General features: G+C 48.7%; 2 protein-coding genes across 2 annotated transcripts in view; one reads left to right on the forward strand and one right to left on the reverse strand.

Annotated features, from left to right (window-relative positions):
* The first annotated feature begins 542 nt into the window (after nt 1-542).
* On the forward strand, nt 543-37,537 carry vps4a (vacuolar protein sorting 4 homolog A). Its single transcript, XM_070898371.1, has 11 exons — nt 543-702; nt 10,992-11,103; nt 15,237-15,384; nt 16,171-16,232; nt 18,089-18,208; nt 23,141-23,297; nt 26,661-26,809; nt 30,344-30,425; nt 30,536-30,755; nt 35,956-36,096; nt 37,049-37,537. Exons 1-11 carry the CDS (start codon nt 679-681, stop codon nt 37,148-37,150), a joined length of 1,317 nt encoding a protein of 438 aa, XP_070754472.1. The 5' UTR covers nt 543-678; the 3' UTR covers nt 37,151-37,537.
* Nucleotides 37,538-56,938: 19,401 nt separating this feature from the next.
* Nucleotides 56,939-71,362, reverse strand: part of LOC139278237 (1,5-anhydro-D-fructose reductase) — a 26,906-nt gene continuing 12,482 nt past the window's right edge. The window contains exons 4-11 of the mRNA XM_070896880.1: nt 71,182-71,298; nt 69,416-69,493; nt 68,135-68,251; nt 63,846-63,958; nt 60,123-60,210; nt 58,587-58,670; nt 57,623-57,705; nt 56,939-57,254 (exon numbers count right to left, since the gene is read on the reverse strand). Of these exons, the coding sequence (XP_070752981.1) occupies nt 57,215-57,254; nt 57,623-57,705; nt 58,587-58,670; nt 60,123-60,210; nt 63,846-63,958; nt 68,135-68,251; nt 69,416-69,493; nt 71,182-71,298 (720 nt within the window). The 3' untranslated portion in view covers nt 56,939-57,214. The remainder of the gene's footprint in view (nt 57,255-57,622; nt 57,706-58,586; nt 58,671-60,122; nt 60,211-63,845; nt 63,959-68,134; nt 68,252-69,415; nt 69,494-71,181; nt 71,299-71,362) is intronic.

The following is a 71,362-nucleotide window of genomic DNA, read 5'->3' on the forward strand; positions in this document are numbered from 1 at the left end:
GGCGCTGTGTGGGGAGGGTGCAGTGGCGGCGCTGGGCCGGGGGTGGCGCTGTGTGGGGAGGGTGCAGTGGCGGCGCTGGGCCGGAGGTGGCGCTGTGTGGGGAGGGTGCGGGGGTGGCGCTGTGTGGGGAGGGTGCAGTGGCGGCGCTGGGGCGGGGTGGCGCTGTGTGGGGAGGGTGCGGGGGTGGCGCTGTGTGGGGAGGGTGCAGTGGCGGCGCTGGAGCGGGGTGGCGCTGAGTTGGGGAGGGTGCAGTGGCGGCGCTGGGCCGGGGGTGGCGCTGTGTGAGGAGGGTGCGGGGGTGGCGCTGTGTGGGGAGGATGCAGTGGCGGCGCTGGGGCGGGGTGGCGCTGTGTGGGGAGGGTGCGGGGGTGGCGCTGTGTGGGGAGGGTGCAGTGGCGGCGCTGGGCCGGGGGTGGCGCTGTGTGGGGAGGGTGCAGTGGCGGCGCTGGGGCGGGGTGGCGCTGTGTGGGGAGGGTGCAGTGGCGGCGCTGGACCGGGCGAGGCCGTTCTTGTCTATGTTATGCTTTTCGGGACATTGTTGTTCTCAATTACGTCACTGAGTCGCTCCGCCCGCCGCCATCTTCCCGACTCTGGAGCCGCGGGCCCCGCCGAGCCCGAGCCGCGGGTAGCTGCCCGGCCTGGACCGATCTCCGCAGTCTGAGCGCCCGGAGATGTGAGATGTCCGCTCCCAACACCCTCCAGGTAAGGCGGCAGAGACGGAGGCCCGGCGGGTGGACAGCGCCCAGAGTCGGCACCGGGGCAGGGTAGCCACCCCCCCCCCCCCCGGGAGGGGTCGGGTGGCCCACCCTGAGAGGGAGGGGTCAGGGGCCGGGTACCCCCCGGGGAGGGGGTCAGGGGCAGGGTGGCCACCCCCCCCGGGAGGGGTCGGGTGGCCCACCCTGAGAGGGAGAGGGAGGGGTCAGGGGCCGGGTACCCCCCGGGGAGGGGGTCGGGCGGCCCCCGGTGAGGGGAGGAGGGTCAGGGGCCGGGCGGCCCCTGGGGAGGGGTCAGGCGGCCCCCGGGGAGGGGTGGGGGGGGTCAAGGGTTGGGTAGACTTGTGTTCTTGGAGTGGGTCGATGATTTGGGCTGGGAAGCTGCGGACACAATGTCCAAATCTGCTGATGGGATTGGCGGCAGGGAGTGTAGAAGAATTCAGGGGAACAGCTCGTGGGCAGACCGGCGGCAGATGCAGTTTGATGCAGATAAATGTGAGGGAATCATAGAATTTCACAGCACAGAAAGGTCATTCGGTCCATTGTGCCTGTGCTGGTTCTTTGGTTGCAATCTCCAATTAATCCTACTCCCCTGCTCTTTCCCCACTGCCCTGTAAAAATTTGCCTTCAAGTATTTGTCCAATTCCCTTTTGAGAGTTATTATTGAATCTGCTCCCACTGCCCTTTCAGGCAGCGCATTCCCGATCACAACAACTCGCTGCGTAAAAGAATTCTCTGCGTCTCCCCTCTGGTCCTTTTGCCAATCACCTTAAATCTGTGTCCTCTGGTTAATGAACCTCCTGCCACTGGAAACAGTTTCTCATTCCTTCATGATTTTGAACACCTCCATTAAATCTGCTCTTTACCTTCTCTGCTCTAAGGAGAACAATCCCAGCTTCTCGAGCCACTCCATGTAACTGAAGTCCCTCATCTCTGGTACTATTCCAGTAATGTCATCTGCAGCCTCTCCAAGGCCTTCACATCCTTCCTAAAGTGTGGTGCCCAGAATTGAACACAATATTCGAGCTCAGATCTAACCAGTGATTTATAAAGGTTTAGTATAAATTCCTTACTTTTGTGCTCTCTGTCTCTGCTAGTAAAGCCAAGGATCCCGAATGCTTTTTTAACAGCCTTCTCAATTTGTCTTGCTACCTTTATATACATGCACGGTCTCTCTGTTCCTGCACCCCCTTTAAAATTGTTTCAATTAGTTTACTGGCCCCAGTATTGGCACAGGAAGGAAGGAGCTGTACCGCTGGGAAGGGGTCTACCTAAACTGGAGTGGGATCAGTTTCCTAGTGGAATGAATAAATAAGGCCATCGATAGAACTTTAAACTAGGAGGGCCCAGGGGCAGCACGGGCCAGCCCACACTGTGATTTATGGATAGTAGGAGCATGTGTGCGCACTAGGTCTGCGTAGCAGAGCTTGGTCTCCAGTCGTCTTGGTTAACCCTTGCCACTGGATCAAGACCTAGCTCTGTCGAGCCCGTGTGGTGGCTGCTGTGCAACGGTCACCCCACAACTCTTTTGGAGTAAACCAAATCAACATTAAATCAAGTGCCCCCCCCCCCCGATCTGGGGGACACTCCAAACACTTTTCACGTGCCCTTTTTTTTTTGTTTTTATGGTGATTTTTGTGGGGTTTTTTGGGCACTAAAATCATAATTTTTTGCCACCCCACATTAAAGGAACCCACGCACAGGCATCTTCCACTCTTCAATATGTAGTTCGGGATCTAGAGTGTCAGGTCTCTCATTCAAGCGCCTGTGAACTCATCCCTTTTTGGTGTGGAAGTGGGTCATCCTTGATACGAGGGATTGCCTAATACTAAACTGGTAAGATGGGGAGAGGGAGCTTGTACAAATAACACAGGTCTGAAGATAAAATAAATAGACAGTGAGAGTAAAGGTCAGACCAAGGTAAGGAATAAGAGTAATATAACTGGTCAAGGAACAAATACAATTATAAAACAGAAGTGTGAAAGGAATGTTAAAAATAAAGTAAATGGAACAACTTTTGTGAATTAAACTGCATGTACAGCAATGTCCAAAACACCAAGTTCCTAGTCTCTCCCAATTGGAGGCAATCATCTGTATAGAGGAGCCAGATGTCGTAATAACTGAAACATGGCTATATAAACATGACTGGCATAATCAGAAAAATTAAAGAAAGAAGAAGGGGGCTTGGGGTAGCTGTATGAATGAGAGATAACACAATGGCATTAGAAAAAAGAGACATAACTAACAAGGTTAGAAACAAAATTCATATGGATAAAAATACAATGTCATCATCATCATAGGCAGCCCCTCGAAATCGAGGAAAACTTTCTTCCACTCTAAAACTGAGTTCTTAGGTGACTGAACAGTCCAATACGGGAATTACAGTCTCTGTCACAGGTGGGACAGACAGTGGTTGAAGGAAAGGGTGGGTAGGAAAACTCCTTCCGCTGCCTGCGCTTGTTTTCTGCATGCTCTCGGCGACGAGGCTCGAAGTGCTCAGCACCCTCCCAGATGCACTTCCTCCACTTAGGGCAGTCTTTGGCCAGGGACTCCCAGATGTTGGTGGGATGTTGCATTTTATCAAGGAGGCTTTGGGGGTGTCCTTGAAAAGTTTCCTCTGCCTGGGGCTCGCTTGCTGTGTAGGGATTGGTCACGCTAATGGGGGTGTTCTACAGACCACCGAATAATGGAAAGGATGTGGAGGAAGAAGTACGAGAGAAAATATGTGAAATGAGTAAAAGATATAGAATAATAATCACGGGAGATGTTAACTACCCCAAATTACCTGGCAAGAAGAGGTAGTGAAAATATACAGGGAATGAAGTTTTTGCTATATGTGCAGGACTTCTTTTTTACCCAGTATGTAAAAAGCCCAACAAGAGAAGGAGGGAGCACTGCTGGATCTAGTGATGGGAAATGAACCAGAACAGATAAGAGAAGTAAGCGTAGGGGAACAGCTTGGCGCCTCAGAAAAGATGCTGAGCGGATGTTTCCCCTGGTTGGAGAGTCTAGAACCAGGGGTCACAGTCTCAGGATAAGAGACGAGGAGGAATTTCTTCACTCAGAGGGTTGTGAATCTTTGGCATTCTCTGCCCCAGAGGGCTGTGGATGCTGAGTCATTGAACATATTCAAGGCTGAGATAGATTTTTGGACTCTCGTGGGATCGGGTGGGAAAGTGAAGTTGACCGAGGTTCAGCCATGATCTTACTGAATAGCGGAGCAGGTTCGAGGGGCCAAATGGCCTACTCCCTGTTCTTGTGTTCAATAGTAATCACAACATAATTAGGTTATAAGTAAGAAATTGGGGGGGGGGGAAAGCTGATTTTAAGGAGCTGAGAATGGAACCAGGGAAAATATATTGGAAAGATTTACTGATGAACACAGAAGTAGAATCGCAGTGGGAAACATTTAAAATGGTGAGCAATAGATTCCAGGAGAAATATATCCCATTAAGGAGGAAGAACAAACTAGCCAGTAATGACACGCCACGGATGAATAAAGAGATGAGGGCAACATTGAAACGAAGGAAAAAGGTATAGACTAAGTACAGAGACAACAAAGGAAAGGAAGACGAGAGGGAGCACGAAAAGGTTAGGGAAGAAGTCAAAAATCAATTAGGAAGGCAAAGAGAAACTGTGAAATTAAATTAGCAAAATGAACTGTAAAGTATTCGACAGACACAGATTTAAAAAAAAAATCAGGATAAGGACAAGGCCACGGAGGGTTACACACAATAAACTCGCAGGTAATGACAGCAAAATGGTAGAAATGTTAAATAATGACTTTGCCTCAGTATTTACCACGGAGACTAACAAGGTGAATATGACATTAGAAGAAGAGATCCAAAACGATATAAAGACATTTAAGATAGAAAGAGGGGAGATAATTGATAAACTAATGAAACTTAGAGTGGGTAAGACCTCTGGTCCGGATGGATTTTTCCACGCATATGAAAAGAAGCTAAGGAAGAGATAGCGGAGGTGTTATTACATATGTATAAACATTCATTAGAAAAGGGATAGTGCCAGAGGACTGGCAGACAACTTATCTTTAAAAAGGGAAATAGAACAAGTCTAGGAAACGATAGACCAGTTAGCTTACTGTCAGTGGTAGGAAAGATAATGGAATTCTTACAATAGAAAAACATCTAGAAACGAAAAATATAATTGAGTAGTCAGCACGGATTCCAAAAGGGAAAGTCATGCTTGACCAACCTTATTGAATTCTTTGAAGAAGTAACAAAGAGTAGACCAGGGTAATGCAGTAGATGTAATATATTTAGATTTACAAAACACCTTCGATAAGGTTCAGCATTGTAGACTCATGACTATGGTTCGAACATGTAGAGAGTGGGGACAAGTAGCAGAATGGATAGCAAGCTGGCTGCAAAACAGAGAGTAGCGGTTATAGGTGAAAAGTGGTGTTCGTCAAGGATCGGTGCTGAGACCACTGTTGTTCACCATTTATGTAAACAATTTGGACTCAGAATTGGAGGTACAAGGAAGACATTAATAAATTTGTAGACCAAAGTTAGACCGCACTTGGCGTACTGTGACCAGTTCTGTTCTCCATATTATAAGAAGGATATAGAGGCACTGATGAAGGAGCAAAAAAGATTAACAAGAATGATACCAAAACTGAGAGGTAACACCTATCAGGAAAGTTACAGGCTAGGGTTCTTTTCTCTAGAAAAGCGAAGACTGAAGGGTGACCTGAATAGAGGTCTTTAAGTTTATGAAAGGGTTTGATAGGGTAGACGTAGAGAAGATGTTTCCACTTGCGGGGGAGACCAGAACTAGAGGACATAAAAATAAGATAGTCCCGAATAAATCCAATCGGGAATTCAGGAGAAACTTCTTTACCCAAAGAGCGGTGAGAATGTGGAACTCCTTGCCACAGGGAGTAGTTGAGGTGAATAGTACAGATCCTTTTAAGGGGAAGCTAGATAAACATGAGAGAGAAAGGAATAGAAGGACATGCTGTTGGGTTAGATGAAGAGGGGTGGGAGGGTGGTTGATAAACACCGGCACGGACCTGTTGGGCCGAATGGCCTGTTTCTCTGCTGTAAATGCTATGTAAGAGTCTGTATGTTGCCTCTCCTCATTCTTCCTGCTAAAATGTATCACATCACACTTCTACATAAGAAATAGGAGCAGAAGTAGGCCATTCGGCCCCTCGAGCCTGCTCCGCCATTTAATACAATCATGGCTGATCCGATCATGGACTCAGGTTCACTTCCCTGCCCGCTCCCCATAACCCCTTATCCCCTTATCAGTTAAGAAACTGTCTATCCCTGTCTTAAATTTATTCAATGTCCCAGCTTCCACAGCTCTCTGAGGCAGCGAATTCCACAGATTTGCAACCCTCTGAGAGAAGAAACTCTTCCTCATCTCAGTTTTAAATGGGTGGCCCCTTATTCTAAGATTATGCCCTCTAGTTCTAGTCTCCCTTATCAATGGAAACATTCTCTTGCATCCACCTTGTCAAGCCCCCTCATAAGATCACCTCTCATTCTTCTGAATTCCAATGAGTAGAGGCCCAACCTCCTCAACCTTTCCTCATAAGTCAAGCCCCTCATCTCCGGAATCACTGTGTTAAATTTCATCTGCCATGTGTCTGCCCATGTCACCAGTCTGTCTGTGTCCTCCTGAAGTCTGTTCCTATTCTCCTCATTGTTTACCACATTTCTGAGTTTCATGCCATCTACAGATTTTGAGATGATGCCCTGTATACCCAAGTCCAGGTCATTCATAAATATCAAAAAGAGCAGTGGTCCCAATACCAGCCCCTGGGGAACACCACTGTATACTTCTCGACAGCCTGAAAAACAAATGCTCACTACTCTCTGCTTCTGTCCCTTAGCCAATTTCGTATCCATACTGCCATTGTCCCTTTAATCCTTGCTATAATTTTGCTAACAAGTCTGTTATGTGCTACTTTGTCAAATGCTTTTTGACAGTCCATAATGTGTGAGTGTACACTCGTTGGAAAGACTGAAGAGTGTGGATGAGTGGCAAACAATGTTTAATCCGTGAAAGTTTAAGGAAATAAAACCATTTAGAAGTTCAGTTGATCAGGTTTTATTGGGGCATCGAGTACAAGAGAAAAGAAGTAATGATGAATTTGTATCAACATTACTTAGACTCTGCAGTTTTGGGTGCTCCATTATAGAAAGAACATTTAAGATTTTGTTGTGATTGGTGCGATGTGACAAGTGGTGTTCTATACTCAGCTTTTCACCGTATTTAGAAACCTAGAAAATAGGTGCAGGAGTAGGCCATTCGGCCCTTCGAGTCTGCACCACCATTCAATATGATCATGGCTGATGCCATGACTTGGATGAAGGAATAGAGAATTGTAACTGACACTAAGTTGGGCACAGTAAGTTGTGCTGATGGGAGCAGGAAGACTGATTAAGTGAGTGGGATAAACTGTGGCAGATGGAGTTCAATGCGAGGTCATTCACTTAAACCTAGGAAAGACAATTCGGAATATTTTCTTAATTGAGAGAGACTAGGAACTTGGAGGAGCAAAGAGATTTGGGTGGCCAAGTATACATCACTAAAAACCATTCCACAGGTACAAAAAGTAATGAGAGAGGATTAATTAGCAATCTCGTTGTGCGAGGCCCCTTGGGGAAGAGTGACCATAATATGGTGGAATTCTGCATTAGGATGGAGAATGAAACAGTTAATTCAGAGACCATGGTCCAGAACTTAAAGAAGGGTAACTTTGAAGGTATGAGGCGTGAATTGGCTAGGATAGATTGGCGAATGATACTGAAGGGGTTGACTGTGGATGGGCAATGGCAGACATTTAGAGACCGCATGGATGAACTACAACAATTGTACATTCCTGTCTGGCGTAAAAATAAAAAAGGGAAGGTGGCTCAACCGTGGCTATCAAGGGAAATCAGGGATAGTATTAAAGCCAAGGAAGTGGCATACAAATTGGCCAGAAATAGCAGCGAACCCGGGGACTGGGAGAAATTTAGAACTCAGCAGAGGAGGACAAAGGGTTTGATTAGGGCAGGGAAAATGGAGTATGAGAAGAAGCTTGCAGGGAACATTAAGACAGATTGCAAAAGTTTCTATAGATATGTAAAGAGAAAAAGGTTAGTAAAGACAAACGTAGGTCCCCTGCAGTCAGAATCAGGGGAAGTCATAACGGGGAACAAAGAAATGGCGGACCAATTGAACAAGTACTTTGGTTCGGTATTCACTGAGGAGGACACAAACAACCTTCCGGATATAAAAGGGGTCGGAGGGTCTAGTAAGGAGGAGGAACTGAGGGAAATCCTTATTAGTCGGGAAATTGTGTTGGGGAAACTGATGGGATTGAAGGCCGCTAAATCCCCAGGGCCTGATGGACTGCATCCCAGAGTACTTAAGGAAGTGGCCTTGGAAATAGTGGATGCATTGACAGTCATTTTCCAACATTCCATTGACTCTGGATCAGTTCCTATGGAGTGGAGGGTAGTCAATGTAACCCCACTTTTTAAAAAAGGAGAGAGAGAGAAAACAGGGAATTATAGACCGGTCAGCCTGACATCGGTAGTGGGTAAAATGATGGAATCAATTATTAAGGATGTCATAGCAGTGCATTTGGAAAGAGGTGATATGATAGGTCCAAGTCAGCATGGATTTGTGAAAGGGAAATCATGCTTGACAAATCTTCTGGAATTTTTTGAGGATGTTTCCAGTAGAGTGGACAAGGGAGAACCAGTTGATGTGGTATATTTGGACTTTCAGAAGGCTTTCGACAAGGTCCCACACAAGAGATTAATGTGCAAAGTTAAAGCACATGGGATTTGGGGTAGTGTGCTGACATGGATTGAGAACTGGTTGTCAGACAGGAAGCAAAGAGTAGGAGTAAATGGGTACTTTTCAGAATGGCAGGCAGTGACTAGTGGGGTACCGCAAGGTTCTGTGCTGGGGCCCCAGCTGTTTACACTGTACATTAATGATTTAGACGAGGGGATTAAATGTAGTATCTCCAAATTTGCGGATGACACTAAGTTGGGTGGCAGTGTGAGCTGCGAGGAGGATGCTATGAGGCTGCAGAGCGACTTGGATAGGTTAGGTGAGTGGGCAAATGCATGGCAGATGAAGTATAATGTGGATAAATGTGAGGTGATCCACTTTGGTCGTAAAAACAGAGAAACAGACTATTATCTGAATGGTGGCAGATTAGGAGAAGGGGAGGTGCAAAGAGACCTGGGTGTCATGGTACATCAGTCATTGAAGGTTGGCATGCAGGTACAGCAGACGGTTAAGAAAGCAAATGGCATGTTGGCCTTCATAGCGAGGGGATTTGAGTACAGGGGCAGGGAGGTGTTGCTACAGTTGTACAGGGCCTTGGTGAGGCCACACCTGGAGTATTGTGTACAGTTTTGGTCTCCTAACCTGAGGTAGGACATTCTTGCTATTGAGGGAGTGCAGCGAAGGTTCACCAGACTGATTCCCGGAATGGCGGGACTGATCTATCAAGAAAGACTGGATCAACTGGGCTTGTATTCACTGGAGTTCAGAAGAATGAGAGGGGACCTCATAGAAACGTTTAAAATTCTGATGGGGTTAGACAGGTTAGATGCAGGAAGAATGTTCCCAATGTTGGGGAAGTCCAGAACCAGGGGACACAGTCTAAGGATAAGGGGTAAGCCATTTAGGACCAAGATGAGGAGGAATTTCTTCACCCAGAGAGTGGTGAACCTGTGGAATTCTCTACCACAGAAAGTTGTTGAGGCCAGTTCACTGAATATATTCAAAAAGGAGTTAGATGAAGTCCTTACTACTAGGGGAATCAAGGGGTATGGTGAGAAAGCAGGAATGGGGTACTGAAGTTGCATGTTCAGCCTTGAACTCATTGAATGGCGGTGCAGGCTCGAAGGGCCGAATGGCCTACTCCTGAACCTATTTTCTATGTTTCTATGTTTCTAGAATGGTTACAGTGCAGAAGGAGGCCATTTGACCCGTCGAGCCCGTGCCGGCTCTCTGCAAGAGCACTAGGCTTGTCCCTTGCCCCGTAGCCCTGCAATTTTTTTTTCCTTAAGTATTTATCCAACTCCCTTTTGAAAGCAGTGATTGAGTCTGCCTCCACCACCCTATCAAGCAGCGCATCCCAGATCCTAACCACTCGCTGCGTAAAAGAGTTTTTCCTCATGTCGCCTCTGGTTCTTCTGCCAATCACTTTAAATCCGTGTCCTCTGGATCTCGATCTGTCTGCCAATGGGAACAGTTTCTCTCGATCTACTCTGTCCAGACCCCCCATGATTTTGAGCACCTCGGCTCATGGTGGTTACCTCATGAGGACTGGAATACGAAGGGCAGGAAGTGAAGCTTCAGGTGTACAGCTGTACAGAGCCTTGGTCAGACCCCACCTGGAGAACTGCGTTCGGTTCTGGGCACCACACCTGAGGAAGGACATATTGGCCTCGGAGGGGGAACAGCACAGACTCACCAGATTGGTACTAGGGCTTAAAGGGTTAAATTATGAGCACAGGTCACACAAACTTGGATTGGATTTCTTTGAGGGTGCTCAAATTGAGGTGTTTCAATTGATAACGGGATTTGATCGTTTTCCACGGCTGACCCAGAGGCTATTATTGCCCACCAGTAACCCACTAAGTAAGGCCACGGGATTATTGCCCTTTTTACATCCTTTTTTATTTACATTGTTTGTTCTGATTGGTGTGTTGGTTTCAGTGCCACCCAACTGACCCGTGCTCCATAATCCTCTCTTTGAATTCTGCCAAAGTCTGCCGTCTAACAGCGGCCCAGTGTAGTGTTGGTTCTGTCCTTTTGCTGTGAACATAGACGATGTTGGATCAGACCGTGCCTTGTGCAGACACCTCTGTCAGATTGACTTGAAGTCTTCATTCACCGCCTCACACTTACAGATGTGAGAGGGGCTGAGCGGCTGAGCAGATGTGAGGAGCGGCTGAGCAGATGAAATGTGGCAGCTCCTGTGCTGCTCTTGTTGCTCGCGCTATTGAGCACATGCTGGATCTTTATCGAACATGTGGCACCACCGACTCATGTCATGGCAGTGTTTTACTGAACCACATGGCTTCCCCAGAACCAGTCAGACTGCACCGCAATCCTCTGGTGGCTAGAGGCGATTCATTCACTGAAGTTTCTATGAGGCAGATGATCCATTTTGTTTGTACCAACACAACAGGTTAAGTGAGAATGGTCTCGGTAATGCTGATTGTTTAATATTTATCCTCTCCCGGGAGGGAGCTGGACACTGACGTATCTCATTTTTAACTATTTCAGAAAGCTATTGACCTCGTAACTAAAGCCACAGAAGAAGACAAGGCGAAGAATTACGACGAGGCATTGAGGCTGTATCAGCATGCAGTGGAGTATTTCCTGCACGCCATTAAATGTGAGAGTTCTCCAGTGTCTCCCTATCCAGGGTGGTGATTGCTTGTTTGCACAATGTAGTTACTGTAGGTTTCTTGGGGAGGTTTGTATTAATATGCTGTGGGCTGAAGGGTTCCAATTGATTCCTCGGCTCGGTGGTAAGACGCTGCCCAGTGCATCGCTGAGTCACACAGGTCATGAGAGATTTTTATACATTTTTGGGATGTGGGCGTTGCTGGCAAGGTCGGCATTTATTGCCCATTTTTAGTTTCCAGAGACAGCAGTGATGTAACCTAGTGACTTGCTAGGCCACTTCAGAGTGCAGTTACAACTCAACCACGTTGGTTGTGGGACTGCAGTCACATAGAGGGCAAAGACGGCAGATTTCCTTCCCTAAAGGATATTAGTGAACCAGTTGGGTTACCAGCTGTTAATTTCCAGATTCTTTTCTAACTAAATTTAAATTCACAAAGTGCCGTGATGGGATTTGAACTTTCACTTTCTGGATTATTAGTCCAGTAACAGAACCACTACACATCGCACCCTTCATATCCAATCCCTGGCCTGTGCTGAATTAGTAGATCTCAGATTAAGCACCAGTGGGTCATTACATTCGGCCTAAGCACCACTGAGTTAGAGAGAGGGGAAATCAACCAGGGTTCATAGAAACATAAAAAATAGGTGCAGGAGTAGGCCATCTGGCCCTTCGAGCCTGCACCACCATTCAATAAGATCATGGCAGATCATTCCCTCAGTACCCCTTTCTTGCTTTCTCTCCATACCCCTTGATCCCTTTAGCCATAAGAGCCACATCTAACTTCCTCTCGAATATATCTAACGAACGCGCATCAACAACTCTCTGCGGCAGGGAATTCCACAGGTTAACAACTCTCTGAGTGAAGAAGTTTCTCCTCATCTCTGTCCTAAATGGCCTACCCCTTATCCTTAGACTGTGTCCCCTGGTTCTGGACTTCCCCAACATCGGGAACATTCTTCCCGCATCCAACCTGTCCAGTCCCGTCAGAATCTTATACGTTTCTATGAGATCCCCTCTCATCCTTCTAAACTCCAGTGTATAAAGGCCCAGTTGATCCAGTCTCTCCTCATATGTCAGTCCAGCCATCCCTGGAATCAGTTTGGTGAACCTTCGCTGCACTCCCTCAATAGCAAGAACGTCCTTCCTCAGATTAGGAGACCAAAACTGAACACAATATTCCAGGTGAGGTCTCACCAAGGCCCTGTACAACTGCAGTAAAACCTCCCTGCTCCTATACTCAAATCCCCTAGCTATGAAGGCCAACATGCCATTTGCCTTCTTCACTGCCTGCTGTACCTGCATGCCAACTTTCAATGACTGAGGAACCATGACACCCAGGTCTCGTTGCACCTCCCCTTTTCCTAATCTGCCGCCATTCAGATAATATTCTGCCTTCGTGTTTTTGCCCCCAAAGTGGATAACCTCACATTTATCCACATTATACTGCATCTGCCATGCATTTGCCCACTCATCTAACCTGTCCAAGTCACCCTGAAGCCTTTTAGCGTCCTCTTCACAGCTCACACCGCCACCCAGTTTAGTGTCATCTGCAAACTTGGAGATATTATACTCAATTCCTTCATCCAAATTGTTAATGTATATTGTAAAGAGCTGGGGTCCCAGCACTGAGCCCTGCGGCACTCCACTAGTCACTGCCTGCCATTCTGAAAAGGACCAGTTTATCCCGACTCTCTCCTTCCTATCTGCCAAACAGTTCTCTATCCACGTCAGTACATTACCCCGAATACCATGTGCTTTGATTTTGCACACCAATCTCTTGTGTGGGACCTTGTCAAAAGCCCTTTGAAAGTCCAAATACATCCACTCTGCTAGTTACATCCTCAAAAAATTCCAGAAGATTCGTCAAGCTTGATTTCCCTTTCATAAATCTATGCTCACTTGGACCGATCCTGTCACTGCTTTCCAAATGCACTGCTATTTCATCCTTAATGATTGATTCCAACATTTTTCCCATTACTGATGTCAGGCTAACCGGTCTATAATTACCCGTGTTCTCTCTCTCCCTCCTTTTTTGAAAAAGTGATGTTAATTTAGCTACCCTCCAGTCCATAGGAACTGATCCAGAGTCAATAGACTGTCTAAAATGATCACCAATGCATCTACTATTTCTAGGGCCACTTGCTTAAGTACTCTGGGATACAGACTATCAGGCCCCGGGGATTTATCGGCCTTCAATCCCATCAATTTCCCTAACACAATTTCCCGCCTAATAAAGATATCCTTCAGTTCCTCCTTCTCAGTAGACCCACTGTCCCCTAGTACATTCGGAAGGTTATTTGTGCCTTCCTTTGTGAAGACAGAACCAAAGTATTTGTTCAATTGGTCTGCCATTTCTTTGTTCCCCATTATAAATTCACCTGAATCTGTCTGCAAGGGACCTACGTTTGTCTTCAATAATCTTTTTCTCTTCACATATTTATAGAAGCTTTTGCAGCCAGTTTTTATGTTCCCTGCAAGCTTCCTCTCGTACTCTATTTTCCCCCTCTTAATTAAACCCTTAGTCCTCCTCTGTGAATTCTAAATTTCTCCCAGTCCTCAGGTTTGTTGCTTTTTCTAGCCAATTTGTATGCCTCTTCCTTAGTTTTAACACTATCCATAATTTCCCTTGTTAGCCACGGTTGAGCCACCTTACCCGTTTTATTTTTACTCCAGACAGGGATGTACAATTGCTGAAGTTCATCCATGTGATCTTTAAATGTTTGCCATTGCTTATCCACCGTCAACACTTTAAGTATCCTTTGCCAATCTATTCTAGCCATGTCGAAGTTACCTTTCCTTAAGTTCAGGACCCTAGTTTCCGAATTAACTGTGTCACTCTCCATCTTAATAAAGAATTCTACCATATTATGGTCACTCTTTCCCAAGGGGCCTTGCACAGCAAGATTGCTAATTAGTCCCTTCTCATTACACATCACCCAGTCTAGGATGGCCTGCTCTCTAGTTGGTTCCTCGACATATTGGTCTGGAAAACCATCCCTAATACACTCCAGGAAATCCTCCTCCACCGCATTGCTACCAGTTTGGTTAGCCCAATCAATATGTGGATTAAAGTCGCCCATGATAACTGCTGTACCTTTATTGCACACATCCCTTATTTCTTGTTTGATGCTGTCCCCAACCTCACTACTACTATTTGGTGGTCTGTACACAACTCCCACTAGCGTTTTCTGCCCTTTGGTATTCCGTAGCTCCACCCATACCGATTCCACATCATCCAAGCCAACGTCCCTCCTTACTATTGCAATAATTTCCTCTTTAACTAGCAACACCACCCCCGCCTCCTTTTCCTTTCTGACTATCCTTCCTAAATGTTGACTACCCCTGGATGTTGAGTTCCCAGCCTTGGTCACCCTGGAGCCATGTCTCCGTGATGCCAATTACATCATAACTGCTATATGCGCAGTTAATACGTCCACCTTATTCCGAATACTCCTCGCATTGAGGCACAGAGCCTTCAGGCTTGTCTTTTTAACACATTTGCCCCTTTAGAATTTTTCTATATTGTGGCCCTTTTTGTTTTTTGCCTTGGGTTTCTCTGCTCTCCACTTTTGCTATTCTCCTTTCTATCTTTTGCTTCTGCTTCCATTTTATGGGTCAGCCTGGGTTCCTGCTCCTGATCACTGACCAGTGACCCCTGGGTTAGAGAAAGGGGAAATCAGCCAGTGATCCCTGGGATAGTGTGTGGAGATTCAGGTTCCTGCTCCTGTGTGAACATCGGGTGAGAAGCGGATTGGATCGGGCTGCGATGCCCCCAGTGATCGAGAAGTCTGATGACACTCGCTGTCTGTGCTCATACAATACGAGTGGCAATGTGGGCAAGATACCAGCGGATATCTGGAGACTCGACGCCACTGGATGGTGTGTAATAACAGCCTAATGATGTCACAAGTACACGCAGAAACGCTTCCTGTGCGACTGGTAACTGCGTCCCCTTCCTGTGCGACCAGTAACTGCATCCACTTCCTGTGCAACCGGTAATTGCGTCCCTTCCTTGTGCGACCGGTAACTGGGTCCCCTTCCTGGGATACTGGAAGTGGAGGGACCATTCCCCCTCTGAGGGTTACTGCAATAAAGATATTCCACTGTTCCCGTTACAGATGAGGCTCATGGGGAAAAGGCGAAGGAGAGTATTCGAGCCAAATGTGTTCAGTACTTGGACAGAGCAGAAAAACTGAAGGAATATTTAAAAAACAAAGACAAACGTGGCAAGAAGCCAGTGAAAGAGGCACAACAAAATGACAAGGGGTAAGGACGGGGGATTGTTGATGGGGAGAAACAGCCCCGTGGGTTACTGATGGGGAGACGAGCAGATACATTGCTGAGGTGGGGGAGGCGGGCACATGTATTGCTGGTGGTGGGGGGGAGGGGAGTAACGGAGCTGCATGGATATTTTTGCTCTGTGGCTCTGAGAGACGTTATTGCCCTTTTCTCGTTACCAGGCAACTGAGTGGCCACATGTTAAAAGTGTGTAAGTTTGAAGGAAGAACTGAAGTCCAGGGAACTTTTCACCCCAGAGGTAATGGATTTATGGACCAAGTTACAGGGAAGTGAAGATCTAAATGGGGTTGACAGACAATCGGGTGTGTTTTGGAAGGGCTTGAGGGTATAGTGAGAAGGTGGTTGGGTGGAGTGATTGGGTGCGTAGATGGAGTTGGTGCGGTCAGTGGGTGGAAGGATAGAGTCGGGCAGGATGGTAGGATCGGGGGGGGCGAGAGGGTGGAGACGGGAGGGCGGGGTTGAGGGGGGCGCGGGAGGGTGGGATTTGGGGGTGGGATTTGAGGGATAGATGTGTGTTATTGGCAGTTTTTTCCCCCTTTGTTTTCCCTGGTATTTCTCTGTTTTCCAGTTTGGTTCAATATTTTCTCTCTGAAATGACCTTTTATATTGAACAGTTTCCTGCTTCTCTGTTCAGTACATCCTTCTACCCATTAACTTCCGTTTTATTTTTCTTTCCCCAAACCCAGCCTTTTTTCCTGCATTATGTCCCTCTGTGAAGATGCTGCGATTCACGTGTCTTAATTTCTCTCTCAGCAGCGACAGTGACAGTGAGGGAGAGAATCCAGAGAAGAAGAAACTGCAGGAGCAGCTGATGGGTGAGTGAGACTCCTCGCAGGGTCACCGTCGGCGCGCAGGGGGCCCCGGTCACCGTCACCGCGCAGGGGGCCCCGGTCACCGTCGCCGCGCAGGGGGCCCCAGTCGCCGTCGCCGCGCAGGGGGCCCCGGTCGCCGTCGCCGCGCAGGGGGCCCCGGTCGCCGTCGCCGCGCAGGGGGCCCCGGTCGCCGTCGCCGCGCAGGGGGCCCCGGTCACCGCGCAGGGAGCCCCGTCACCGCGCAGGGGGCCCCGTCACCGCGCAGGGGGCCCCGGTCGCCGTCACCGCGCATGGAGCCCCGGTTGCCGCCACAGTCTAGCTGGGCTGTGTCAAGGATTTCTACACATGGGTGAGAATTTTAAATTGGAGGTGTTGCCGGACCGGGAGCTAACGTGTGTCATCGAGCACAGATGTTGCGTGAACGGAACTTGATGCGAGTTAGGAGACGGGGCGGCAGAGTTTTGGACGAACTGAAGTTTACGGAGGGTGGAAGATGGGCAGCCAATCAGGAGAACTTTGGAGTAGTCGATGTAGAGGTTACAAAGGCATGGATGAGGGTTTCAGCAGCGGATGGGCTGAGGCAGGGCCGGAGACGGGTGATGTTATGGAGTTGGAAGTAGGTGGTCTTTGTAACGGAGTGTATATGTGGTCGGAAGCTCATCCCAGAGTCAAATAGGACGCGAGGTTGCGAACCGTCTGGTTCAGCCTCGGACAGTGGCCAAGGAGGGAGTTGGAATTTGTGGCAGGGATTCAGGACTGGATGTTGGACCAGCAGCATGACAAATCAGCCGATGGAAGGGCTGAGAGAGGTTGGTGGTGAGGTAGAGCTGGATATCGTCAGTGTACAGATGGAACCTGGTGTGTCTTTGGATGATGCCACTGAGGATTAGCATGAAGATGAGGAGGGGGAGCGAACCTAGGATGGGTGCTTGGGGGACTCCAGAGGTAATGGTGTTGGGGGTGCTGGAAGAGAAGCCATTTCTAGATCACGGAGGCGAGACATTGGAGGAGCATGGTGTGGTCAACCAATTTAAAGGTTGTTGCGATGTCGTAAGGGATGAGGAAGGATAGTGCACCATGGTCACTTTGTTACTTTGGTTAGAGCTGTTGTACTGTGGCAGGAGCGGAAATCTGACCAGATAGTGGTGGGATCAATAGAATTGGGGGAAATAGAGCTGGCTGTCATCAGCATATTTGTATATAATGTGCCTACAGACGATGACGCCAAGGGAAGCTTATAGATGGGGGAGAAACGGGGGCAAAGGACAGACTGAAGTGGCGAGCTGATTTTATGGAGGCTGGATGAGAATCAGTTGCTGAGGATGTACCAGGATGAGTGGAAGCCAAGGAAAGGAGGTGGATGGCCCGGGTCAGATCGTGCCGAGATCTGATTCACACGGGGCTGGGGGAGATGGACACAGAGCTGGAAGGCACCAACCGAGATCCAAAATAACAGCGACAGCCCTTCATACTTCCCCCAAACTGAGATATCTCTGAGCATCCAACTGTCAATCAAAAATATAACTGAGCATCAGCTACGTGACTTCAGTTGAGCAACATTTTGCCCATCCATTTAATCCTTTGACAGTGCATCATCCGATTAGCCCCGAGAGCAGCTCTCTGCTTCCTAATTGTTCCGCACATCACTGCGCTGGTCTGCCCTGCAGAACAAAGCTTCTTTCTGCTGGTGCATCAGGAGATTCATCTCCATTCTACAAACATAATATCCATCACCCTTCAGAGGGTCCACAACTTGATATTTATATTAAAAAAACAGTCGCACTTTTCCAATATGGAGCGGGTGGGAGTCTGTCGTTGTCACTGCTGTTGTCAGCTGGTGTGTTGTTGTTGTATCACAGGTGCTATTGTGATGGAGAAGCCCAACGTGCGATGGAATGATGTGGCAGGGTTGGAGGTCGCAAAGGAAGCCTTGAAGGAAGCTGTGATTTTACCCATCAAGTTCCCTCATCTGTTCACCGGTATGTGTTTGTATCGCGTGGAGGTTCTTCAAGCTCAGCACCTGCTCCATCTTCCGATCGTGTATTTCCTGCCTTTTCCCTACTCGCTGACAAGTCCTGACACACAATCCCATGTTTGGTTGCAGCTCAGGTGCCCATCCTGTGTGAATCAGTTCCTGAATGTCATGAAACTATTTGACTGTTCAAATAAGGCATGGTAACAGAACACCAACTTGCATTTATATAATATCTTTAAAGTCCCAAGGCACTTCATGGGCTATAGAAAATAGACCCCAACCCTCGAGGGAGATATTAGGAGGGAATGGTCTTCGAGGGGCTTCGAGAGAGATTTTTAAAGGAGGAGTGTGGAGAGTTATTGGAGGGACTTTGTAGTTAGCTGACGGCTGTGTGCCCATGAGTGGGGTGAGGGAGGGTTTATGCGGTTTTAGGGCTACAGGAGGGTGTGCAGATATAGTGGGACGATGCCATGAGGAATTTAATGAGGCTACGGTTTTTAAACTTGCGCCGTTGGGGAATGAGGGAGTTAACGCAGGTCAGTAAGAGCTGGGCTGCCGAGTGACTTGCTGCCTGCCAGGATACTGCAGAAGTTTTGTTGAAAATGGGAGCCAGCAAGGCAAAGGTTGGAGCAATTGGGTCTAAAGATGACTGAGGCCTCCAAAAGGATATCGGGAGGTGGAGTGAAGGCAGGCAGTGTTTCAACTGTGAACAAATGCCTCTCCCTTTCTCTCTAACCATCTCCAGCTCGACAAATCACCCTCTACACAACCCCACTCCCAGCACTGCCCCCCCCCACTCCCAGCACTGCCCCCCCCCCCCACTCCCAGCACTGCCCACTCCCAGCACTGCCCCCCCCACTCCCAGCACTGCCCCCCCCCCCACTCCCAGCACTGCCCCCCCCCACTCCCAGCACTGCCCCCCCCCACTCCCAGCACTGCCCCCCCCACTCCCAGCACTGCCCCCCCCCCACTCCCAGCACTGCCCCCCCCCCCACTCCCAGCACTGCCCCCCCCCCACTCCCAGCACTGCCCCCCCCCACTCCCAGCACTGCCCCCCCCCACTCCCAGCACTGCCCCCCCCCACTCCCAGCACTGCCCCCCCCCACTCCCAGCACTGCCCCCCCCCACTCCCAGCACTGCCCCCCCCCACTCCCAGCACTGCCCCCCCCCACTCCCAGCACTGCCCCCCCCCACTCCCAGCACTGCCCCCCCCCACTCCCAGCACTGCCCCCCCCACTCCCAGCACTGCCCCCCCCCACTCCCAGCACTGCCCCCCCCCACTCCCAGCACTGCCCCCCCCCACTCCCAGCACTGCCCCCCCCCACTCCCAGCACTGCCCCCCCCCACTCCCAGCACTGCCCCCCCCCACTCCCAGCACTGCCCCCCCCCACTCCCAGCACTGCCCCCCCCACTCCCAGCACTGCCCCCCCCCACTCCCAGCACTGCCCCCCCCCACTCCCAGCACTGCCCCCCCCCACTCCCAGCACTGCCCCCCCCCACTCCCAGCACTGCCCCCCCCCACTCCCAGCACTGCCCCCCCCCCCACTCCCAGCACTGCCCCCCCCCCCCCACTCCCAGCACTGCCCCCCCCCCACTCCCAGCACTGCCCCCCCCCCACTCCCAGCACTGCCCCCCCCCACTCCCAGCACTGCCCCCCCCCACTCCCAGCACTGCCCCCCCCCACTCCCAGCACTGCCCCCCCCCACTCCCAGCACTGCCCCCCCCCCACTCCCAGCACTGCCCCCCCCCCACTCCCAGCACTGCCCCCCCCCACTCCCAGCACTGCCCCCCCCCACTCCCAGCACTGCCCCCCCCACTCCCAGCACTGCCCCCCCCACTCCCAGCACTGCCCCCCCCACTCCCAGCACTGCCCCCCCCACTCCCAGCACTGCCCCCCCCCCCACTCCCAGCACTGCCCCCCCCCCCAGCACTGCCCCCCCCCCCCCCCACTCCCAGCACTGCCCCCCCCCCCCACTCCCAGCACTGCCCCCCCCCCCACTCCCAGCACTGCCCCCCCCGCTCCCAGCACTGCCCCCCCCCCCCCCCCGCTCCCAGCACTGCCCCCCCCCCTCTGCTCCCAGCACTGCCCCCCCCCGCTCCCAGCACTGCCCCCCCGCTCCCAGCACTGCCCCCCCCCGCTCCCAGCACTGCCCCCCCCCACTCCCAGCACTGCCCCCCCCCGCTCCCAGCACTGCCCCCCCCCCGCTCCCAGCACTGCCCCCCCCCGCTCCCAGCACTGCCCCCCCCCCCACTCCCAGCACTGCCCCCCCCCCACTCCCAGCACTGCCCCCCCCCACTCCCAGCACTGCACCCCCCCCACTCCCAGCACTGCCCCCCCCACTCCCAGCACTGCCCCCCCCCACTCCCAGCACTGCCCTCCCCACTCCCAGCACTGCCCCCTCCCCACTCCCAGCACTGCCCCCCCCCCACTCCCAGCACTGCCCCCCCCCCACTCCCAGCACTGCCCCCCCACTCCCACACTGCTGTCCCCCCCCCCCCCCCCCCCGCAGTCCACTGGCAAAATCACCTCTCAGCTCAGCAAAATTGGCTATTTTCCATTTTCGAACTTTTATTCCTGATCTATCCTTGTCCTTTTCCATATCTACCTTAAATCTAACTGAATTATGGTTACCATAAATGCTCTCCCACTGATGCCCCTTCCAACTGCCCGCACCCCTGGCGAGGATATTGGTCCCGGCTTTGTTGAGGTGCAACCCGTCCGGCTTGTACAGATCCCACCTCCCTCAGGAATCTCAAGCCCTCCTTCCTGCACCATCTCTCCAGCCACGCATTCTTCTGCTCTATCCTCCTGTTTCTGTACTCACTAGCTCGTGGCACCGGGAGTAATCTGGTGCTGACTACCTTTGAGGTCCTTTTTTTAAAATCTCTCTCGTAGCTCCCTAAACTATGCCTACAGGACCTCATCCTGCTTTCTACCTAGTTCATTGGTCCCGATATGGACCATGACCTCTGGCTGTTCACGCTCTCCCCCCAGGGTGTCTTGCAGCCGCTCGGTGACATCCTTGACCCTGGCACCAGGGAGGCAGCATACCATCCTGGAGTCACATCTACGGCCGCAGAAACTATTGAATCCCCTACCACTATAGCTCTTCCATTCTTCTTCCTCCCCCCATGCAGTTGAGCCACCCGTGGTGCCGTGGGCTTGGCTCTGGCTGCACTCCTCAGCAGCACCATCGCCCTCACTAGTACTCAGAAGAGAATACCGATCGGAGAGCGAGATGGACTCGGGACCCCCTGCGCTACCTAGTGCTCCTCTTCTGTCTGGCGGTCAACCACTCCCTCTCTACCTGCACTCTCTTAAGCTGCGGGGTGACCACCTCTAGAAACGTGCTAGCCACGTAACTCTCAGCCTCACTGATGCACCGCAGTGACTCCAGCCGCCGCTCAAGCTCCGAAACCCGGAACTCGAGCTGCAGTAGCTGGTGACACTTCCTGCGCATGTGGTCGTCCAGGCTACGGGAAGCGTCTAGGACTTCCCACATGGCACAGGATATGCGTTCCACAGGACTGAGCTGATCTGCCATGCTTCTATTTAATACACTAAGATCTAACCCGGCAGAAATAATTTAAAAAAAAACATTCACCAACCTCATACCAATCAGTTCTTTCCCTCTATTTTATAGGTTATGAACTAACAGCAGAAATAAAGTTAAAATGATGCCCCCTTGTTCTGGACACCCCCACAAGAGGAAATCGTTTCTCTCTATCTACCTTATCGAATCCCTTTATCATTATAAATAGCTCAATTAAATCACCACTTAATCTGCTATACTCAAGGGAATACAAGCAAAGTTCATGCAACCTGTTTGTGCCCTGGTATCATTCTGATGCTAATCCTGGCTCACTTTTTACACAACACCAAACCACAGTTGGACTCCTGGCTTAATGGTAAACAAGGCGTGAGGGATGTGCTGCTAAGTATTCAAGTAATCAACGACTTGCGTTGATATAGCCCTTTAATGCAGAAAAATGCCCCAAAAATGGCCACTGATATTAAGAGAGGTGAAAGTGATGGGTTTTAAGAAGGGGCTTGAAGGAGGAGAGAGGCGGGTGGAGGGGTTTCGGCATGGGATTCCAGAGCTTCAGGCCTAGGTGGCTGCAGACATGATATGAACAGTAGGGGGGGGGGGGCTGATAGGCACGAGATTGCAATCTGAGGATCGCAGAGTTGGGGGCTGCGTAGAGTTGGGGGAGCTGGGTGCGTAGATCATGGCTGATCTTGTGAGAAGGCTCACCACCACCATTGGGAAATCAATGTCGGAGATGTTAGCTCAGGGCTGGAAGTTGCTCCTCTGTTCAGCTATTCACTGATTCTGGAGGAGTTCCGGCTGTAACACCAGGACGATCTTGGGTCCTGAGCTGGGTCCGGGAAAAACCCCAAAGCAGGAATCTTGTCTACGTGCCAGTGGTTGCATCTGCAACCTGCCGGAAGCTGTTCCTTCGTCGAAGCTAACTATACCTGGGGCACGCTGAATTCTGAGCAACAGTAGACAATGTTTGGAAGCGCCATTCTTGCTTTGCTGCTATTTCCCAGCCAGTGGTGAGGTAAATCAGAGGGATGCAAGTAATCCAGGCAGCAGAGGCCTCCCCACCTGTCTCTTTGTAAAATGTGCTCTGTGTAAGCAGGTGACATCACAAGCTGCCGGCAGAAGATTGATTTGTCCAGCCAGCAGTGAACTAGGGCCAGCAATGTGCAACTTCAGAGCAAAAGGAACGGAACAGAGTTTAATTTCTTTCAGTGTTCAAAAGAAATTTGATTTAGGTTGGAAGAATATCGATGTAACTGAACCGATGACAACCTGTGTTTCTTATTCCCATCCTGGAGCCTGGCAGGAGTGTACTTAATCTGTCACAATCCCACTAACTGCCGTGGCTGTCTGATCTAATTGTTGTTGTGATCTTTTCATTTTTGTAGGCAAACGAACTCCTTGGCGTGGGATTTTGCTCTTTGGTCCACCAGGTACGGGAAAGTCCTACCTGGCCAAAGCTGTAGCAACAGAGGCCAATAACTCCACGTTCTTCTCTGTGTCTTCATCTGACCTCATGTCCAAATGGTTAGGAGAGAGTGAGAAGTAAGTGGCATCTCAAATATCTGGACTTCATGAGCTTCTGAGTTAAAAGCAGGTTCTGTTTTTCTAGACACTATGATCAAGCTCGCAGAAGATACCCTTTGCATCTTTGCTATCGTACACTGTGGTTAGGGAATACCCAGCTCTACCTCCCCACCACTTCTCTCGACCCCTCCACGGTCTCTAAATTGTCCGACTGCTTGTCCGACATCCAGTTCTGGATGAGCAGAAATTTTCTCCCAATTGACTATTGGGAAAACCGAAGCCATTGTTTTCGGACCCCGCCACAAACTCCTTTCGCTAGACCCTGACTCCATCCCTCTCCCCAACTTCTGTCTGAGGCTGAACCAGGCTGTTTGCAACCGTGGTGCCATATTTGACCCTGAAAAGAGCTTCAACCACATATGCGCAGCATAACTAAGACCACCTATTTCCACCTCCGTAACATCGCCCGTCTCTGCCCTTGCCTCAGCTCATCCGCTGCTGAAACCCTCATCCATGCCTTTGTTACCTCTAGACTTGACTGTTCCAACGCACTCCTGGCTGGCCTCCCACATTCTCCCCTACGTAAACGAGAGGTGATCCAAAACTCGGCTGCCCGTGTCCTAACTCGCACCAAATCCCGCTCACCCATCACCCCTGTGCTCGCTGACCTACACGAGCTTCCGGTTAAGCAATGCCTCGATTTCAAAATTTTCATCCATATTTTCAAATCTCTTCATGCCCTCGGCCCTCCCTATCTCTCTAATCTCCTCCAGCTCCACAACCTCCCAAGGTGTCTGCGCTGCTCTAATTCTACCCTCCTGAGCATCCCTGATTATAATCGCTCAGCCATCGGTGGTCGAGCCTTCTGCCTCGGCCCCAAGCTCTGGAAAATATAGACAAAGAAAATAGGTGCAGGAGTAGGCCATTCGGCCCTTCTAGCCTGCACCGCCATTCAATGAGTTCATGGCTGAACATGCAACTTCAGTACCCACTTCCTGCTTTCTCGCCATACCCCTTGATCCCCCGAGTAGTAACGACTTCATCTAACTCCTTTTTGAATATATTTAGTGAATTGGCCTCAACAACTTTCTGTGGTAGAGAATTCCACAGGTTCACCACTCTCTGGGTGAAGAAGTTTCTCCTCATCTCGGTCCTAAATGGCTTACCCCTTATCCTTAGACTGTGACCCCTGGTTCTGGACTTCCCCAACATTGGGAACATTCTTCCTGCATCTAACCTGTCTAAACCCATCAGAATTTTAAACGTTTCTATGAGGTCCCCTCTCATTCTTCTGAACTCCAGTGAATACAAGCCCAGTTGATCCAGTCTTTCTTGATAGGTCAGTCCCGCCACCCCGGGAATCAGTCTGGTGAACCTTCGCTGCACTCCCTCAATAGCAAGAATGTCCTTCCTCAGGTTAGGAGATCAAAACTGTACACAATATTCCAGGTGTGGCCTCACCAAGGCCCTGTACAACTGTAGCAACACCTCCCTGCCCCTGTACTCAAATCCCCTTGCTATGAAGGCCAACATGCCATTTGCTTTCTTAACCGCCTGCTGTACCTGCATGCCAACCTTCAATGACTGATGTACCATGACACCCAGGTCTCGTTGCACCACCTCTTTTCCTAATCTGTCTGTCTCTCTGTTTTTACCACCAAAGTGGATCACCTCACATTTATCCACATTATACTTTATCTGCCATGCATTTGCCCACTCACCTAACCTATCCAAGTCGCTCTGCAGCCTCATAGCATCCTCCTCGCAGCTCACACTGCCACCCAACTTAGTGTCATCCGCAAATTTGGAGATACTACATTTAATCCCCTCGTCGAAATCATTAATGTACAGTGTAAACAGCTGGGGCCCCAGCACAGAACCTTGCGGTACCCCACTAGTCACTGCCTGCCATTCTGAAAAGTACCAATTTACTCCTACTCTTTGCTTCCTGTCTGACAACCATTTCTCAATCCATGTCAGCACACTACCCCCAATCCCATGTGCTTTAACTTTGCACATTAATCTCTTGTGTGGGACCTTGTCGAAAGCCTTCTGAAAGTCCAAATATACCACATCAACTGGTTCTCCCTTGTCCACTCTACTGGAAACATCCTCAAAAAATTCCAGAAGATTTGTCAAGCATGATTTCCCTTTCACAAATCCATGCTGACTTGGACCTATCATGTCACCTCTTTCCAAATGCGCTGCTATGACATCCTTAATAATTGATTCCATCATTTTACCCACTACTGAGGTCAGGCTGACCGGTCTATAATTCCCTGTTATCTCTCTCCCTCCCTAAACCTCTCTGCCTCTCTACCTCTCTCATCCTCCTTCAAGACGCTTCTTAAAACCTACCTCTTTGACCAAGCTTTTGGTCACCTGCGCTAATTTCGACTTATGTGGCTTGGTGTCAAATTATTTTATCTCGTAATACTCCTGTGAAGCGCCTTGGGACGCTTCAGTAAGTTGAAGGCGCTATATAAATACAAGTTGTTGTTGGTGCCTGTTGACGTGGGCAGAACCAAAAAGCCATCAGTCCAATCCCAGGTAGTCCCCTAATCTCTTTCTGTCAGAGGAACAGGACGTAATTTTGAAACTCAAACTATTATAAATGAATGCAGAACCCATTTGCAGAGTGAGGATACTATGGGATAATGGGGGGAGGGGGGGGGGTGCTAAAGAATTGGGAGCAAGGAGCTAGAGCTGGTGTGACTACTAAAATAATGGCGCAAACTCAATAACTGGTCTCCAGTGTAAGATGAATGAGCTGAGGAAAGATTAAGCTTTGCAGTGAAAGATGCTGAAAGTGAGGCCAGAGGATAGAAATGGAAATCACCAAAAAATATCATGATAAACCATCTTTACTCAGCAGGAGAAATATTTAGGATAATCTACCAAACAGAAAATAGAGGTAAAAATCTTGAGGTTAGTGAGAGCGAGTTATCGACCTTTGTTGGTTCCTCTCATCACCTTATGTGATGGTTGCATCTCCCTTTAAGGGTTTGGTACACTTACTGAGGTGAGCTCTGCATTATCAGGGAAAGCACCTGACCCTTGCTATCTGTCCGTCTCTGCTTCCTCCACAAGGTCTGGTTCACCCTCAGCAAACCCTGGTCAGGTACTTGGGGCTGCCTCTCCCAAGGAGATTGCAGGTACTTTGGCAGCAATAGCTGACTGTCCAGCTCCGATGATAAATGGCTGAGGTTCCAGCACAAGGAAAGGTGGCAGTGCCTACAAGGAGTTTGTAAAGCGGGTCAGCACAGGGGAGTAGACGCATACTGTGGGCGAGGGGCTCCCCTAAGATTTCACAGAGTGCTTTTTAAATCCTTTTCTTTGTGAGATGGACTGGGTAATCCTGTCCCCTTTCACCCCCCTCAGACTTGTGAAGAATCTGTTTGAGTTGGCGCGGCAGCACAAACCCTCCATCATATTTATCGACGAAGTCGATTCCCTTTGTGGATCCAGGAACGAGAATGAGAGTGAAGCTGCCAGGCGCATCAAAACTGAATTTCTGGTCCAGATGCAAGGTATGACGGAAGCCTTTTAACCCTCGAAGCCATGTCCCTCAGAGGCTGGTTCACTCTGAGTCAGATTGGTGCTCATTACAGACAGCACCTCATCATCATAGGCAGTCCCTCACAATCAAGGAAGACTTGCTTCCACTCCAAAAGTGAGTTCTCAGGTGACTGAACAGTCCAATTCGGGAATTACAGTCTCTGTCACAGGTGGGACAGACAGTGGTTGAAGGAAAGGGAGGGTGGGACTGGTTTGCCGCACGCTCCTTCCGCTGCCTGCGCTTGATTTCTGCATGCTCTCGGCGACGAGACTCGAGGTGCTCAGCGCTCTCCCGGATGCTCTTCCGCACCTAATGTTACATTGATCTCTCGCTTGAATTTCTGGGCACGAGTTCAACGCTAACACCTGTGGCATTGTAGAGGTGACAGACTCCTGTGCCAGACACACCGCTAACATTGCCCAGCATTATCTAGTTTAAGCGAGAGGTGGGCGTGTGGTGATGGGCCCAGCATCATCAAAGAATATCTTTTATTTTGCTTTTATAAACATGTTCAATTACTTTTTCTTTTACATGTTTGGATGAATGATATGCTCATGAAGATGAGGATGTCAGTGCTGGGAATAGAATCTAACACCCAACATATAAATGTTGGCAATATGAACTAAATGGTACAATTTTAAAAGGAGTGCAGGACCGAGAGACCCGAGGGTGTATGTATACAAATCATGGAAGGTGACAGGACAAGTCAGCATGGATTTGTGAAAGGGAGATCATGCTTGACAAATCTTCTGGAATTTTTTGAGGATGTTTCCAGTAAAATGGACAAAGGAGAACCAGTTGATGTGGAATATTTGGACTTTCAGAAGGCTTTCGACAAGGTCCCACACAGGAGATTAATGTGCAAAGTTAAAGCACATGGGATTGGGGGTAGTGTGCTGACGTGGATTGAGAACTGGTTGTCAGACAGGAAGCAAAAAGTAGGAGTAAATGGGTACTTTTCAGAATGGCAGGCAGTGACTAGTGGGGTACCGCAAGGTTCTGTGCTGGGGCCCCAGCTGTTTACATTGTACATTAATGATTTAGACGAGGGGATTAAATATAGTATCTCCAAATTTGCGGATGACACTAAGTTGGGTGGCAGTGTGAGCTGCGAGGAGGATGCTATGAGGCTGCAGAGTGACTTGGATAGGTTAGGTGAGTGGGCAAATGCGTGGCAGATGAAGTATAATGTGGATAAATGTGAGGTTATCCACTTTGGTGGTAAAAACAGAGAGACAGACATTATCTGAATGGTGACAGATTAGGAAGGGGGAAGGTGCAGCGAGACCTGGGTGTCATGGTACATCAGTCATTGAAGGTTGGCATGCAGGTACAGCAGGCGGTTAAGAAAGCAAATGGCATGTTGGCCTTCATAGCGAGGGGATTTGAGTACAGGGGCAGGGAGGTGTTGCTACAGTTGTATAGGGCCTTGGTGAGGCCACACCTGGAGTATTGTGTACAGTTTTGGTCTCTTAACTTGAGGAAGGACGTTCTTGCTATTGAGGGAGTGCAGCGAAGATTCACCAGACTGATTCCCAGGATGGTGGGACTGACCTATCAAGAAAGACTGGATCAACTGGGCTTGTATTCACTGGAGTTCAGAAGAGTGAGAGGGGACCTCATAGAAACATTTAAAATTCTGACGGGTTTGGACAGGTTAGATGCAGGAAGAATGTTCCCAATGTTGGGGAAGTCCAGAACCAGGGGTCACAGTCTAAGGATAAGGGGTAAGCCATTTGGGACCGAGATGAGGAGAAACATCTTCACCCAGAGAGTGGTGAACCTCTGGAATTCTCTACCACAGAAAGTAGTTGAGGCCAATTCACTAAATATATTCAAAAGGGAGTTAGATGAAGTCCTTACTACTCGGGGGATCAAGGGGTATGGCGAGAAAGCAGGAAGAGGGTACTGAAGTTTCATATTCAGCCATGAACTCATTGAATGGCGGTGCAGGCTAGAAGGGCTGAATGGCCTGCTCCTGCACCTATTTTCTATGTTTCTATGTTTCTAGGACAAACTCAGAATGCTGTTAAAAATGCATATGCGATCTTTGGCTTTATTAATAGATGCGCAGAGTACAAAAGTAAGGACATTATGCTAAATAAATCACTAGTTAGGCCTCTGCTGGAGTTTTGAGGTCAATTCTGGGGACCACACTTTAGGAAGGGTGCCAAGGCATTGGAGAGGGTGCAGAAGATATTTCTAGAGTGGTACCAGAGATGAGGGACTTCAATTCTGAGAAGAGACTGCAGAAGCTGAGGTTGCTCTCCTTGGAGTAGAGAAGGTTAAGGAGAAATTTATTGGAGGTGCTCGAGATTATATGGAGTTTTGATAGAGTAGATAAGAAGAAACTTTCTACTGACAGGAGGGTTGGTAACCAGATTTAAGAAATTGGCAACAAAAATCCAGGGGGATAATTAGGAGAATTTTTTAATGAGGGGAGTTATGATCTGGAATGCACTGCGTGAAAATGTGATGGAAGCACATTCAATAGTAACTTTCAAAAGGGAATTGGATATTTACATGAAATTTTGCAGGGCCGTGAGGAAAGAGAATGGGCCTAATTGAACAGCTCCTTCAAAGAGCCAGCTCAGACGCGATAGGCCGAATGGCCTCCTGTGCTGTATGATTCCATGACATCCTATTTGGCCAAGAGGAGCACTTGTTGCATGGCTCGCACTTCAGATTGTGCTGGCTTGTGCCCGATATCGTGAGCGTGGCAACGAAACAGAGCATTCAAGGGCCTCACTTCAGCCATGGAAGAGCCACATGCAGCTCCCAAGAGGCTGGTTGGCTACCCTTACTCTCATCAAGCACACTCAGCTCATGTATGGCACGAATTAGACAGAGTAAGGCTCTCTCAACAACAAACAACAGTTTCGGTTTGGCACTCTTGCTGTCGTTCTGTTCTGAGTGAAGGTGACTATTTGTGCTGAATCAACAGTTTTGTCCTGTGGGTCCACATGCTCTGGAAACTGGGTTAAATCTTTGCAGTCAGTTAAGAGAGATTGTCATCCATCAATCTCTACCAGGTTCAAACACAGGGTGCAGATTAAATTAAGAGTTTAGGGAATGGATTTTGTGAAGAGGGTCAGCTGGAATTGTAGTGAAAAAAACACCAATTGGAAAGCAGACTGCACCTGATGGTGGATGGGAAAGTAGATCAAGGAATGCAGGTGAAGTGAGCAGAGTTACGCCAGTGACCCCTGGTCTGGTCAGCTGAGCCAGTGTAAGTGATAGAATTGGAGTGGGTGGTGATTATACAGAGACGGGAATGGGTCTCGGCTAAAGCTACCCTTGTGTTTTCCCCAAAGTGCCAGTTCTCTCCGAGCGAGTGGGTTTGGGATGAGCTATTCAGCAGATTGGGTAGTTATTCTTTGCATTTCAACACATTTTAATCCATAAAAAAGCAACTACTGAATAAAATCTAACCAGCTTACTGTGTATTTAGGGCTCTAGAATCCTCTGTGTCTGATTCAAAAATGATTTGTTTGCCTAACTTCAGGTGTTGGGAATAGTAGTGATGGAATCTTGGTTCTGGGAGCGACGAACATCCCGTGGGTGCTGGATTCTGCCATTAGGAGAAGGTCAGCCTTCAATTTGTGCTGCTTCATGCAGAATATTGCAGATAGTTTCATTGGTTACATTGGTGAAATCATTTAAAAGTTCGCTCATTGATCTGGTTGTTTGTGTTGAGGTTTGAGAAACGGATTTACATCCCACTGCCCGAGGAGCCAGCGAGAGTGCACATGTTCAAACTGCACCTGGGCTCAACTCCATACTGCCTGACAGAGGCTGACTTCAGGGAACTTGGCAGGAAAACCGAAGGATATTCAGGAGCAGACATTTGTATCATTGTACGCGATGCATTAATGCAGCCAGTCCGGAAAGTGCAATCAGCAACCCATTTTAAAAAGGTAAATAGTTAATCTTTTACTGGCAGTCACAATCTCCTTCCAAATATCCCACTGGTTCAGCCAAGCCCTTGACCTTGGACCTTAAACCTGATCCTGGTGGTCTGGACCTGGGAATTGAGGAAGCAAATGGAAGAGCAACAAATTTTCATGTAGGAATGAGAGACTGAAGTCATTGTTTATATGCCGGAAATGGGAGTTCTAGACACAGGGATTGTTAGATCTCTTAATTGCCAATGAAATACGAACTCCGATTGTAGTTTTAATGTCACTTTATTTTGGCAGACAGCAACAAGCTCTTGGCTTTAAGCCAGGTCTTTGTCCTTCTGAGACCACATGGTCAAAATGGCTGTATTTATACCTGGATCAATTTACAGAAAAGTACTCGCCTTCTTTGACCTTATTGGCTCAATTAATAGTCTTTTAATCTTTTAATTGGCTTGCTACCCAAGGTACTAAAAGGTCAAGTTGATTGATGACTTAATGCAACATGCTCCCACTCACGTAGCATCTCTGACTTGTTGTCTGTGAATTTTCACAGCCTGTCTAAATGCAGCCTGTTTGAATTCTCTCTCAGGGATCAAACACTTATAAGTTTAGCAAGGGTTTAAGGAATATCCGCTCAAACAATGCTTTGTTGCAGAAGATCACACGTTACAGACATTAAGCTCAACTTTCTAGATCTCTTCCTCCAGCTGCTTTTTCTAATTTCGCGTTACGATCAACATTCCCGTTAAGTTGCGCAGCAGTCTGGAGGTCCCACGCAGGCCACTCACCGGCTTTCCAGTGGGAATAACCGCGCATGCGCGAGATTTGAACGGGCCGCAATGCCAGTTAAAGGGCCCGCACATGGAAAATTAAATTACAGAGAAGATTGGTTACAGTCGTGCCCATTTGATGTCTTTCTGACTACGTTAGTCACACACTTTGCACCAGTTCACACCAGTCTTGATCAAGGAGTAACATCTGTTACCCATGGTTGCAGACCGAGCAACTAGCGTTTAGTTTAAGCAAAATTTGCCGATGATACCAAACTTGGATACCAATTGACTAACAGGACATAGATAGGTTGGCAGAATGGGCAGACAAGTGGCAGATGGAATTTAGTACAGAGAAGTGTGAGGTGATGCATTTTGGCAGAAGGGATAGGAGGAGACACTATAGACTTAATGGCACAGTTCTAAAGAGTGTGCAGGGACAGAGGGACCTGGGGCTTCATGTACATAGATCTTTGAAGGTGGCTGGACATATTGAGAGAGTAGTTAGCAGAGCATATGGGATTTTGGGCTTCATAAATAGAGGAATTGAGTACAGAAGCAGGGACGTTATGCTGAACCTTTATAAAGTTCTGGTTAGGCCACAACTAGAGTATTGCGTCCAGTTCTGGTCACCAGACTTTAGGAAGGCTATGTAGGTCCTCGAGAGGATGCAGAGGAGATTTACCAGAATGATTCCAGGGATGAGGGATTTTAGCTGCAAGGTTAGGTTGGAGAAACTGGGGTTCTCCTTGGAGCAAAGGAGGTTGAGGGGAGATTTGATCGAGTTGTACAAGATGATGACAGCTTTGGATAAGGTAGACAGAGAAAGGTTGTTCCCATTAGCTGATGGTACAAGGACTAGGGGACACAGATTTAAGTTTTTGGGCAAGCGATACAGGGGGAGATGTGAGGAAGAACTTTTTTACTCAGTGAGTGGTAATGACCTGGAACTCACTGCCTTACAAGGGTGGTGGAAGCAGAGACGATCAATGATTTCAAAAGGAAATTGGATAGGCACGTGAGGGGAAAAAACTTGCATAGACCGGGGGAATGGGACTGACTGCATTGCTCTAGAGAACCAGCATGGACTGGATGGGCCGAAGGCCTCCTTCTGTGCCGTAATAACTCTATGACTCTACGTAGAAAAATGTGAAGTGATAGATTTTGAAAGTAACAATACGGAAAGGCAATTCACTTTTAATTGGTAAGTTTTTAAATGGAATAGAGGAGCAGAAGGACTTGATGCAGATAAAGGTGGCAGCACAAACAGATAAGGTCATAAAACCCAAAGAATCCTTGGCTTTTGTATCTCGAGGCAGAGAATACAAAAGCAAGGAGGTAATGTTGGGGCTTGTACAGGACCTTGGTTAGGCCATGGGTGCAGTACTGTATCCAGAGAGAGACAGAGAGAGGGGGGGGGGGTTCAGACAGAGAGAGGGGGGGGGGGTTCAGACAGAGAGAGGGGGGGGGGGTTCAGACAGAGAGAGGGGGGGGGGGTCCCAGACTGAGAGAGAGGGTGGGGGACCCCAGACTGAGAGAGAGGGTGGGGGACCCCAGACTGAGAGAGAGGGGGAGGACCCCAGACTGAGAGAGAGGGGGGGGACCCCAGACTGAGAGAGAGGGGGGGGGACCCCAGACTGAGAGAGGGGGGGGGACCCCAGACTGAGAGAGAGGGGGGGGACCCCAGACTGAGAGAGAGGGGGGGGACCCCAGACTGAGAGAGAGGGGGGGGACCCCAGACTGAGAGAGAGGGGGGGGACCCCAGACTGAGAGAGAGGGGGGGGACCCTAGACTGAGAGAGAGGGGGGGGACCCCAGACTGAGAGAGAGGGGGGGGACCCCAGACTGAGAGAGAGGGGGGGGACCCCAGACTGAGAGAGAGGGGGGGGACCCCAGACTGAGAGAGAGGGGGGGGACCCCAGACTGAGAGAGAGGGGGGGGACCCCAGACTGAGAGAGAGGGGGGGGACCCCAGACTGAGAGAGAGGGGGGGGGCCCAGACTGAGAGAGAGGGGGGGGACCCCAGACTGAGAGAGGGGGGGGGGCCCAGACTGAGAGAGGGGGGGGACCCCGAATGAGAAAGGGGGGGGGGACCCCAGACTGAGAGAGAGGGGGGGACCCCGAATGAGAAAGGGGGGGGGGAACCCCAGACTGAGAGAGAGGGTGGGGGACCCCAGACTGAGAGAGAGGGGGGGAGACCCCAGACTGAGAGAGAGGGGGGGGCCCAGACTGAGAGAGGGGGGGGGACCCCAGACTGAGAGAGGGGGGGACCCCAGACTGAGAGAGGGGGGGGACCCCGACTGAGGGGGGGGGGGCACAGACTGAGAAAGGGGGGGGGGCCCAGACTGAGAGAGGGGGGGGAGCCCAGACTCCGAGAGGGATTGTTGAAGCAGAGTCTGTAAATTTAAAAGAGGGATATTAAAGGTTATGGGGAGTGAGCAGGAGAGTGGGATTAGACCTGGAGAGTTATTAAAGGGTACGGGGAGAATGGATTTAGACTGGGTGGGATATTAAAGGTTACGGGGAGTGGGATTAGACAGGGTGGAGAAAACACTGACGAAGTTAGTGTCTAAAGGCCCGTTTCCCTGCTCAGAGATGGTGCGGCTGTACCAGGAGTGAGGTATTGAACTAGAACAAATCTGTAATAGCTTTTCCTGTTCAACGCTCTGATAAAATTTTTGAATCAGTCATTAAGTGATAAGGGCTCTGACCAGAATATAACATCATCACTGGGTCAAAATCCTAGAACGCCCACCAACCGAACTGCACCCATCGTGGGAGCACCGGCACCCCATGGTCTGCAGTAATGTCAGTCATGCCCACATCCCGAGGAATGATTTAAAAAATGTATTTTTCTATCCTCCACCCTGCCTGAAATGGGGTTTCATTCCCTGGATGGTTGTTTGCCTTTTTCTCTCATGCGCCCTGGCTACTGTTATCCATTGTAACATTGAGGCTCCTTATGGCCACGATCACTTCCTCGCCACTTCCTGTTTCTCTGAGCTTTTTACTGATTGGTGGAGCACATGTGTTTACGACACTGTTACGACACATGGTCCTGCTATTCGACCAGGACCATGTCCCCTCGCCCCATTTCCCTCCCTCTCTCCCCTCCCCTCAGTTCCCCCCTCGCCTTGTTCCTCCTCCCCCCGCACCGTCGTCCTCTCGCTCCGTTCCTCCCTCCTCCCGCCCCGTTCCTTCTCCGTCCCCTCGCCCTGTTCCTCCCTCGCCCCATTCCTCCCCCCTCCCGTTCCCTCGCCCGTACCTTCCCCACCTCCTCCCTTTGTCCTCCCCAGTCCCCTCTCCCGTGTCCTCGCCCCCTCCTCCCCCTCCTTGCCCCTGTCCCCTCCCCCATTCCTTTGCCCCATTCCCCCCATCCCCTCTCCCTGTTTCCCCCCCCCCCCCATCCTTTCCCCCCTTCCTCTCGCCCCATTACCTTTTATACAAGATTGAGTAGGTTGGGCCTATAGTCTCTGGAGTTTAGAAGAATAAGGGGTAATCTAATTGAAACAAGATTCTGAGGGGGATTGACATGGTAGATGCTGAGAGGTTGTTTCTCATATTTTCCTCTGGCTGGAGTATCTAGAACTATAAGCACAGAGTCTCAGGATAAGGGGTCAGCTATTTAAGACCGAGATGAGGAGGAAATTCTTCACTGAGGATGCTGAGTCTCTGAGTATATTCAAGGCTGAGTTGGATAGATTTTTGGAGTCGAGGGGAATTGAGGGATATGGAGATCAGATGGGAAAGTGTTGGAAGTCGATGATCAGCCATGATCTTATTGAATGGTGGAGCGGGCTCGAGGGGCCGAATGGCCTACTCCTCCTATTTCTTGCGTATATTTGTCTTTTTCAAATACTCACAATTTCCCTTTTAATAATGTTAGTCTCTAATTCGATAGTCTCTTGTGCTAAAACATTCTGATCGTCTCCGTGTGAAAAGATTTCTTCCTACCCGTTCACCCGTTCATTCTCTCCGTTACTGTTTCACCAGCCAGTGGGAACAATCTTCCACTATTTACCCCCACAAAACATTCCATTATTTTAAGAACCTCCATTAGTTTCCTTCTTTAACCTTTTCGGTTTCACTGAAAAAGGCCCCAATTCTTTGACTTTAGAAATACAACATTTTATTCCTGGTCCCATTCCAGTGCATCTTCACTCTGCCCTCTATGGCTCTGGTACCCTTCCTGAATTCCCCAAACTGCACGCAGAACTCCAGCTGTGGCCTGATCAATGTTTGTTTTATAAATTCAGCATCGCTTCCTTGTTTCTATATCCAGTGCCCCGGTGTATAAAACCCATCACTGCGTTTATACCCGACTGCTGAGTGCGACAGTAGTAATGCCCAGATTTCCACAAACTAGCTCATTTAGAAATGATTGAGATGCTTTGCTCTCCGTTGTCATGGAGATGTAGTGTTAACTGTCTGATCTCTTCCTCATTAGGTTCGAGGACCATCCAGGACAAATCCAAATGTCATAGTGGACGACCTTTTGACGCCCTGTTCTCCTGGTGACCCGGCCGCCATCGAGATGACCTGGGTGGATGTTCCCAGTGATAAGCTGCTGGAGCCTGTGGTTTGCATGGTAACGCTGCCTCTCCTTGTGCCCCCATTGTGTTGTGTACCCGCATGCTGCTAACAATGCAATGGCTGCAACGCAGAGAAGGGGGTGGAATTGATGATGCCAATTCGAGGTCAGTTGGACCTTTGCACAGTTAGCCGAGCGGAAAAGCAAGATTTTATTGGGAATGAAGAATTTTATTTTTCAGCTGACTGGTGTCAAGGCAGAGTGACCCTATGCCAGGCATATATGTGTGGCTCTGCCCCCACCCCCCCGTGTCTGTCCGCACCCCTCAGTGTCTCTCTCTCTTTCCCCCCCCCCCCCCCCCCTGTGTGTCTGGTGTCGTCCGTTCTCCACCCCCCCCCCCCCCCATGTCTGTGTCCACCCCCCTCCCCCCCTTGTCTTTGTGTCCCCCCGACCCCCCGGTGTCTGTCTATCCCCCCTCCCCCCGTATCGTTCCCCTACCCCTACCCCTCTCCCGTACCCGTATCTGTCCCTCCACTCTTACTGCCCCCCCCATACCCCGCACCAGTCTTTGAGCCCCTGGGTGTGCTTATGTGTTAGGTTCTTTTCCTGCTCTGCTGTACAGCGTGGGAACCGATGTGTGAGCTGTGGCTGATCTCCTGCCTCGGGCTGTATCACAGAACAGTTAAATACAAAGGAATCCAGATAATTTTTGCATTCTTGATCTCCCGCCGCTCCCTCCCCAATCTCTGCGTTATGTCTGTGCTCTAATGGGTGCCGGGTGTCTGCTGCCAGCCCGTGGCTTGTGCTTCTGTCACTGCCTCGTGCGACAGCACAGCCGAGGGCCGAAGAGCCAGGTCTGTGGCAAAGCTTCCTTCTGTCATTCCAAACTCTGCTGCTCTTTGTGTAAATCAGATCTTCATTCACAGATCGGGGTAAGTTTGGAGGTTGCGTTCCCCGTGATTTGCCCTCCTCGATCCTAACCCCTGAACTCTCCTCTTTCTTTGTGCAGTCTGACATGCTACGCTCGCAGGTCACGACTCGGCCCACCGTCAATGCCGAGGATCTTCTAAAGGTGAAGAAATTTACAGAAGACTTTGGGCAGGAAGGCTGAGCCTTCTGTTAAACTCCTTAATCTGCCAGTTGATTCCTACTCCTGAAACCGCGAGGAATTGTACGATCTGGAGCCGAGTGTGAAACTAACTGGAGATGGAATCGCCTTGAGATCGGGAGAGGAACGAGTCTCACAGACGCTGCCATTTCATTTGCCTATTTAAAAAAAAAAGCTGAATTTTGTTTTGCTGAAGACTTTGTGCTGTCCATTAGTAACCAGGTTTCAGGCAGAAATATCCCAGCATGACCTTCACACTCCTACAGAACTGGGGAAATGCCCAGTGGATTCACCTCTTCCCTGCTTCTGTAAGAGTTTCAGAGATTCCTTTTATTCACTGATTGAGAGCCTTAAAATAAAATACCGATCTTTCGCTGATCCTTGTTCACAGTTCAGGTTTCAGAGCTTTATTCTCACTGGGTTTCATTTTTCAGGCAGAGTTACTGAGAAAGGGGAGTTATAAGGGCTGGCGTTTTGGCCATTCTCTGATCTGTCTGACTTTGTGTGGGGAGTGAAGAGCAAGTATTCATTCAGCAGTTAAAGGGTTAATTATGCACAAACTAGAATGTGTTAAACTGGGTCAGATTCCCAGCTAAGACAATGGCCATTTCTTAGCTGGGATTCATTGAATGACGGTGCAGGCTCGAAGGCCTACTCCAGCACCTATTTTCTATGTTTCTGTGACAGGAGATGTTCTGTAGGAGTCTAAACTACTAGGGAATGAGAATATTTCACTGACTGTTGGAGGAGAGAATGTGGGGTGGCCCTGGTTCTGGCTCCAGGCTTTATGTTAAACCTTTATAAAACACTGGTTAGGCCCCAGCTGGAGTATTGTGGCCAATTCTGGGCACCGCACCACAGGAAGAATGTCAAGGCCTTGGAGAGGGTGCAGAAGAGATTTACGAGAATGGTTCCAGGGTTGAGGGACTTCAGTTATGTGGAGAGACTGGAGAAGCTGGAGTTGTTCTCCTTGGAGCAGAGGTGGTTAAGGGTAAATTTGATAGAGGTGTTCAAAATCATAAGGGGTTTTGATAGAGTAAATGGGGAGAAGCTGTTTCCAGTGGCAGGAGGGTCAGTAACCAGAGGGCACAGATTTAAGGTGATTGGCGAAAGAAACAGAGGGGAGGTAAGAATTTTTTTACGCAGCAAGTTGTTGTGATCGGGAACGCGCTGCCTGAAAGGGCGGTGGGAGCAGATTCAATAGTAACTTTCAAAAGGGAAACGGATTAATACTTGAAGGGGGAAAATTTGCAGGTCTGTGGGGAAAGAGCAGGGGAGTGGGACTAATCGGATCACACTTTCACAGAGACGGCACAAGCACAATGGGCCGAATGGCCACCTTCTGTGCTGTAAGATTCTATAACGTGACACTTCCAAATGCATTTACCTGAGATGGTGATAAAAAGAAAACCGGAATAAAACATTTCGCTTTTGAAACGTACACAACAGGTGTCAGCCTCTGGAGAGGCAGGTTAAACGCTCATTAATTTTCGATTCTGTTGTATGTCTCCAAAGCAGCTTTTTTTAAAGTTTTATTTACAAAATACTTAAATGGAATGAATGTGAGGCACAAAACAGTCCAATGATGGTTTCTGTTGAACTGTTACTGAGCAGTGTAGCTTCTCAGCATCACCGCTGCACATGGAGCACTCTGTGTAAATTATCTCAACTGCACATCAGACTAACAAATAGAAAAGCTCTAGTCAGAACAGCCGTGGTGTGAGTTTGGCAGTCAGGGTGGAGCTGCACAGTACCTAACTGATACAGACCAGCCATTGAGTATGAGTCACTGTTCACACTCTGGTGCTTACGTTGGGAAATGGCCCACCGACTAGGTGAGCAACAACCTGATGTACTCATTATCGGCCAACATCCCAGACTCCAGATGTGGGAGCAGTGATATACCATTGGTGGGATTGGCACTAGGAATCTTCAACGTTGGCTCCGAATCCCACAGGCTGGCCCCCTCCCCTTTATTATGAATCGTGCTTCTCCATGTTGACTGAGGGAAGGAGGGCACAGAATATAATCCACCATTGACTGAGCTGGCCCAGTCCTGGAGGACATAATTAGCAACTGGGCTTGTAGCACTGCTGCCAACAGTCTGACTGGTCTGCGCTGCCCATCCAGGCCTGGTGACATAAAGCAGCCACACGGTTAGAGAATTAAGCAAGGCATGGAGAGGCAGGAGAAATTTATATTGGGGAAACAAGGGAATGGCTTTAAACAAATATTTTGTATCTGTCTTCACAGCAGAAGACGCAGAAATCATATCAAAAATAGTGGGGAATCAAGGGACTAATGAGAACGAGGAACTTAAAGTAATTAATATCAGTCGAGGAAAAGTACTTGAGAAACAAATGGGACGAAAAGCCGACAGGGTTCTAAAAGAGGTGGGTGGCTGCAGAGATAGTGGATGCACTGGTTGTGATCTTCCAACATTACCTAGATTTTGGAACGGTTCCCACTGATTGGAACATAGCAAACGTAAACCCACAAGTCAAGAAAGGAGGGAGAGAGAAAACTGGCAACTACAGACCAGTTTTTTGAGGATGTAACTAACAGGGTACATAAAAGGGGAACCGGTGCATGTATATTTGGATTTCCAAAAGGCATTCGATAAGGTGCCACATAAAAGTTTGTTAAGCAAGATAAGAGGCACATGGGGTTGGGGGTAATGTATTAGCATGGATAGAGAATTGGTTAACGGATAGACAACAGTAGGAATAAATGGGTCATTTTCCGTTGACAGGCTGTAACTAGTGGGGTGTCGCAAAGATCAATGTTGGGGCCTCAGCTATTTACAATCTATATTGACCTCGATGAAGGGACCAAGTGTTATGTATCCAAGTTTGCTGATGATACCAAGCTTAGTGGGAAAGTAAGCTGTGAGGAGGAGACAAAAGAGCCTGCAAGCAATACAGAGCCACAAAGGTGAGTGGGCAATAAGGTGGCAGATGGAGAATAATGTGGGGAAGTGTGAGGTTATTCATTTTGGTAGGAAGAATCGAAAAGCAGAATAATTTTCACAGTGAGAAACTATTAAATGTTGGTGTTCAGAGAGATTTAGGGATCCTTGTTCAGGAAACAAAGTTAGCATGCAGGTACAGCAAGCAATTAGAAAGGCAAATTGCATGTTGGCCTTTATGCAAGCGAGTTGGAGTACAAGAGTAAGGAAGTTTTACTACAATTGTACAGGGCTTTGGTGAGACCACAGCTGGAGTACTGCAAACAGTTTTGGTCTCCTTATCTGAGGAAGGATATACTTACTTCAGAGGTGATGCAACAAAGGATCACTCGATTGATCTCTGGGATGAGGGGGTTATCTTCTGATGAGAGATTGTGTAGAATGGGCCTCTACTCTCGAGTTTAGAAGAATGAGACGTGTTCTCATTGAAACATATAAGAATCTGTGCGGGATTAACAGGGTAGATGCTGAGAGGTTGTATCCCCTGGCTGGAGATTCTAACACTAAGGCACAGTCTCAGAATAAGGAGTCGGCCATTTAAGACTGAGATGAGGAGGAATTTCTTCACTCAGGGTTGTGAATCTTTAGAATTCTCTACCCTAGAGGACTGTGGATGTTGAGTATATTCAACAACTTGTATTTATATAGCACCTTTAATGAAGTCCCAAGGCGCTTCACGGGAGTATTATGAGATAAAACAATTTGACACCAAGTCGCGTAAGTAGAAATTAGCGCAAGTGATCAAAAGCTTGGTCAAAGAGGTAGGTTTTAAGGAGACAAAAGCAAAATACTGCGGATGCTGGAATCTGAAATAAAAACAGAAAATGCTGAAAATATTCGCGGGTCAGGCAGCATCTGTGGAGAGAGATAAAGAGTTAATGGTTCGATGACCCTTGAAGGAGGTAAGAGAGGCGGAGAGGTTTAGGCAGGGAATTCCAGAGCTTGGGGCCTAAGCAACAGAAGGCATGGCCACCAATGGTTGAGCGATTATAATCAGGATTGTTCAAGAGGGCAGAATTAGAGGAGCGCAAACATCTCGGGGGGGGGGGGAAAGGGGAGAGGGGGCAGTTGTGGAGCTGGAGGAGATTACAGAGATAGGGAGGGGCGAGGGCCATGGAGGGATTTAAAAAATAAGGATGATAATTTTGAAATCAAGGCGTTGCTTAACCGGAAGCCAATGTAGGTTAGCGAGCACAGGACTGATGGGTGAGCAGGACTTGGTGCGAGTTAGGACACGGGTAGTCGAGTTTTGGATCACCTCTAGTTTACGTAGGATAGAATGTGGGAGGCCAGCCAGGAGTGCGTTGGAACAGTCAAGTCTAGAGGGATAAAAGGCATGGATGAGGGCTTCAGCAGCATTTGAGCCAAGGCAAGGGCGGAGACAGGCAATGTTACGGAGGTGGAAATAGGCAGTCTTCGTTATGCAGAGGTTGGAGAGAGGGATGGGGTCAGTGGCTAGAGAATGGAGTTTGTGGTGGGGACCGAAAACAATGGCTTTGATCTTCCCAATATTAATTGGAGAAAATTTCTGCTTATCCAAAACTGTATGTCGGACAAGCAGTCTGATAATTTAGAGACCAAGGAGGGGTCGAGAGAAGTGGTATTGAGGTAGAGCTGGGTGTCCTCAGCGCACATGTGGAAACTGACGCTGTGTTTTTTTTGGATGATGTCACCAAGGGGCAACATGTAGATGAGAAATAGGAGGGGACTGAGGATAGATCCTTCGGGGACACCAGAGGTAACGATGCGGGAGTGGGAAGAGAAGTAGTTGCTGGTGATTCTCTGGCTACGGTTAGCTAGATAAGAATGGAACCAGGCAAGTGCAGTCCCACCCAGCTGGACAATGGTGGAGAGGTGTTGGAGAAGGATAGAGTGGTCAACAGTGTCAAAGGCTGCAGACAAATCAAGGACAAAGGATGTCATTTGTGACTTTGAGAGCCATTTCGGTACTGTGGCAGGTGCGGAATCCAGATTGGAGTTATTCAAACATGAAATTGCGGGAAAGGTGGGCATAGATTTGGGAGGCGACAACATGTTCAAGGACTTTGGAGAGGAAATGGAGGTTGGAGATGAAGCGGTAGTTTGCAAGGACGTAAGGGTCGAGGTTTTTTTTGAGGGGTGATGACGGCAGATTTGAGGGAGAGGGGGACAGTGCCTGAGGAACCGTTAAACGATGTCAGCTAACATGGGAGCCAGACAAAGAAGTTGGGTGGTCAGCAGTTTGGTGGGAATAGGGTCAAGGGAGCAGGAAGTGGGGCTCATGGACAGGATAAGTTCAGAAAGGTCATGAGGGGAGATCAGAAAGAAGCTGGAGAAAGATGTGAGGTCAGGGCTAGGGCAGGAGGGATCCTTAAGGAAGTTTGACCTGGTGGGCTAGAGGAAGGATGGTCTCAATCTTAGAGACAAAGAAGTCCATGAGTTCACACTTATTGTTGGAGGTGAGGGTGGAGACTGGTTTAATAAGGTGGTTTGCAGTGGAGAATAGAAGTCGGATTTATCTTCATGTTCCAAAATGATTCTGGAATAGTGAGCAATTTTGGCAGATGAAAGTAGGACCTGATGGTGTTTGATGTGGTTCAGCCAGATCTGGCAGTGAATGGCTAAACCAATTGTCCGCCATATCCGTTGAAGTCTGCGTCCCTTAGACTTAAGGGAGTGAAGGTCAGGGCTGTACTGGGGGAACAACCAGGGTGAGAGAGAGTAATTGTTTTAACAGGGACTTGGGTGGTGAGGGTGTGATTGAGCAGAACGGTAACTGCAGAAATGTCATGGTGAATGGAGGGCCAAAGGCTGGGCAGTTGGAAGTTATTAAGTGCAATTGTAAGAGAGTCGGGAGAGAGTCTTCTCCCGGGGTGGACACAGAAGGAGGATGTAGGTGGAGAGCAATATGAGGAAGTGGTCAGAGATGGCATTATTTGCGATTGACATAATGGGAGTAGCGAGGCCACGAGAGATGGCAAGGTTGAGGGGGTGTCCGTGAATATGGGTTGGGGATTTAACTGGAGGGAGAGATTAAGGGAGGATAGCAGGCGAGTGAACGTGGAAGAGCATGATGAATTAAGATGGAGGTTGAAATCACTGAGGATGAGAAATCGTTTGGTGCAGAGGCAGGACAGTAGTGAAGAAATATCGGTAATAACATTTTTATGCTACTTGGGTGGGTGGTAGAGAACATAAATTTTAAATGAGAGATGAGAGGGGTGGAATAGGGTGAGATGCTCAAAGAAGGAGAAAGTACTGGTGGAGTAGGGGGAACAGATCAAGGTGTGATTTGGTGATGAGAGCCACACCGCCACCACAGCGGTCTGGGCGGGGCAAGTGGTGGAATGTATAGCCAGGCGGGGAGACTTCATTTAAGGGTAAAGTGTCATCATCCCTCAGCCAGATTTCCGTCAGGGCCATAATGTAGATGCCATCATCGACGATAAGCTCATGGATGAGAAGGGCCTTGTTCGCAAGCGAACGGACTTTCTGGAGGGAGAGGCAATATAAACTAAAGGTTACAATTCTTAAGGGAGTGCATGAACAGAAAGACCTGGGGGTTGTATGTGACAGGGCAGGTTGAGAAAGTGGTTTAAAAAAAGCATATGGAATCCTAGGCTTCAAAAATAGAGGCAGAGAGTACAAAAGCAAGGAAGTTATTATGGACCTGTATAAAGCACTGGTTTGGCCTCAACTGGAGTAGTGTGTGCAATTCTGGGTACGCTTTTTTGGAAGGATGTAAAGGCCTTAAGGAGGGTGCAGAAAAGATTTATGAGAATGGTTCCAAGGATAAGGGACTTCAGCTACATGGATGGGCTGGAGAAGCTGGGGTTGTTCTCCTTGGAGCAGAGAAGGTTGAGAGGAGATTTGATAGAGGTGTTCAAAATCATGAGGGGTCTAGACAGAGTAGATAGAAATAAATTGTTCCCATTGGTGGGAGGGTTGAGAACCAGAAGATACAGATTTAAGGTGCTTGGCAGAAGAACCAAAGGTGACATGAGGAAAAACATTTCTACACAGCAAAAGGTTAGGATCTGGAATTCACTGAAAGGGCGGTGAGGGGAGACTCAATCGTGGCTTTCAAAAGAGAATTGGAGAAGTACCTGAAGGAAAAGAAATTGCTGGGCTACGGGGAAAGGGTGGGGAAGTGGAACTAGCTGAAACATAGAAATTTACAGCGCAGAAGGAGGCCATTTCGGCCCATTGTGTTCGGGCCGGCCGACAAAGAGCCACCCGGCCCTTGGGCACCAGCCCTAAAGGTTACATATAAACTTATGAACAGTGAACAATAGCAGAAATCTGAAGAGAATCCGGCCCAACTAGTCCACCCCATGTATCGCAACCTTTTACACTCCACCCCAACGGGAGCCATGTGATCTCCTGGGAAAGACAATAAAACAAGTAAAACCCAGACCAATTGAGAAAAAAAATCTGGGAAAATTCGACTCTGACCCATCCAGGCGATCGAAACTAGTCCAGGAGATCACACTAGACAAATTAGATTCCCTGAAGTACTTACCATCGTATCTGCGCCAGCTAATATCCGGTCTAATCCCACTTACCAGCTCTAGGTCTGTAACCCTGCAGGTTACGGCACTTCAAGTGCCCATCCAAGCACCTTTTAAATGTGGTGAGGGTTTCTGCCTCTACCACCCTTGCAGAGTGAGTTCCAGACCCCCACAACCCTCTGCGTGAAAAATCTTCCGCTCAAATCAGCTCCTAAACCTTCCACCAACCACTTTAAAACTATGCCCCCTCGTAATTAACCCCTCCACCAAGGGAAATAGGCCCTTGCTATCCACTATATCCAGGTCCCTTAAAATTTTATACACCTCAATAAGGTCAGCCCTCAGCCTCCTCTGTTCCAAGCAGAACAAATCTAGTCTAACCAATTTGTTCTCTCATTCTCCATTCCAGGCAGCATCATCGTAGATTTCCTCTGCACCCTCTCCAGTGCAATCACATCCTTCCTATAATACGCAACCAGAACTGCACCCAGTATTCCAGCTGTGGCCTAACCAGTGTATTATATAATTTAAGCATAACCTCCCTGCTCTTGTATTCTATGCCTCGGCCAATAAAAGCAAGCATTCCGTATGTCTTCTTAACCACCTTATCCACCTGGCCTGCTACTTTCAGGCATCTATGGATAAGTACTCCAAGGTCCCTTTGTTCATCTACACTTCTAAGTGGCCTACCATTTAATGTGTATTCCCTTTCCTTATTAGCCCTCCCCAAATGCTCCGAATTAAATTCCATTTACCACGGTTCTGCCCACCTGACCTGTAGATTGATATCCTCCTGCAGTCCATGACTTTCCTCTTCATTATCAACACACAGCCAATTTTAGTGTCATCTGCAAACTTCTTAATCATACCCCCATATTCAAATCTAGATCATTGACGTATACCACAAAAAGCAAGGGACCCAGTACTGAGCCCTGCGGATCCCCACTGGAAACATCCTTCCAGTCACAAAAACATCCATCAACCATTACCCTTTGCTTCCTACATCGAAGGCAATTTTGGATCCAACTTGCCACTTTGCCCTAGATCCTATGGGCTTTAACCTTCATGACCAGTCTACCATGTAGGACCTTATCAAAAGCTTTGCTAAAGTCCATATGCACTACATCGTACGCCCTACCCTCATTGATTATTTTGAGGAGGTAACCGAGAGGATCAATCAGGTTAGTCAAGCTCGTCCCTTAACAAATCCGTGCTGTCCCCAATTAATCCTTGCCTTTCCAAATGTAGAATTATCCTGTCTTTCAGGATTTTTTCCAATAATTTTTCCCACCACTGAGGTTAGGCTGACAGGCCTGTAATTACTCGGCCTATCCCTTTCTCCCTTCTTAAACAAGGGTACCACATTAGCAGTCCTCCAGCACCATGCCTAAATCCAAAGAGGACTGAAAAATGATGGTCAAGGCCTCTGCTATTTCCTCTTTTGCTTCGCTCAACAGCCTGGGATGCATATTATCCAGGCCTGGGGACTTATCCACTTTCATAGCTACTAAACCCCTTAATACCTCCTCTCTCACTATGTTTATTTCATCCAGAATTTCACACTCCTCCTCGATAGTAGTATCTGCATTGCCCCTTTCCTTTGTGAAAACAGATGCAAAGTTTTCATTAAGAACCATACCAACATCTTCCGCCTCCACACAGAGATTACCCTCATGGGCTCTAATAGGCTTTACCCTTTCTTTAATTATCCTCTTACTCTTAATATATGGAATATATTTATTGAACATCTTTTGGTGTTCCTTAATTTTACTTGCCAAGAATTTTTCATGCTCTCTCTTAGCATTCTTAATATCCTTTTTAATTTCACCTCTGAACTTTGTATATTCCTCCAGAGATTCTGCAGTATTTAGCAGTCGGTATATGACATAAGCTTCCCTTTTTTTCCCTTTATCCTCCCCTGTAAGTTCCTAGACATCCAGGGGCTCCAGAATTGTTATTCCCATCCTTTTCTTTAAGGGCACATGTTTGGCCTGAACGCTCTGGATCTCCTCCTTGAATGGCTCCCACTGTTCCGATAACCTACAAGTAGGTGATTCCAGTCCATTGTGGCCAAATCACTTCTCAACTTAGCTTTTCCCCAATTTGTGACTTTTATTCCAGGTCTATCCTTGTCCTTATCCATAATTACCTTGAATTTGACTGAATTATGGTCACAGGCACCCAAGTGTTCTCCCACGGATACCCCTTCCATCTGCCCAGCTTCATTCCCCAAAACTAAATCCAGAACCGCCCCCTCCCGCTTGAGCCAGGGATTCCCAGGTGCCCGTAGGGATGTTACACTTAATCAAGGAGACTTTGATGGTGTCCTTGAAATGTTTCCTCTGTCCACCTGGGGATCAATTGTCATGTAGGAGTTCCGAATAGAGCACTTGCTTAGGGAGTCTCGAGTCGGACATGCGGACGACGTGTCCGCCCAATGGAACTGGTTGAGTGTGGTCAGTACTTCGATGCTGGGGATGTTGGCCTGAGCGAGAACACTGACATTGGCATGTCTATCCTCACAGTGGATTTACAGGATCTTGCAGAGGCAGCATTTGTAGTACTTCTCCAGCACTTTGAGATGTCTGCTGTATATAGTCCACGCCTCTGAGCCATATAGGAGGGTGGGTATCACTACTGACCTGCAGACCATAAGCTTGGTGCTAGATTAGAGGTCCTGGTCTTCAAACACTCTCTTCCTCAGGCGACCAAAGGCTGCGCTGGCACATTGGAGACAGTGTTGGACCTCATCATTGATGTCTGTCCTTGCTGATAGTAGATTCCCGAGGTATGGAAAATGGTCCACATTGTCCAAGGCCGAGCCGTGGATTTTGATGACCGGGGGGCAGTGCTGTGTGACGGGGTCAGGTTGGTGGAGGACCTTTATCTTACGGATATTTATTGCAAGGCCCATGCTTTCATACACCTCGGCGAAGGTGTAGACGATGACTTGGAGTTCAGCCTCTGAGAGTGCGCAGACGCAAGTGTTGTCTGCGTACTGTAGTTCGATGACAGAGGATGGGACAACCTTGGATCTAGCCTGGAGGTAACATAGGTTGAACAGGTTCCCATTGGTTCTATAGTTCCACTCCAGCTTGTTGCATTGCAGCAAGGAATATGGGGAAGAGCGTTGGTGTGATGACACAGCTCCGCTTGACCCTGGTCCGGACATTGATTGGGTCAGTGGTGGATCCGTTGGTGAGGATCACGGCTTGCATGTTGTCATGGAGCAGGCGGAGGATGGTGACAAACCTTTTTTGGGCAGCTGAAACGGAGGACGATGCTCCATAGTCCCTCACGGTTGACAGTGTCAAAGGCCTTTGTGAGGTCAAAGAAGGCCATGTAAAAGGGTTGGTGCTGTTCCCTGCATTTCTCTTGGTCTTCACCGCATGATAACTACATGTCCGTTGTACTCCTCAGTGGACAGAATCCGCATTGTGACTCTGGGAGGAGCTCTTCAGCCACAGGAAGAAGACGGTCGAGAAGGATTCTTGCGATGACTTTCCCAGTGGCCAACAGCAGGGGGATTCCTCTGTAGTTGCCGCAGTCAGACTTGTCCCCTTTTTTGAAGATGGTCACGATTACGGCATCTCTGAGATCTCCTGGCATGCTCTCCTCCTTCCAGATGAGAGATGAGGTCATGCATTCATGCCAATAGTGCTTCTCTACCATACTTTAGTGCCTCGGCGGGGATTCTATCTGGTCCTGATGCCTTGTGTAGGGCTGGGGTTTTGCCGAGATGGTGGCGGGTAGCATGCTGTGGGATGGAGTTGAGGACACTCGTGTCAAAGGTAGCGTCTCGATTAAGGAAATCTTCAAAGTGCTCCTTCCAGCAGGCCCTGAATGCCTCGGTATCCTTAATGAGTGCCTATCCATTCTTGGCTAGTTGTGGGGTGGGGCCTTGGGTCATAGGTGGCCTTGACTGAAGAATCCTCGCACATCATGGTTGCCGGACAGCTGCTGGATCTCCTGTGCTTTCTCCACTCACCATCTATTCTTTATATCATGGGTTTTTTGTTGGACCTCGGCCTTCAGCCGCCTGTAGATCTGCTTTGCTGCTCCCAAGTTGGGTTGCTGCTTTAAGTTCAGAAATGCCCTGCGCTTGCGCTTAGCTCCTGGTCATTCTCGTCAAACCAGTCTTGGTGTTTCCTGGTTGAGTGACCGATCGCTTCTTCGCAGGTGCTGATTATGGAGGCCCTGAGGGCAGACCAGGCGCTGTGGTCATTCTGTGTCTCAGGGTCATCGAGGGTCACCAGGTTGGTCATCATCATAGGCAGTCCCTCAGAATCGAGGCAGACTTGCTTCCACTCTTATCATTTCTTTGGTGGCTGTACAGTCCAATATGAGAACCACAGTATCTGTCACATGTGGGACAGATAGTCGTTGAGGGAAGGGGCAGGCAGGGAGCCTGGTTTGCCGCATGCTCTTTCCGCTGCCTGCGCTTGTTTTCTGCATGCTCTCGGCGACGATACTCGAGATGCTCAGCGCCCTCCCGATGCACTTCCTCCACGTAAGGTGGTCTTTGGCCAGGGACTCCCAGGTGTCAGTGGGGATGTTGCACTTTATAAGCGAGGCTTTGAGGGTGTTTTTGTAACGTTTCCGCTGCCCGCCTTTGGCTCGTTTGCTGTGAAGGAGTTCAGAGTAGAGCGCTTGCTTTGGGAATCTCGTGTCTGGCATGCGAACTATGTGGCCTGCCCAGCAGAGCTGATCAAGTGTGGTCAGTGCTTCGAGGCTGGGGATGTTGGCCTGGTCGCGGACGCTAACGTTGGTGCATCTGTCCCCCCAGGAGATTTGTAGGAACTTGCGGAGACATCGTTGGTGGTATTTCTCCAGCGACTTGAGGTGTCTACTGTACATGGTCCATGTTTCTGAGCCATACCGGAGGGCAGGTATTACTACAGCCCTGTAGACCATGAGCTTGGTGACAGTTTTGAGGGCCTGGTCTTCAAACACTCTTTTCCTCAGGCGGCCAAAGGTTGCACTGGTACACTGGAGACGGTGTTGGATCTCATCATCAATGCCTGCTCTTGCATAAAGGAAGCTCCCGAGATAAGGGAAGTGACCCACATTGTCCAGGGCCGCGCCGTGGATCTTGATGACTGGGGGGCAGTGCTGTGCAGTGAGGGCAGGCTGGTGGAGGACCTTTGTCTTACTGATGTTTAGTGCAAGGCCCATGCTTTCGTACGCCTCAGTAAATACGTCGACTATGTCCTGGAGTTCAGGCTCTGCATGTGCGCAGACGCAGGCATCGTCCGTACCAGATCGGTAGTGAGGCGCTGGCTGTATAGGGCTTTCTTAACTGAGTCTTTTGAGTGCCCCGTTGTTGATTTTTCTGTGGCATTGTTTCTGTTACCTGCCACTGATTTGAGGCTGAATTGTTGTTAATGACGAAGTGGATTAGGCGGTGGTCCGTCCAGCAGTTGTCAGCTCCTGCAACGGCGCGGGTGATGCACATGTCTTTGCAGTCCCTCGCTCGTAGTCAAATAGATGCCAGTGCTGCCACGATGCCTTGTACTTGTCCCTCTGACAGAACAAGGTGTTGGTGATGAGAAGGTCATGTTCTAGGAATTTTGTCAGGAGCAGGGTACTGCTGGAGTTGGTTTCCCTACCCCCTCTCTGCCGATCATGCCTCCCCAGAGGTTTGTGTCCTTACCCACTCTGGCGTTGAAATCGCCGATGAGGATCAGTTTGTCTTCCATAGGGATGTGGGATTGTTCAAGGCTGGAGTAAAATTCCCCTTTGGTCTCATCTGTTGCGTCGAGTGTTGGGGGCATATGCGCTGATGACTGTGGCACACTGGTTTCGGGCTAGGGTGAGCCGGAGTCACGAGACGTTTGCTTATCCCGCAGTGGGAGTCTCTGAGACTGCCCACTAGCTCATTCTTGATGGCGAAGCCAACTCCATGGAGGCGGCGTTCTTTTTTGGTTTATCTTTCCAGAAGGTGTAACCACCACCTTGCTATAGACATACTATAGACTGTGCGATCGCTTAGCCCGATCAACGGATCAGATCAAAGCTCTGCAGTCCTGCCACATCCAGTCGTGAATGGGGGTGGACAGTTAAACAAGGAGGATGAATATCCCCATCCTCAATGATGATGGAGCCTAGCACACAAGTGCAAAAGACAAGGTTGATTCGTTTGCAACCATCTTCAGCCAGAAGTGCCGAGTGGATGATCCATATCGGCTTCCTGAGGTCCCCACTATCACAAAAACCAGTCTTCAGCCAATTCGATTCGCTGCACGTGATATCAGGAATCAGCTGAGCGCACTGGATACAGCAATGGCTAAGGGTTCCCAACAACATCCCCGCTATCGTGATGACTTGTGCTCCAGAACTAGCCACGCCTCTAGCCAAGCTGTTCCAGTACAGCTGCAGCACTGGCATCGAGCCGACTATGTGGAAAACTGCCCAGGTATGTCCTGCCCACAAAAAGCAGGACAAATCCAATCCAGCCAATTACCGCCCCATCAGTCTACTCTCAATCATCAGCAAAGTGATGGAAGGTGTCGTCAACAGTGCTATCAAGCAGCACTTACTCACCAATAACCTGCTCACCGATGCCCAGTTTAGCTTCCGCCAGGATCACTCCACTCCACACCTCATTACAGCCTTGGTCCAAACATGGACAAAAAAGCTGAATTCCAGACGTGAGGTGACCGCCCTTGACATCAAAGCAACATGTAACCGAGTTGGCATCAAGCAGCCCTAGTAAAACTGAAGTCAATGGAAATCAGAGGGGAAACTCTTCACTGGCTGGAGTCATACCTAGTACAAAGGAAGATGGTTGTGGTTGTTGGAGGTCAATCATCCCAGACCCAGGACATCGCTACAGGAGTTCCTCAGGGCAGTGTCCTAGGCCTAACCATCTTCAGCTGCTTCATCAATGACCTTCCCTCCATCATAAGGTCAGAAGCGGGGATATTCGCTGATGACTGCAGTGTTCAGTTCCATTCGCAACTCCTCAGAAAATGAAGCAGTCCATACCCGCATGCAGCAAGACCTGAGCGACATTCAGGCTTGGGCTGAAAAGTGGCAAGTAACATTCACATCAAACAAGTGCCAGACAATGACCATCTCCAACAAGCGAGAGTCTAACCACCTCCACTTGATATTCAACGGCATTACCATCACCGAATCCCCCACCATCAACATCCTGGGGGGGGGGGGGGGGGGGGGGAGAGGGGGGGTCACCATTGACCAGAAACTTAACTGGACCAGCCACATAAATACTGTGGCAACAGCAGGTCAGAGGCTGGGTATTTTGTGACGAATGGTTCACCTCCTGACTCCCCAAAGCCTTTCCACCATCTACAAGGTGAAGGAACACTCTCCACGCGCTTGGATGAGTGCAGCTCCAACACTCAAGCAGCTCGACACCATCCAGGACAAAGCAGCCCGTTTGATCAGCACCCCATCCCACCACCTTAAACATTCACTCCCTCCACCAAAAGATGCACTGCAGCAACTCGCTAAGGCTTCTTCGGCAGCACCTCCCAGACCAGCTAGAAGGACAAGGGCAGCAGGCTCATGGGAGCATCATCACCTGCAAGTTCTCCTCCAAGTCACACACCATCCCGACTTGAAAATATATCGTTGTTCCTTCATCGTTGCTGGGTCAAAGTCGTGGAACTCTCTCCCTAAGCACTGTGGGAGTTCCTTCACCACAATGACTACAGCGGTTCAAGACAGCTCACCACCAACTTCTCAAGGGTAATTAGGGACGGGCAATAAATGCTGGCCTTGCCAGCAATGCCCACATCCCAGAACAAATATTTAAAAAAAAAAATAATGTGCCCTCAATTCCATGGTTAACAGTCTCTTATCAAATGCCTTCTAGAAGTCCATATAAATAACACCCATAGATATTTCCCTGTCCATTACTTTAGTCACCTCTTCAAAAAATTCAATCAGGTTTGTCAGGCATGACCTACCTTTCACAAATCCATGCTGGCCGTCTCTGATCAACTGAAAGTTTGAGGTGTTCAGTCTCCAGGACTACGAAATTGGTGTCCGGTAAGGTCTGCCCATTTATTGGCGGTCCCTGGACGGCACCTACTTTTTTGGTGCCCACTGCCACCAGGTCACATCGGGAGCCATTTTCAGCGAGGTTGTGTGGACGGCACCAGCAGGCAGTGGGCGCCGGCATCAGTGACTGGCAGGTGCAGGCCTGTCGAATCGGAGAACTCCGGAGGCCCTGCAACGCGCATGCGCGAGGTATTTATTGTAGTCTTTTCACCCACTTGACGCCATTTCGGCCATGTTTGAGGCTGATGGGACATCTGCACATGCGCTTAAAGGCACACCACTCTCTTGCAGCTGGGAGTGGGAGGGGAGAGAGTGTGAGTCTGACTTGGAGTGGAGAGGGGACAGTCTGAGTTGGAGAGGGGACATTGAGTGCCATAAAGTCTTGAGCAGCCATTCCTTTAATCATTGAGGATGTTTGGGCAACGATCCGCAACTGTGAAAACCAGGCCCAGAGGTCCCTGGTTTAATGAGGAGGAGTTGGAGGAGCTAGTAATGGAGGTGGAGCGCAGGCACAAAGAGCTCACCTGGGATGGTTGTGGCAAGCCTCCACCACCACAATACCGACACATTTGGAGAGAGATTGCTGAGATCGTGTCCTCAATGGGCATCGTTGAGCGGGACAGGGACCAATGCAGGAAACGGAACGATTTGGCGGCAGTGGCAAGAGTGAGTAAAAATTTATTGCGCCCCTCCTGTCCAACTCCAAAAAGGTTGTGCGCCAGATGTGTGTGTGGGGCATCAGTAAAGGGGCTAAAGGTTGCAACGCTTCTTTGTGCAGAAGAAAAATGCATCCAAGGCAGCAAGCCTGTTTGCGATGGGAGGGGACCCAGCAGAGGTGCTAGAATTGAGCAGGCTGGAGGAGCGTGCGTTTGCATTGGTGGGTGACACCACCGTGAAACCACAAAGGTTGATGCAGATCCAATGCTATAGCATAGCACGGTAATACTAATCTCCGCTAGAGCTTCCTGGATGACTAAAGATAGAGAGATTAAAATGAGACAGAAAAAGGAGGCTTATGACAAATATAAGCTTCTTAATACAGTAGAGAACCAAGCTGAATATAGAAAGTACAGAAGAGATCTAAAAAACAGAATAAGAGGGGCAAAGAGAGAGTATGAGAATAGATCCGTGGTTGACATAAAAGGGAACACATAAGTCTCTTATAAACACATAAATAGTAAAAGGATAGTCAAAGAAAGACTTTCATTTATAGAGCGCCTTTCACGACCACCAGATGTCTCAAAAGTGCTTTACATCCAATGGAGTACTTTGAGTGTAGTCACTGTTGTAATGTGGGAAACACGGCAGCCAATTTGCGCACAGCAAGCTCTCACAAACAGCAATGTAATAATGACCAGATAATCTGTTTTGTTATGTTGATTGAGGGATAAATATTGGGCAGGACACTGGGGATAACTCCCCTGCTCTTCACAATTGTGCCATGGGATCTTTTATGTCGACCTGAAAGAGCAGACGGGGCCTTGGTTTAACGTCTCATCCGAAAGACGACACCTAACAGTGTGGCACTCCCTCAGCACTGCATTGGAGTGTCAGCCTAGATTTTTGTGCTCAAGTCTCTGGTGTGAGACTTGAACTCACAACCTGCTGACTCAGAGGTGAGTGTGCTGCCCACTGAGCCACAGCTGACACTAAGGTTGTCAAAGGAAGGTTGAGGCTGATTAGGGACCAAAAAGGACATCTCCTTGTGGAGGCAAAGGGCATGGCTGAGACACTAAATGAGTATTTTGCATCTGTCTTCATGAGAGAAGAGAATGCTGCCAATGTAGCATTCTCTTCTCTTAGGCAGTCCCTCGGCGTCAAGGATGACTCGAGGTAGCAGTAGTGACATTGGATAGGATAAAAATAGATAAAGAGGAGGTAGTTAAAAGGTTGCCAGTCCTCAAAGTAGCAAAGTCACCCAGTACAGATGGGTTGCATCCCAGATTACCGAGGGAAGTAAAGGTGGAAATTGCGGAGGGCTCTGACCACAATCTTCCAATCTTCCTTAGATTATGGGGTGTGCCAGAGGACTGGATGATTGCAAACGTTACACCCCTGTTCAAAAAAGGGGAGGGGAATAAACCCGGCTACCAGAGGCCATCAGTCAGCGATGGGGAAACTTTTAGAGACAATCACAGAATCAGAATCATAGAAATTTACAGCACAGGAGGCTGTTCCGGCCGACAAAGAGCTATCCAGCCTAATCCTACTTTCCAGCTCTTGGTCTGTAGCCTTGTGGGTTACGGCACTTCAAGTGCACATCCAAGTACTTCTTAAACGTGACGAGGGTTTCTGCCTCTACTATTCTTGCAGGCAGTGAATTCCGACCCCCACCACCGTCTGGGTGAAAAAAGTTATCCTCAACTCCCCTCCAATCCTTCTACTAATTACTTTAAATCTATGCCCCCTGGTTGTTGACCTCTCTGCTAGGGGAAATAGATCCTTCCAATCCATTCTATCTAGGCCACTCAGAATTTTATACACCTCAATCAAGGCTCCCCTCAACCTCCTCTGTTCCAAAGAAAACCCCAGCCTATCCAATCTTTCCTCAAAGCTAAAATTCGCCAGTCCTGGCAACATGGGAATACCACCACCTTCACGTTCCCCTCCAAGTCACACACCATTCTGATTTGGAGGTATATCACCTTTTCTTCATCGTCGCTGGGTCACAATCCTGGAACTCCCTCCCTAACAGCACTGTGGGAGCACCTTCACCACACGGACTGCAGCGGTTCAAGGCGGCGGCTCACCACCACCTTCTCAAGGGCAATGAGGGATGGGCAATAAATGCTGGTGTTGCTAGCGATACCCACATCCCATGAACGAATAAAGACATTTTTTTGAAGGGGGTGCAGGAACAAAAGGACCTTGGGGGTGCACGTATTGAAATCTTTGAAGGTAGCAGGACAAGTTGAGAAAGCTGTTAAAAAAGCATAAGGAGTCCTTGGCTTTATTAATAGAGGCAGAGTACAAAAACTAGGAAGGCATGCTAAACCATTATAAAACACTGGTTAGGCCCCAGCTGTAGTATTGTGTCCAATTCTGAGCACCACACTTTAGAAGGATGTCAAGGCTCTGAAGAGGATGCAGAGGAGATTTACTAGAATGGTACCAGGACGAGGGACTTCTGTTATGTGCAGAGACTGGAGAAGCTGGGGTTATTCTCCTTGCAGCAGAGGTGGTTAAGGGAGATTTAATTGAGGTGTTCAAAATCATGAATGGTTTTAATAGAGTAGCTAAGGAGAAACTGTTTCCAGTGGCAGAATGGTCGGTAACCAGAGGACACAGATTTAAGGTGATTGGCAGAAGAATCAGAGGCGACATGAGGACATATTTTTTTTAACGCAGCAAGTTGGTGTGACCTAGACATTCCCTGAAAGGGCAGGGGAAGCAGACTCAATGGTAACATGCAAACAAGAATAGGATAAATTCTTGAAGGGAAAAAAAACACAGGGTTATGGTGAAAGCGCAGAGGAGTGGGACTAATTGGATAGCTCTACTAAAGAGCCGGCACAGCAATGATGGTCGAATAGCCTTCTTCTTTGCCATCTGATTCTATGATTCGACAGTGGAGGAATTTGGGACATGGGGACATAACCTTAAAAATCAGAGACAGGCCATTCAGGAGCGAAGTTAGCAAAAGGTGATAGAAGCGTGGAACTCTCTCCCACGAAAAGCAGCTCAATTAAACACTGCAATTTTTAAAATCTCCTCCTCATTTTCAAATCCCTCCATGGCCTCGCCCCTCTCCATCTCTCCAAACTCCTCCAGCCCCACAACCCTCTAAGATATCTGCACTCATCTAATTCTGGCTTATTGAGCATCCTGATTTTAAATGCTCCACTATTAGCAGCCGTGCCTTCAGCTGCCTGGGTCATAAGCTCTGGAATTCCCTCCCTAAACTTCCCTGCTTCGCTATCTCTTTCTTTCTTTATGAAGCTCCTAAAAACCTACCTCTTTGACCAAGCTTTTGGTCATCCTCCCCAACATCTCATGTGGCATGGTCAAATTTTGTTTGATAATGCTCCTGTGAAACACCTTGGGACATTTTACTACGTTAAAGGTAAAGTTGTTGTTGTTGTTAAATCGGAGACCGCTATATTTTTGCTAGTCAAGGGTATTAATGAATATGAAGCCAGGGCGGATGGATGGAGTTAAGATACAGATCAGCCATGATCTCACTGAATGTAGAAACATGCTCGAGGGCCTGAACGGCCTCCTCCTGTTCCTATGTACCCACCTACTAGAGGTCGGAGTCTGTGATTAAATAGATGGGGGGTCACAGATTAAATCAAAGGTAAAACGTTTTTGTTGTCTGACAGTTTTTGAAAGTTTATTTTCCAAATTAAATAATCAAATTACTGATCAAATAATAATCAGATATAGCGATACACCCTGAAACAGCCCCAAACCCCAAAACAGCCTCAAACTCTGCAGAAAGGGCAGCAGTAACAGGGAAACCTCACAATGATTGTTTGTGTAAAGACGATCGCTTTTAAAGAAGGCGTCCCTGAACCCAGAGGCAAGAGGCAGCACCTGTGGGAGTTGGGGTCTGCGCGGAGATACTTGCAGCTCGGCTGATCAGGAATCTTTAAATGGATAAAATCGATGACCCTGCAACCTGGAGGAAGCAAATAAAACATTGAATTAATTCACCTCATTCGCCAGGATTTATTTGTATATTATCTGAGACCATATGTTATTCAACACGAGCCACCCAGTCTAATCCCACTCTCCCCCTCACACTTTAATATCCCACCCAGTCTAATCCCATTCTCCCCCTCACATCCCGTACCCTTTAATATCCCACCCAGTCTAATCCCACTCTCCCCCTCACACCCCGTACCCTTTAATATCCCACCCAGTCTAATCCCACTCTCCCCCTCACACCCCATACCCTTTAATATCCCACCCAGTCTAATCCCACTCTGATGTTCACTCCACAACCCGCCCCCACGGTGAGGATAAGACCACATTTGACCGACTTACATATTTAACTGACAAACCCTCCAGTTCTTGTTTAATGCGAGCAGCGACTGTAAGTCCTCCTCCATCAGCTCAAAGTCAAAAATCTGTAACAAAAACAAGACAATGTCAAGATGAAGCTTTGCAAACCCTCAGACAAGAGAGCACTGGCCTCTTCACCATCTGTGGCAGCTGCTACCAGTGTTTCCCACCCTCTCCTGAAGCAGGACTTTGTACCGAAGCCCCAGAGGCTGGAGGAGGGGGTAGGGCAGCAAGACCCGAGAGTTCGACCTGCACATCCGGCCCCTCTCTTGCCCCGGGATGCTGAAGACAATTGCAGTTTATCAAATATCAAACCTGGTCAGTGACCAAAGCTGCCCGTTACCCAGAGAGTTTAGAGTTTTGTTTGAAGTCAGAATCCCTAAGCATGAATGGTTAACTTAGTCTACCTTATGCCCTGGAGAGATGATCCCTCTCAAGCGATATAGGATCGTGTAATGGGATCTCTGGGGTGTGTGTTGGTGCAAGATTGGTGCAGGTAACGGAGGTACTGAATGTGTAGTAAAAGGAGATGGTTTCTGAATCGCAACAGTTCCATAGAATCGGAAATACTTTCCTTCTCTGCCACCCGTGTGTCGGGATTCAGTCCCCAGGGGCCAGCCTTCCCCCCTCCCCAGCCCCGCCTCCCCCTTCCCCCCACAGCCCTCCCTTTTCCTCGCACTACTGTTCCTGAGCAGCACAGAGTGTACGGACACAGGAAAAAGATCAAACTCCAAAAGGGCCACTGAACGTTATACTCTCAGCATCAGTGGATCAAAGCATGTTCCACTATTTCCACCCTTTGATTGGGTGACCGGGTGGGGTGCTTCCATTGGCCAAGCGACCAGGTGGGTTGCTCCCATTGGCCGAGCGACCAGGTGGGGCCGAGCGACTGGATGGGCTGCTGCCATTGGCCGAGCGACCGGGTGGCTGTCTGTGAGAAGTTTACCTCAGCGTTCTCCCTGATCCTTGCTGGCGAAACGCTCTTTGGAATAGTTGCTATATTTCTCTGGACATGAAAACGCAACAAGACCTGTGTACAACAAAGGACAATTAGTTCCAAGGGAGAGACGGGTGCAGAGTGCGGATGTGTGTGGGACTCTTGACCAGGCACATGAGGCCTCTTTCTTCACTGGAGAACCATGGAGAGAAATTAGCAAAATAAAGCAAGCTTGGCAAACAGCTACAAGAACTGTGAAGGACTTCCTGAAGATAGACAGGTGCGCAGGGTGGGCAGGCAGGCAGGAAGATGCAATTTAATGTAGAGAAGTGTGAGGTAATATATTTTGGGAGAATAAAGAATGAGTGAAAAGCCAATGGAAACACACTGAAGAATGTGGTGAAGAGAGACACCCCAGGATTAGAAACAGAATCCCCTGAAGGTGCGAGTGCAGATGGATAAACCCATGTTTTGGTTTTATAAATAGGGATAGAGATTACAAGAATACAGAAGTGATCATGATTTTTTTGTAACATTGGTGAGGTCATAGAGAGACTGTGGTTAGTTTTAGGTGCCAGTGTCACCTCTGGCTCAGTGGGTCGCACCTTCGCCTCTGAGTCAGAAGGTTGTGGGTTCAAGTCCCACTCCAGGGACTTGAGCACAAAAAATCTAGGCTGACACTCCCAGTGCAGTGCTGATGGAGCACTGCACTGTCGGAAGTGCCGTCATTTGGAGGAGACGTTAAACCGAGGTCCCGTCTGCTCTCTCAAGTGGACGTAAAAGATCCCATGGCACTATTTCGAAGGAGAGCAGGGGAGTTATCCCTGGTGCCAATATTTATCCCTCAATCAACTTAAAAAAAACAGATTATCTGGTCATTATCACATTGCTGTTTGTGGGAGCTTGCTGTGCGCAAATTGGCTGCCGCATTTCCTACATTACAGCAGTGAATACACTTCAAAAAGTACTTCATTGGCATAATGCACTTTGAGCCATCAGGTGGTGGTGAAAGGTGCTATATAAATCCAGTCTTTTTTCATCATAGAAAGGACATTCAGGGCACTGTGAGGAGAGGGTTAGGAGAAATTTCTTTTCACAGAGGATTGTTGAGAGCATGGAACACCTTAACACGGGAGGATTTTATTAAGGGAAAATGAGATAACTATTTGACGCAGAGTAAGATACAAAGTAATGGGGAGAGTGGGACAGTGGGATTAGGTTGGGATTGATACAGGGCTATGGGGAGTGAGTGGGGCAGTGGGATTAGGTTGGGATTGATACAGGACTACGGGGAGTGAGTGGGGCAGTGGGATTAGGTTGGGATTGATACAGAGCTATGGGGACTGGGCGGGGCAGTGGGATTAGGTTGGGATTGATACAGGGCTATGGGGAGAGTGGGGCAGTGCGCTTAGGTTGGGATTGATACAGCATTGGCTGTCAACCATTCAAGTCTTAATCTGAGTTTTCACAATTAGAGTGTGCTTCCGTTTCTCGATCCTGACTTTGTAAATTAGCTTTTTAATCAATGTCCCACAATCATCGCACCTGGGCTGGGCTCTTCCTATGCTTCTCTGCAATCACTTTCACCACTGGATCCTTGAGAAGGTCCTTTGGATCAGCAGAATCATTCACTCTGTAACAGTAAGTTATTGATAAATTCATCATTCTATTCATGAACTCAACCTGCATCTCATGCAGAATTTCTCAAATTCCTACAGAAAATATAGGACTTGTGCTGGCTTTGCTTCAGATACCAAGATGACCCGAGGGCTGGTAACTGTCTGAGGCTGAACCACACTGTTTGCAACCTTAGTGTCATATTTGACCAAGATGAGCTTCCGACCACATATCTGCGCCATCACTGAAACCGCCTATTTCCACCTCCGTAACATCGCTGGACTCCGCCCTTGCCTCAGCTCATCTGCTGCTGAAACCCTCATCCATGCCTTTGTTACCTTTAGACTGAACTACTCCAACTCACTCCTGGCTGGTCTCCCACATTTTACCCTCCGTAAACTACAGGTGATCCAAAACTCTGCAGCTCGTGTCCTAACTCGCACCAAGTCCCGATCACACATCACCCCCTGTGCTCGCTGACCTACATTGGCTCCCGGTGAAACAATGTCTTGGTTTTAAAAGTTCTCATCCCTGTTTTCAGATATCTCCATGGCCTCACCCCTCCCTATTTCTGTAACCTCCTCCAGCCACACAACCCTCCAGTTCAATTCTGGCCCCTTGCGCATCCCTGATTATAATCACTCCAACATTGGCGGCTGCGCCTTCAACTGCCTGGGCCCTAAGCTCTGGAGTTTCCCCTGAAACATCGCTACCTCTCTCTCCTCCCTTAAGACACTGTTTAAAACCTACCTCTGTGACCATCTGCCCCAATATCTCCTTATGTGGTTCAGTGTCAAATTTTGTTTGATTACACCCTGTGAAGCGCCTCGAGATGTTGTACTACGTTAAAGGCGCTATATAAATGCAATGTGTTATTGTTGTGTGAAGTAAATGGGATGATACTGACCCATATAGACAAGGATGATCCCAGGCACTGGACTAGTGAGGCAGAAACACCCCAGGTCCTGTGGGCAGGTTTAGGGCGAGGGCAGAAAGGGCTGAGCTGTGATGCTTACTTGTACTTGCACATGGAGGACGGTGTTTGGGCATGAGACACCGCCTTCAGGAAGGAGGAACGGTGGGGGAGGATAATTGAAGGAAAGTATGGAACCGCCAATGAGCTTGCGCGAGCCGCTGTAATCTGTTCCCCATTTATCTAATCACAGAGTTACATAATCATCATAGGCAACCCCTTGAAATCGAGGAAGACTTGCTTCCATTCTAAAAGTGAGTGCTCAGGTGACTGAACAGTCCGATACGGGAATTACAGTCTCTGTCACAGGTGGGACAGACAGTGGTTGAGGGTAAGGGAGGGTGGGACAGGTTTGCCGCACGCTCCTTCCGCTGCCTGCGCTTGATTTCTGCATACTCTCGGCGACGAGACTCAAGGAGCTCAGCACCCTCCCGGATGCTCTTCCTCCACTTAGGGCGGTCTTTGGCCAGGGACTCCCAGGTGTCGGTGGGGATGTTGCATTTTTATCAAGGAGGCTTTGAGGGTGTCCTTGAAACGTTTCCTCTGCCCTGGTGGGGATCGCTTGCCGTGTAGGAGTTCCGAGTAGAGCGCTTGCTTTGGGAGTCTTGTGTCGGGCATATGGACGATGTGGCCCACCCAACGGAGCTGGTCGAGTGTGGTCAGTGCTTCGATGCTGGGGATGTTGGCCTGATCGAGAACACTGACGTTGGTGCATCTGTCCTCCCAGGGGATTTGCAGGATCTTGCAGAGACAGCGTTGGTGGTATTTCAACAGCGATTTGAGGTGTCTACTGTATATGGTCCACATCTCTGAGCCATATAGGAGGGCGGGTATCACTACAGCCCTGTAGACCATAAGCTTGGTGCCAGATTTGAGGGCCTGATCTTTGCACACTCTTCCTCAGGCGACCGAAGGCTGCGCTGGCACACTGGAGGCGGTGTTGGACCTCATCTTCGATGTCTGCCCTTGCTGATAGTAGGCTCCCGAGGTATGGAAAGTGGTCCACGTTGTCCAAGGCCGTGCCATGGATTTTGATGACCGGGGGACAGTGCTGTGTGGTGGGGTCAGGTTGGTGGAGGGCCTTTGTCTTACGGATGTTTAGTGTAAGGCTCATGCTTTCGTACGCCTCAGTGAAGATGTTGACGATGGCTTGGAGTTCAGCCTCTGTGTGTGCGCAGGCGCAAGCGTCATCCGTGTACTGTAGCTCGATGACAGAAGTTGGGATGGTCTTGGATCTGGCCTGGAGGCAACGAAGGTTGAACAGGTTCCCACTGGTTCAATAGTTTAGTTCAACTTCAGTGGGGTGCTTGTTGAACGTGAGATGGAGCATTGCAGCGAGAAAGATCGAGAAGAGGGTTGGCGCAATGACGCAGCCCTGCTTGACCCTGGTCCGGACGTGGATTGGGTCTGTGGTGGATCTGTTGGTCAGGATCACGGTTTGCATGTCGCCGTGGAGCAGGCAGAAGATGGCGACAAACTTTTGGGGATTAACAGTGTCAAAGGCTGTTGTGAGGTCAAAGAAGGCCATGTACAAGGGTCAGTGCTGTTCCCTGCATTTCTCTTGCAGTTGTCGCGTCGTGAAGATCATGTCTGTTGTAACCCGTATACGCACAGATACACAGACAGAGAGACACACAGACTACACACACAAACCCAGAGACAGAGAGGCACGCCCACACACATAGAAACACACAAACCTACAGACAGACACGCCGCACAGAGACACGCCTGCACAGACAGAGACAGACAGAAGGACGCGGGCACGGAGACAGAGGGACGCGGGCACGGAGACAGAGGGACGCGGGCACGGAGACAGAGGGACGCGGGCACGGAGACAGAGGGACGCGGGCACGGAGACAGAGGGACGCGGGCACGGAGACAGAGGGACGCGGGCACGGAGACAGAGGGACGCGGGCACGGAGACAGAGGGACGCGGGCATGGAGACACAGGGACGCGGGCACGGAGACACAGGGACGCGGGCACGGAGACAGAGAGACGCGGGCACGGAGACAGAGAGACGCGGGCACGGAGACAGAGACAGAGGCACACATGGAGAGACAGAGAGAGACACACACACACACACACACAGACAGAGAGAGAGGCACACACAGAGACAGAGAGAGAGAGAGAGACACATACAGAGACAGAGAGAGAGAGAGAGAGACACACACACACACACACACACACACACACACAAACACACACACACACACACAGACAGGGAGACACACACAGAGACAGGGAGACACACAGCCAATACTCTTGTGAGGGCCATAATCTATGGTCACAGACTCCTCCCCATTTATCAAATCCTCTGAAGAATTGAAGAAACAAAAGAAGATTCTCAAAATGAAGCTTTGTACCAAAATTATCCAACGGCACAATCTTTTGATTTTGTGGATATTCCCAAGGCCCCAGAAGCATAGAATAAATATTCTTTTGCACAGCACGTAATCGTCTCTATCGCTTTCTGAACTTCAGATATTCAGCAAGCTCTCTTTAATAAGCAAATTGATACAGTGAGAACTCTCCTGTGGAAATCACATCAGGTCTGGTCTGACACTCTTTAGTTCAATTTCTCCAGTTCTGTCATCACAGATGATCAAACCTAGGGAGTGGCAATGGAACATTGAAAGGACAATGTCAACAGTAGGGCTTCTTACTGTCTCATACTCACTTGGACTGAATGCGACCAGGAGACCCGAGTGGGCTAAATGCTGTCACCGTGATGTCTCTGGACGAACAGAACTCCACCAGCTCAGGCTGAGTCAGGTACGGATGAAGTTCCACCTGTAAATAAAATTGACATGAAGAAAGAAGCCAAAAAATGATTACCGTGAGACACCTGACACTGCACACCAGCACTTGGTGATTCCTGTACTTGAACCTCTAAACCTCTTTGCTCCTCCACAGTTTCTAGTTTCTCACAATTAAGAAAATATTCTGATTTGTCTTTCTCAGATCCAAAGTGGATGCTCTCACAGTTCCCCACACTGAAATCCATCTCCACAGCTTTGCCCATTCCCTTAGTCTGCCTATGGCCCATTGCAAATATTTTGTATGTGTCTTCACAGTAGAAGACACAAAAAGCAAACCAAAAATAGTGGGAAACCAAGAGGCCAATGGGAGTAATTCATATCAATAGACAAAAAGTATGATAAACTCATGGGACTAAAAGCCAACAAGTCCCCTGGATCCGATGGGCTACATCCTAGGGTTCGAAAAGAGATGGTTCCAGAGATAGTGGATGCATTGGTGTGATATTCCAAAATTCCCTAGATTCTGGAACAGCCCCAGTGGATTGGAAGACAGCGAATGTAACTCCGCTATTCAAGAAAGGCGAGAGAGAAAACAGAGAACTACAGGCCAGTTAGCCTGAAATTAGTCATGGGGAAAATGCTGGAATCCATTATTATGCAAGTGATAACAGGGCACTTAAAAATCATAGCATGATTAGGAAGAGTCAATGTGGCTTTATGAAAGGGAAATCGTGTTTGACAAAGTTATTAAGAGTGTTTTGGGGATGTGACTAGCAGAGGAAAGGGGAGCCAGTGGATGTAGTATATTGCATGCGATAAGGTGTTACATAAAAGGTTGCTACACAAGAAAAAGGCTCATGGGGTTGGGGGTAATATATTAGCATGGGCAGAGGTTTGGATAATGGACAGAAAACAGTCATTTTCCGCTTGGCAGGCTGTATCTAGTGGGGTGCCACAGGGATCAGTGCTTGGGCTTCAGCTATTTACAATCTATATTAATGACTTAAAAAAAAATTTGCTCCTGGGATGTGGGCGTCTCTGGCATAGCCAGCATTTATTGCCCATCCCTAAGTGCCCTTGAGAAGGTGGTGGTGAGCCACCTACTTGAACCGCTGCAGTCCGTGGGGTGAAGGTACTCCCAACAGTGCAATATATTTCCAAGTCAGGATGGTGTGTGACTTGGAAGGGAACTTGGAGGTGATGGTGTTCCCATGCACCTGCTGCCCTTGTCCTTCTAGGTGGTGGGAGCTGCGGGTTTGGAAGGTGCTGTCGAAGAAGCCTTAGAATCATAGAACGGTTAGAGCACAGAAGGAGGCCATTCGGCCCGTCGAGCCCATGGCGGCTCTCTGGAAGAGTACATCAGCAAGTCCCACTCCCCCACGCTTTCCCCGCAGCCTTGGCGAATTGCTGCAGTGTATCTTGTAGATGATACACACTGCAGCCACGGTGTGCCGGTGGTGGAGGGAGTGAATGTTGAAGGTGGTGGATGGGGTGCTAATCACGCGGGCTGCTTTGTCCTGGATGGTGTTGAGCTTCTTGAGTGTTGTTGGAACTGCACTCATCCAGGCAAGTGGAGCGTATTCCATCACACTCCTGACTTGTGCCTTGTAGATGGTGGAAAGGCTTTGCGGAGTCAGGAGGTGAGACACTCGCCACAGAATACCCAGCCTCTGACCTTCTCTTGTAGCCACAGTATTTATATGGCTGGTCATAGAAGAAGGGACTGAGTGCAATGTATCAAAGTTTGCTGATGATACAAAGCTAGTTGGGAAAGTAAGCAGCGAGGAGCACACAAATGAGTCTGCAAAGGGATTAAGTGAGTGGGAAATAAGAACATAAGAAATAGGAGCAGGAGTAGGTCAAACGGCCTCTCGAGTCTGCTCCGCCATTCAATAAGATCATGGCTGATCTGATCATGGACTCAGCTCCATTTCCCTGCCCACTCCCCATAACCCCTAATCATTCCAGAAGCTGTCTATTTCTGTCTTAAATTTATTCAATGTCCACAGCTCTCTGAGGCAGTAAATTCCTTCTCATCTCTGTTTTAAATGGGTGGCCCCTTATTTTAAGATCATGCCCTCTTGTTCTAGTCTCCCCCATCAGTGGAAACATTCTCTCTGCATCCACCTTTTCAAGCCCCTTCATAATCTTATACGTTTCGATAAGATCACCTCTCATTCTTCTGAATTCCAATGAGTAGAGGCCCAACCTACTCAACCTTTCCTCGTAAGTCAACTCCCTCATTTCCGGAATCAATCTAATGAACCTTCTCTAACTGCCTCCAAAGCAATTATATCCTTTCGTAAATATGGAAACCAAATAAGGTGACAGATGGAGTATAATGATGGAAAATGTGAGGTTATTCAGTTTGGTAGGAAGAATAGAATAGAAAAACAGAATATTTTTTAATTGGAGAGAAACTGTTAAATGTTGGTGTTCAGAGAGATTTAGGTGTCCTCGTTCAGGAAACAGAGACTTTGCATGCAGGTACAGCATGCAATAAGGAAGGCAAATGGCATGTTGGCCTTTATTGCAAGAGGGTTGGAGTATAAGGGTAAGGAAGTCCTGCTACAATTGTACAGGGCCTCGGTGAGACCACTCCTGGAGCACTGTGCACAGTTTTGGCCACAGTTTTATCTGAGGAAGGACATACTTGCATTAGGTGGTGCAACGAAGGTTCACCCTGGAATGAGAGGGTTGTCCGATGAGTAGAGATTGAGTAGAATGGGCCCATACTCTCTGGAGTTTATAAGAATGAGATTCTTGAAACATACAAGATTTTGAGGGGACTGACAGGGTAGATACTGAGAGGTTATTTTCTCTGACTGGAGAGTCTAGAACTAGGGACCATAGTTTCAGGATAACCGTCATTTAAGACTGCGATGAGGAGGAATTTTTTCACTCAGAGGGTTGTGAATCTTTGGAATTCTCTGCCCCAAAGGGCTGCAGATGCAGAATTGATGAGTATATCGAAGGCTGAGATAGATAGGTATTTGGACTCGAGGATAATCAACAGATATGGGGATTGGTGGGAAAGTGGAGTTTAGGTCGAAGATCAGCTATGATCTCATCGAATGGCGGAGCAGGCTCGAGGGGCTGTATGGCCTACTCCTGCTCCTAATTCTTATGTCCTTATGTAACTTCCTGTTCCCACACACAAAATGCCAGCAACACACTCAAGCAGAGACAGACCCGCACATGCACACACAGACAGACGTACCTGCACGCACCAACATGCACAGGCACAGACAAACGTCCACATATTAGTACAAACGGAAGATACTGCGGATGCTGGAAATCTGAAATAAAAACAGAAAATGCTGGAAACACTCAGCAGGTCAGGCAGCATTGTGGAGAGAGAGAGAGAGAGACAGAGTTAATGTTTCAGGTCGATGATCTTTCGTCAGAACCGTTCTGATTAAAGGTCACTGACTTGAAAAGTTAACTCGGATTCTCTCTCCACAGATAGTGCCTGACCTGCTGAGTATTTCCAGCATTTTCTGTTTTCATCACATATTAGCACCTGTGGAGGTGCGGCAATTGGATAGTTACTATAGATAAGTAAAAAATACTGAAACAAATGATTGGAACAGAGATTATGGATAAAGGAAATGCGGAGGATGTTGTGTGTAGATTTTCACAAGGTGTCTGGTAAGATGCCGCACAGGGGGCTTGTTGATAAAACTAAGGATTGCGCCGTTAAACATATCGAAAATATGTTATTAAAAATATTAAAATTATTGGACATATATTGGCCATTCTTTCATCGTCGCTGGGTCAATATCCTAGATCTCCCTGGCTAACAGCACTGTGAGAGCACAGTCACCACACGGACTGCACCTGTTCAAGAAGGTGGCTCACCACCACCTTCTTGAGGGACAATTAGGGATGGGAAATAAATGCTGGCCTTGCCAGCGACGCCCACATCCTATCAATAAATAATTAAAAAAATAAAGGGTGTGTGGCAGTGAGGGTAGGTAGTTGGTTAAAGGATAGAAACATAGTGGTTAATGGATGCTGTAAACAGTGGTGTTCCCATTTATTTATGCGTGCGATTTAGACTGGAGGATACAGGCGAAGAGGACAGCAAGTGAGTTCAGGATGACATAGCCAGATGGAGTAGGTTGATCAAAATGGGCTTTGTAAATCAATTTACACGGTGACGTTAAAGAGAGATGTCATAGTCCATGCAGTAGAAGATAATTACCTGGTTGACTGCAGGAATTATACGGGCCACTGACAGGAGTCTTTGTAGCTGAGAAACGTTAAAATTAGAAACACCGATAGATTTCACCAGCCCCTCATCAACCAGAGCCTCCATCGCCTGTCGGTAAAAGCAAAGCAGCATTTCTGTACTGTGAGGGCACACCATATCAACAAGGCCTGTAGAAAAATCTAGACCTGGCAATCAGAATCTGTACCATGCCCCATGTGACAGGCAGTGTGCTCAACCCTGGAGAACAGGGAGAGTGCGCTCAATCCCATAGAACAGGCAGTGCAATCAACCCCATAGAACAGGGAGAGTGCGCTCAACCCCATAGAACAGGGAGAGTGCGCTCAACCCCATAGAACAGGGAGAGTGCGCTCAACCCCATAGAACAGGGAGAGTGCGCTCAACCCCATAGAACAGGGAGCGTGCGCACAACCCCATAGAACAGGGAGATCAGCTCAACCCCATAGAACAGGGAGAGCAGCTCAACCCCATAGAACAGGGAGAGTGCGCTCAACCCCATAGAACAGGGAGAGTGCGCTCAATCCCATAGAACAGGGAGAGCAGCTCAATCCCATAGAACAGGGAGAGTGTGCTCAACCCCATAGAACAGGGAGAGTGCGCTCAATCCCATAGAACAGGGAGAGCAGCTCAACCCCATAGAACAGGGAGAGCAGCTCAACCCCATAGAACAGGGAGAGCAGCTCAATCCCATAGAACAGGGAGAGCAGCTCAATCCCATAGAACAGGGAGAGCAGCTCAATCCCATAGAACAGGGAGAGCAGCTCAACCCCATAGAACAGGGAGAGCAGCACAATCCCATAGAACAAGGAGCGTGCGCTCAACCCCATAGAACAGGGAGAGTGTGTTCAACCCCATAGAACAGGGAGAGTGCGCTCAACCCCATAGAACAGGGAGAGTGGCTCAATCCCATAGAACAGAGAGAGTGTGCTCAACCCCATAGAACAGGGAGAGTTTGCTCAACCCCATAGAACAGGGAGAGTGTGCTTATTCTTACAGAACAGCAAGAGAGCTCATCCCTATAGAACACGCTCGAGCCTGCAGAAGATCCCGATCTTGGCCAGACAGGCAGCGGGGCAAGTTGGCACTTCCCATATCCTGTCCCTGTCTCGGGTATAATGGTGATGCCAAGTAGCTAGAAACCCACAGGATTTAAAAAATATCAGTTATTCCCAGCTTCTATCCTATGCATCCTGCATTCGGTCCCAATTCTTTGCGAACAAACTGATCTGCAATCGCATTCCACTCAGGACTCACCTTCCACGTGTCCACGTAGTCAATCTCACTCACCAGCATGTTGTTGTCACGCACAGGGAACAGCTCACCCAACACTTTCTGTTCAAGAGAAAATAATTTATTGGATATAACACAGGTATATCAGTGTTACAGTGAGATGTGTGGGGTATATCAGTGTTACAGTGAGGAGTGAGGGGCATATCAGTGTTACAATGAGGGATTTGGGGTCTATCACAGTGTTACAGTGAGGGGTGTGGGGTATATCAGTGTTGCAGTGAGAGGTACATCAGTGTTGCAGTGAGGGGAGTTGGATATATTAGTGTTAGTGAGGGGTGTGTGATATATCTATTCAACTAAATAAACTTGTTTTCACACAAACCTGTTGTAAATCTGAAGAAAGAACCATGAAGATTAAGAACATAAAATTTATTTAAATGTTCCTTGCAAATTTGAGTGTGTGTTTGCGTCTTAGGAAGGATTTAAATTGAAGGTAGGGCTGCAGTTCCCTCGCTCACCACCTGCCAGCGCTGTTACCCTTTGGAAATGGGAATTGTGACTGGCCCAGGACTCTTCGCACAGACCAATCGCACACCTCACAGAAAGCATCGCCATTTCCCGTGTTCTGAACACTCCCATGTAATGTTAAGGCAATACCCTGGGTTAAGAATGAGCTGGTCGATAATGAGTTTGGCAAAAGAACCAGAGGCGACATGAAGAAAGCGGTTTTAGACGAGTGGTTAGGATTTGGAATGCACTCCCTGCTGGGGTGGTAGATACAGATTCAATCGTTATCTTCAAAAGGGAATTAGATAAATACTTGAAGGAGAAAAAATTGCAGGGCTGTGGGGAAAGAGCGGGGGAGTGGGACTGACTGGATTGATCTTCGAAAGAGCCGGCGCAGAATCGATGGGCCGAATGGCCTCCTTCTCTGCTGTACTGTTCCATGATTCCTAGGTGAAAGGTTAAGATAGTGGTGCAGAAATTCCGGCCTCCCGGGTCCGTACTGAGTGTCTACGGACCCGGGAAGGCATCGCAAAAGCCGGTTTCCAGCGCACAATGCGCATGTGCTAAAAACCAGCTTTTCCGACAGATCCAACGCATCTCAGGAGCGAGGACATTTGCTTGGGCAAGATTGCGGGATTTACCCATATCTTGCCCAGCGAATGTCCTCAAAACTCTTGCGCCTGATAAAAGCAGGCGCATAGCCTATTTTTACAGGCGTAAGAGTTTTAAAATACACAAAAACATTTAAAAATAAAATTATAAAAACACATTTTATTGTTAAGAACCTCCCCTACTACAGTAAGTTTATTTTACACCATAATTTAAAAAAAGTGAAAATATGTATTTTTTAAATACATAAATAACTAATTTAAATTAATAAAAATATGTGGTGTATTTTTTCTATTTTTTATTATTGGTTTTGGGTGTTTGGGGGCTGTTTCTCATTCATAATAACTAACAGAGTTCCCATTATTATGAATGAGAACATACTTACCTGATTGGCTGCCCAGAGCCATGTGACTGCAGCTCCAGCCCTACGCATGTCCTGACGTGCACGCGCTGCGACGCGCAGTCAAGAGGAGGCTTCAGGACCGGGAACTCGCGTGGGCACAGCAGGATAAGGTAAGTGCGCATTTTTTTAACGTTTTTTTTACCCAATCGCGCGTGGGAAGCAGCCGACTGGGATTTCTGGGCCAGTCTGGGTTAAGAATGAGGTGAAAGGTTAAGATAGCCTGGGTTAACAATGAACGACTGTACCACGATTTGACAGTAACTGCACCTGCCTGGAATCCCACAGGGAAGTGGATGAGGTAGAGGTCCAGATAAGTAAGCTGCAAGGCTGAGAGTGTTTCCATCAAACTCGGTTTCACATCTACTGGAGCATGGAATGTGCACCACAGCTGGAAGAGAGAGCGCAGTTGATGGAACATTTGGATCTGGGCACACAGGAAATCAACTCATGAG

This window comes from Pristiophorus japonicus, chromosome 13 (assembly GCF_044704955.1).
Source record: "Pristiophorus japonicus isolate sPriJap1 chromosome 13, sPriJap1.hap1, whole genome shotgun sequence".
In the NCBI taxonomy this organism is placed as follows: Eukaryota; Metazoa; Chordata; class Chondrichthyes; family Pristiophoridae; genus Pristiophorus; species Pristiophorus japonicus.

Excerpts from the sequence above, each read along its gene's own strand:
- vps4a (XM_070898371.1), top strand. The coding sequence starts at position 679 with ATGTCCGCTCCCAACACCCTCCAG. Across the intron at positions 23,298-26,660 it reads TGGTTAGGAGAGAGTGAGAA|ACTTGTGAAGAATCTGTTTG; the intron begins GTAAGTGGCATC and ends CACCCCCCTCAG. Across the intron at positions 30,426-30,535 it reads GATTCTGCCATTAGGAGAAG|GTTTGAGAAACGGATTTACA; the intron begins GTCAGCCTTCAA and ends GTTTGTGTTGAG.